The 72,089-nt window shown below is 34.1% G+C and overlaps 2 protein-coding genes and 3 long non-coding RNA genes across 5 annotated transcripts; 3 read left to right on the forward strand and 2 right to left on the reverse strand.

Annotated features, from left to right (window-relative positions):
• Nucleotides 1-2,030: 2,030 nt before the first annotated feature.
• Nucleotides 2,031-6,445, reverse strand: LOC148566576 (uncharacterized). Its single transcript, XR_015881295.1, has 3 exons — nucleotides 6,165-6,445; nucleotides 5,604-5,933; nucleotides 2,031-2,199 (listed from the first exon to the last, which is right to left on the reverse strand). It is a non-coding gene; the product is annotated as an uncharacterized LOC148566576 (long non-coding RNA).
• A 2,630-nt stretch (nucleotides 6,446-9,075) lies between these two features.
• On the forward strand, nucleotides 9,076-9,587 carry LOC107638693 (cysteine proteinase inhibitor 1). The gene has a single exon (XM_016342051.3). It carries the CDS (start codon nucleotides 9,136-9,138, stop codon nucleotides 9,484-9,486), a length of 351 nt encoding a protein of 116 aa, XP_016197537.1. The 5' UTR covers nucleotides 9,076-9,135; the 3' UTR covers nucleotides 9,487-9,587.
• Nucleotides 9,588-18,803: 9,216 nt separating this feature from the next.
• Nucleotides 18,804-19,190, forward strand: LOC107637546 (cysteine proteinase inhibitor 5-like). Its single transcript, XM_016340954.3, has one exon. It carries the CDS (start codon nucleotides 18,804-18,806, stop codon nucleotides 19,188-19,190), a length of 387 nt encoding a protein of 128 aa, XP_016196440.1.
• Nucleotides 19,191-43,719: 24,529 nt separating this feature from the next.
• LOC148566577 (uncharacterized) lies at nucleotides 43,720-45,314 on the reverse strand. The gene is made up of 3 exons (XR_015880700.1): nucleotides 45,067-45,314; nucleotides 44,551-44,785; nucleotides 43,720-44,003 (listed from the first exon to the last, which is right to left on the reverse strand). It is a non-coding gene; the product is annotated as an uncharacterized LOC148566577 (long non-coding RNA).
• Nucleotides 45,315-53,983: 8,669 nt separating this feature from the next.
• Nucleotides 53,984-54,486, forward strand: LOC107638694 (uncharacterized). The gene is made up of 3 exons (XR_015880867.1): nucleotides 53,984-54,081; nucleotides 54,180-54,295; nucleotides 54,369-54,486. It is a non-coding gene; the product is annotated as an uncharacterized LOC107638694 (long non-coding RNA).
• The last annotated feature ends 17,603 nt before the right edge of the window (nucleotides 54,487-72,089 follow it).

Consider the following 72,089-nt stretch of genomic DNA (forward strand, 5'->3'; position numbering starts at 1 on the left):
AGTTATGGGGGATTTCAATGCAATATTGACAAACAACGAAAAGGAGGGCGGCAGAAAAAAATCTCTATAATCTATTAAGAGTTTTCGGAGATTTATTAATAGGAGTGATCTGATGGATATGGGTTTCACAAGTGAAAAGTTTACTTGGTGGAATCACAGCTGTCAAAAAAGGGCAATCAGAAAACGGTTAGACCATACTTTAATTTCTAAAAAACTAAGAGAAGAATATCCAATGGCCATTGTTGCTCATTTAGAGGACTCGGGATCAGATCATAGGCCTCTCGTGCTGATCACTAATTCAGAAATAATGAAAAGTAAGAGGAGGTTCAAATTCCAAGAAAGACGGTGTGAGAAAGAGATGGTTGATAAAATAATTAGAGAGACTTGGCCAATTTATATAGAAGGATCTCCTATGTACCAGCTGTTTCAAAAACTAAAATTATGCAGATAAAAACTGGTGAAGTGGTAATCTTCTGGTATGAATAATAGTAAGAAATTGATTATGAGATTGGAGGACAGGCTCACGGTTTTGAAGGAGCATCCGGAGCTAGTTGAGAAGTCTAAAATTTTACAGATTGGGGATGAGTTATTTGAAGCCTATCTTAAAGAAGAGAGGTTCTGGAAAAAAATCTAGAGTGAAGTAATTGCAGTGTAGGGATCAAAACACTATAATTTTTCATTCCTAGAATCAGGCCAGAAACAGAAAAAATAAGATATGGAGGCTAGAAGACGAGAATGGGTTATGGTGTACCACACCAGAATCCATAGGGGCGAGGGCTCAGAGATACCTTCAGGAGTTGTTTTTAGCAGGGGATATTCAAGACCCCTCCGATGTGCTAGGTGATTTAAGGAGAAAAGTGTCAGCTGAGACTAACCACAATCTGACTAAGCCAGTAACAGATGAAGAGATCAGAAAAGCTATTTTCTCCATTAATCCAGATGCTGCCCTGGGAGATGATGGCTTTACAACTAAATTTTTTCAATTTTATTGGGTTGTTATCAAGTCAGAAATGTGCAAAACGGTGAAAAACTTCTTTAAATGTAACAATATTATCAAAGGTTTCAATCATACTCAAATTTGTCTCATTCTTAAGATCCCAAATGCTATGTTTATGAATCATATTAGACCCATCAGCTTGAGTACGATTTTCTATAAAATTATCTCTAAAATCTTAGTACATAGACTCCAGCCTCTCATGAATAGAATCATTAGTGACAATTAGAGCACTTTTATCTGAGGACGCTTATTAGTGATAACATTATGGTAGCTCATGAATCCATGCACTTTCTTAAATCTAAAAGCTATGGTGATTATGATTTAGCTTTAAAGGTTGAGATAAGTAAAGCCTATGATAAGGTGAAATGGAACCTTGTGTGGTTTGTTATGAAAAAGTTGAGTTTTTCTGATAAATGGATTAATTGGATGAAAGAATGTGTGTCTACCATCTCTTATCCTGTTGTTGTGGATGGTTCTCCTATTGTTTTTTTTTAAACTATCTAGAGGGCTTTGTCAAGGAGATCCCCTCTCCCCTTATCTATTTATACTATATGCAGAAAGTCTTTTTTTTTTTTCTGTTCCACAAAGAAGAACAGAATAACCTATTTCAGGGACTTTAGTTGAACAATAGATTCCCCTCTATTAATCATTTACTATTTGCAGATGACTCGCTTCTTTTTTGTTAAGCAAACCAATTCAACTGTACAAACTTAATGAATACTTTATGAGTTTATGGTGATCTCAGTGGCCAGAGGATAAACCTTAATAAATCTGTAATTTTCTTCAGTAAAAACACTCCTCAGTAGAGTAAACAAGACCTGACCAACATTTAGGTATCTCTAATGTGGGTGCACAAGACAAATATCTAGGATTATCTTCTACCATCATGAGATCAAAGGCAGAGACCTTTGCTTATGTCAAAGACAAAGTTGCAAAAAAGCTTAATCACTGGAAACGTTCTTTTTTTGTCGGCTAGTGGGAGAGAAATACTGATAAAATCTGTAAGGACAATCATTCCAATCTACACACTAAGTTGCTTTAAGCTTCTAGAATCTCTAATTGATGAATTGTAGAAAATAATAATAATTTTTTTATGGGGTCAGAGATAAAATAAACTAAAATTACATTGAATTGGTTGGGATACTTTGAGTAGACCAAAAGATGAAGGAGACATGGATTTCAAAGATCTAAAGGCCTTCAACCTAGCTGTGATAACCTCGATTTTCGAGTACGCAAGATCTTTTCTGAAGGCACGGATTTCTCCTGAAGATCAGTAAAGGGAACACCTCTTATATATCATAAATTATTTCAATCCTCATTGTCATTATGTCATCCTTAAGCTAGAACCTCTTCTGAGGCAAGCTCGATAACGCAATCGTGAAGAACCTAGTTTTTGAACCGTATCGGTTAGGAGTTTTGATTCTGATTTTCGTAAATAGTCTCAGTTTGACGAACTGGACTTGATTCATGAGAGAAGAGAGATAATAGTATAATATTATCATTATATGAGTATTAGAAGCTGCTAGAATGATATTATAAGGTTACCTGGTCTGTTTTAGTTAAAAACAGGAAATCGGTTTAACCGGGTTCACAGTTTACTGGTGCAGCTTAGCACCAGCACTCTCTGATGACTTTAGCAATGCTAAGGCCTCATCATACATGTTCTATTCTCATATTAAATATGTTACTAGTGTCATTTATGCTAGTAGCTCAGAAAATAATTTTTAGAGATATTTTTACAAGTGTTCCGATACACCTAGTTTTAGTAGTTATATACCAGAGATATTTTAATATTATTTTAATCCACCCCCAAGCCAACCAATCACAACTTACCTTACACCCCCAAGACCTCCAAGGCTATCTCATTTCTTCATTTTGGCCGAAAATAATAAGAGAGAAAAGAGAGAAACTTTCATGAACATTTAATCTTCAAAGCTTGATTTCTTCTGAACTAAAACTCAAATCAAAACTCCGATTTCACCAAAATGATCCTCTCTTCTTCCTCTACATAACCATATAACATATCAAGGCTGGAAATAAGGTGAGATGGCTGTCTTCCTCCCTCTTCAATTCGGTTTTCAAAGAAACATGCTTAAACATGTGTTTTCTTGATGTTCTTCCTTAGGAATCATGCTTAACTTGACTTGAGGGCCAAGAAATGTTAATTTCCAGCAACTCTAAGGTGAGAAATCCCTTCCTAACATGCTGAGTGAGATTTGGTTAGTTGGGGGGTTTTTGGATTTAAAGTTGTTCTTGATGTGATTTAGGAGGAAAAAGTGCTTAAGGACCACCTGAAAGTATAAGCGAATTAGGAGCAGCAAAACTAGGTGGGGTTTGACGAAAATAATCTCGATTAATTGTGTTTGAGATGTGTGATTATGATATGATTTGGTTATGCTTGAAATGGATTGTTTATATGAGTAATTCTTGTTGAAATTTTGGTGAAAATTTGATTAAATTTGATGAAATTCAAGTTATGAGTTTGTGTTCTTGGAGCTGCTGGAAAAACGAACCCTAACCCTTAAATTGGGATTCAATTTGTGTTGTAATCAAGGCAAAATATGGGGCTTTAGTGGATACAATTTTATTTTGAATTATGGTAAAGATCCATCGCTGAAAAGATTGAAAAACGGGTGAAAACAAAGAAAGAATCTGAACAATTTATGAAGAACACGAAGAACACTTTGAGTGTGGTGAAGAACAATTAAGAACACCTTTTTGATCCATTAAAGGGCAAGGAAGCAAATATTTTGGTGTTTGGGGGGTTATTTGGTAATTTCTAAAAGTTAGGGTGGTTAAAGTAGAAATATTAAAAGTTACGGGTGGTAAAAAGTAAATTTTAAAGGTTAAAAGTTAAATTGGGGTAATTTTCGAAAATTTAATAATAAAATAATAAATAATAATAAAATATTAAATAATAATATTTAATTAAAAATAATATTTTAATAAAAAGAATAAAATAATACGAAAAAGCAATTTTCTGTAAAAGTTTTAGAAAGACAACTTTAAGCGCAGAATCTCATAATTACCTTCATAAAACACCTAGGGAGTGGTAATAACATGTTAATGAGGCAAAGATAAATAAAAGATAAAAATTTAAAGAAAAGATAAACACCAAAGAAAAGTCTGTAAAATTTGTATAGTATGATTGAACAGAGAAAGAAAGAGGTATTGCATAAGAATGTGAAAGTGATGATGAATAATGAGAATGATTATGTAATAATCTGCTGCAGAGAGGCAGTCAGATAGATGGTAGTACGACCACTGAGAGTGCTTTCTTGGGATACTTAGCTATAATGCTATTCTGTAAGTCAGAGGACTCTTACAGAGGTATCGAGAAAACACAACTAGCATATATTCATGTAAGTCAAAGGACTCTTACAGTGAGTGTGTTGAGCAGATATAAGTTAACTAGCTCTGCCATGCAAGTCAAAGGACTCTTGCAGGGGTATGCCTCACAAGTCAAAGGACTCTTGTAAAGGGCATTACCAACAGGGAAGCCCTACTTGGTCAGAAGACTCCGGGTAATGTCGGGAGCGGGTATGTAACCGACAAATGAGCTCATTACCTGCACTAGAGCTAGACATGCATCATACTTGGTTGTGCATTTTCTCTATTATGATTGTTGCATGAATGTATGCTTTCTTTGTTTGTATTTTATTCTTTGTGTTTGTGTTTGTGTTATTTTTTTGTATTCTTCTGTTTGTGTTCTGCTATCTGTTTTCTCTATCTTCTCTATTTATCTGCTAAACAACACAGAATTAATGAACTTAACTAATAACCCCGACCCTACTAAGAACTCCCCAGTTCTTACCCCTTCTCTCTCCCTTCCCCCTTCAGATGGAAGCATGAGTACCCCTCCGTAGTTCGCTGACGATTGTTCGCGAAAAGGATTCCGCTCTAGGTAGTCTTCTGAGTCTAGAGTGAACTCCATTATATGTTTATATGTATATACTGTGAGACCAGCCATCGTCTGCACCCCGTTTGTATGCGAACTCTGACCTAAATCCTGTGTACGAGACTCCTGTTATGTGGCTACTTGATGAAATACTAGAGAGACGCTCTTTGACGACGTATGATCGTGCAGAGGAGTAGTAGACGACCTACCACCTTTTGATGACATTCGACCTGACTCGTGTTTTGAAGAATTAGAACGTACTTTTCCTCGCTTTAGTAGTCTAGAGGGACTAGGCGAGTATAGAGTCTAGACTAGCCTGGGTGCCAGCTTAGGGACTTCTTGAATAGGTCAGGGCCCGTGATGTTGTATGTATATATATGTATATTGTTATTATCTAGCTATATCTAGAGGTGTTCTAACTAAAAGTCTATACTCTAATAAAGGCTGGATCACTGAATGTTGTTAACTGCTTGTGATGTATTTATGTGTGGTTGCTTATAACTGTTGTATCTGTTATTATTTGCGAGTTGATTGGTGAATGATTCCGAGCGTTAGACAAACGTTATCGAAAAAAAAACCTCAAAAATTAACTACGTTTTTAACAACGAATCAGGCTCATATGATAAATAATAGATAATAATTAGAAAGACAAATTGGTAGCGCTCAATTTTTGGTATGATCTAGACATATTGAAAATTGGGTCGTTACACTAGCAATGTTAGTTAAACAAGGCTGATAACTACTAACAAAATCACATTCACTCTTCTATAAGATATACAAAAATAAATACTTCATGCTTACCTCGTTCTTAAAAGCTCAAGCAGGAAATAGACCATCCTGAACCTGGAGAAACCTCCTGGAAGGAAGGAAGGTGCTTGAAAAAGATGTTGAATAGCAAGTGTCAAAACAGGGATTGTAAAGTTCATAGATGATCCATAGTTGGGTTTGAACCCCCTTTTCAGACTCCCTCCCAATGAAGCTAGAAATCTTGATCTCTTCTGAGTGAAACAACTTCTAGATGCATTTGAAAATTAGAATCTACAATTGATTCAAGAACATTTCAACTCAGAAATTACAATTCAAATCGGTTAAACTTCAATAGATGAAGTAGAAAACTCCCTCACCCGAACTCTAAATAATTTAGAACAATATACTATCAAATTGGGATACTCCAAAGTATATCATTTCTTCCACCCCCAATTGACCTTCTTCTAAAAAGATTTAAAGAAAAAGGAATTTGAAAATCTGTTTGGAGTTTAAAGTGCCAACCTAAAATTCGTACTTTTGTTTGGAAACAACTTCATAACGGACTGGCAATGAAAGAGAAACTCCATGAACACCTTCTTCATGCTGGTGAACAGTGCCTCCGTTGTATTACTACTCCGAAATCAGCACTCAATACAATAGTTTTTTGCTCTCAAATAGTAAGTGCCTGGGACTACTCACCTTTGAGCAGCTTGATCCCCAAAACCCACAGTTTCAACCTTGGCAATGGTAGATAAAACTTGTGGAAACATTAGTGAAACAACCAGACTTCAAGAATAACTTAGCCAGAGTAGCTAATATTCTTTGGAGAGTATGGATCGACCAAAATCTTTAGGTGTTTGAAGGCCAACGTAAGCCGATTAGAAAAATTCTATCCCAAATCTTATACTTTGCTAATGAATTCTTTAAGGACCAGAGACACCACCACCAATTTTCTTAATTCACTTTTCTATTTTATGTTTTTTCTTTCTAAGTTTTTTTTGTCTGATTCTACTTTCAATTGGAAATATCTTACTTTTCTACTATGTTTGTATTCTGGTCTCATAGACAAATGTATTATTTACTTTTTTTTTTTACAATAAAATATCCAATATTTTTGATAAAAAAAAAGTGACTGACTCAAAATTTTAAGCCATATTATCACAAAGTACTAACTAAGTTTGTTGATAAAAATGATCAAATAATCGATCCACAATTAAAGAGATCATTATTAAACTACAACTAATTAATAATACATAAAATTATCATTCTACTAAGATCTTTACAAAAGAGCACAACAAACAAGAATAAAAACAAATGGAACCACAACTTATTCACCATCAATAAAGATCACAGAGAGCTATTATGACTAAGGATGGAGCTTATAAATTACTATTCAAAATATGATTTTAAATTTTGAATTACAGTTGAACTAAATCATAATAAGCAAATGTTTAGTGGTCAAAGGTGTTGACAATTTTTTTTTCTGGTCTTGGCTCTTCAGGTATGAGGGATTTTTGTCCTCTATTTTTTTTTCCAACAAAGTCCACAGTTACCTATTAGCATTTGGTAACAAGGACAACCCAAACCCATGCTATTTTGGGCTTCAAATTGCTTGAGTACCACCAATACATTACTGAGTACACTATCCTTTTTTTTTGTGACTGAGTACACTATCCTTTTGTGTCTTCTTTTTTTCCTTTTAAAAAATATTATCCATATCCATTAAATCATTATTTGATTTGATTTTTTATGATGATGAGAGAAAATTTTCTATGCAAAACTAATTTGACAATAAAAAAATTAAAAAATGATATCAATTAAAGAATGAAAATTTTTATTTTTAAAAAATATTAGTCCAACAATCGAAGCCTCAAACTTTTTCTTAAATTAATATACAAAAACAAAAAAACATGTTAGAAATACTTTTATTAAGAACTTAAACAGATAAAACGAAGTATATACAAGTAATTATATTTCTAATAACATGCTTTTTTGCATAAGAAAACTTTGTTGTTTTAATTTAACTAAATTTTTTATATAAAATTTTAATGTCATATTACAAAATATTTCTCTAAAAATATTTAAATTAATAAAAAAGACAGATAAATAATTATACATATATGACCAAAAATCAAAATACAAGAAAAAGTTTTTTATTTTTCTTAAATTTCAAACAAAGGCAAAGCATGTGATAAAAAATTAAAAATATTAACAAGGCATGCATTAATTGAAATGAAACGACTAGCTTAAATGCATACGGGCGAGGCTAATTGCAATGAATAATTATTGTGGGTGACATTAGTGGATTCCAGAAAGGTTGTGAGCTAGTAAGTCGTAACTTGTGAGTTGAGTTTGGTAGGTGAAGCTGAGTGTCTTCATCTGTGACTGTAGTTACTGTGGGCTACCAGCACATGGTTCCCTAATTTGCGCCGTGTCTTTTTTGTTGAGTGTTCAAAATTTCCAATATTATTTCTTCCATATCCCATCATTTCGAAATAAATTATGATATCCTAATTCCTTACTTAGCGTGTTGAATTGGCCCCATGCAGGTGTCCCCTTCCTCTTGTGACCAATGTCCTTTCATATTTTAATTATAATCGAAAATGACTGACATTACATTTTGTAACTTAATATCATTTTATTTACACCAAAATAATATATAAACATTAAACATTTTGAATATAAATATTCATTGATTATTAATTAATTAATTAATTAAATAATTAAAAAAGTTTTGTTGTCCGTGTCTATCCAAATCACATAGTTTCGTACTTTATCCGATTCATCAAATCTAGTGGCAAACAGTAGCCTTTAACCAGTGCCAAGTGGACACCAGCTAAGAAACATGCGTATGTCGGTAGGTTACTCATATCTTCAATTCTTCAGGTTACTTCACCTTGTTACATTACACAATTATTTGTATTCTTTATTTTTTGATATTTTTATATAATTAACGAGGTTAATTTATAATATTACATACATAGTACAATGAGAAAATATTTCGAAAGGTTAGAAATTTTATAACATGCTTAGGGATTATTTGATAGCTAAGGTCAGGGCATAAATGATCTTTTATTAGTCACTATCATTCCTTTTATAATATAATTATTAATTGATAAGAACTCTTTAAATATCAGAGAATCAGTTATATTACCGTAACAAAACTTAGCTTGGTAAAACGACAAAAAAAAAAAAAAAGGGAAGTCTTAAGCAATAAGTAAGAAGTAAGAAAATATGAAAACTGTGTTTATTACTGATGTACTTCCGAAGAATAATAAATTGAAGCATTTACTTAGTCACCAAAAAAAAGTTGAAGCATTTACTTAATGATGGACTCGTAATATGAATGAAGTTTGTGGGCAAATTATTAAAGCATAGGCACACGCTTTACCGTTACCTTATTATCCTCTCTCTCTCTCTCTATAAATTGCAACCACCCCGAACCGCACTCTTCGTTCACACAATAACACAAACACTTAGTCTTCAAGTAAGAATGGCGATCACGAGGCCTCACCACGTCATCATCCTCTCCGTACTGCTCTTCGCTTCGATCTCAGCCTTCGCCGCTCTAGTCGGAGGCTGGACGCCAATCAAGGACCTCCAGAACAACCACCACGTGGCTGAGATCGCAGATTATGCAGTCTCGGAGTACAACAGGCGTTCCGGTGCGAAACTGAAGCTGGTGAAGGTTGTTAAGGGAGAGAGTCAGGTTGTTGCTGGAACAAATTACCGTCTTGACCTCAAAGCAACTGACGGATCCAAGACTCAGGACTATCAGGCTGTCGTGTGGGAGAAGCCATGGGAACATTTCAAGAATCTCACTTCCTTCACTCCTCTTCATTAATCATATAGTCATCTTTGTTAGTATTTTAATTAATAAAAACTCTTATGAGCTTCGTGTTATTATTATTGAGTATTATGTTATAATAGTGTATTATATTGTTATTTCGAGGTATCAGAATTATATTCATTGCTTTGTTTTAGGGAAAATTATAGAAAATAGAAAATAGAAAGCGAGATTGGCGTTGCCTAGTTTAGGTTGCTGAACGGTTCGATTCCATTTGTTCTTTTCCCAACTGAATTTCGTTGTCCTCTACAGTAAGGGATAATGACGTATTTATTATTTTTAAAATATAAGAATTAAAAAATAATTTAAGAATAAAAATTTAACTAATTAAAAGTTGGTTTGTTTTGCTTATTCTTAACATATTAGATTGGATTGTGATTAGTTATAATCCGTTCAATTGGAACCTATATACTTGGAATCTAAATAAAATGAATAAGAGAAGTTCTTTCCGTCAATTTCTCTAACAAACTTAATGGGTATTAAGATTAACTTGTCAACAACTGTTTATAAACACAATAATTTTATAAATACACAATAATGCACGATCTAAGTGAGACAAAGTACACTATTCACTCTAGATATCATAAACGTTTGGAGTACTGGAGTACTACGAAGAACCGATGTATACTTCGATGGATTTTTCCAAATGTTTGTAATTTTATTGTGAAAAAGTACAAATAAAAATTATCTTAAGTACTAGAAGCATATGAGCCTAAATGCTTTTATTTTTGTCACGAGCTCAAAATCTTCTTAAAATGATTTGTTCTCAATTTTTGGATCCTCTTAAAAGGCCGAAGTTTAGGCTCGGAGTCCCTTTCAAAAAGTTGGGTTAAGACTTAAAAGTCTTACATAGGCATTATTATTATATTATTAGAGATGTGATTGGTTTAATCAAATTGTTGGCAGAATAAAATTTTGACTTTTTTTTTTGTCATTAAAATTTTGACATTTTGAATCTTACACCTTCTCTGTCCAAAAACAAAAAATTTTACACCTTAAAGGCAAAGTTCTTACCGGCTTTACTTTTGGGTTAACACAGTTTTCTGTTGGTGGGTAATACTATTCTTATTTCCTTGGGCCTCACTGTCCCTCTCCCTGAATGCTTTGAGATAACAGTCAATTTTGTATCCGGCCCAACAAAATTTGATATGAGATTTCACCTTTTAATTAATTTAATTTGTGAGTTTTAAACTAACTTATGTATGGCCAAAAAAAAAACTAACTTTTCAAGTCCCAAAAAAAAAAAAAAGAGAGAGTAAGTTAATTATCTCACTGATTCATTTAAATAAATATTAGAATTTTAAATTTTTTCTTGTATAACAATAACTTATTTGATTAATAACAAACTCTTATATAGAACTGTCACATTATTACTATTACTACTTGTACTTAAATATGAGTTACCAAAATAATAAAATCTCAAACTACTTTTATTTTGATGTGTGTAGATTTAGGAGGATGTTTTTTGTTTGTCTCCCATTGACCACATTGTTGGAGGGTAAATGTATAACAGAGACATGAATAATGGCTATAAATAATTAAATATCACAGGGTAGCGAATTCAGAAACTAAGATCAAGATTCACCATTCACCGTTACCTACTCTCTTTCCTCTCCAATAAATAAATTTCCAACCATCATGCATAGCCCTACCAAAAACCACAAAACACAACACAAATTCAAATCTCTTGGCTACCAAAAACGGTTACCAGCCATGAGAAATAATGGCTACTACCTCGTTTTCGTCCTCGTTGCCCTCCTCTCTACTTGTCTCTCCGGCATGGCTGCTTCTCTTGGCGGCCACTGGACGGCCTTGAAGGACGTTGATAACTATCCACATGTAACTGAGCTTGCAGAATTTGCGGTGACAGAGTACAACAAGCAATCTGGGAAGAACCTCAAGCTGGTTAAACTTGTGAAGGGCGATATGCAGGTTGTTGCCGGATTCAACTACCGCTTCGTGTTGGAGGCCAAAGATGAATCTAGATCCAGTAATTATGAGGCTGTTGTGTGGGAGAAGACATGGGATCATTTCAAGAGTCTCACTTCCTTCACTCCTCTTTCTTAGCATCAAATGGTATTTGTATATATTGTATTGCACTTTTATTGTCTTTTAGACTAATTAAGGGGAAAATTACTATATATTAATTTTTAAATTTGGATGAATCTTCTTTCAATTATTATTATCCTCCATCGCTATAAAACTATATATTACAGGGCAAAGGTAGTCATTTTGACAAGAGAAATGCGAAAGACAAGAAGAAAGTATACAGGTATGTAGAACGCACATAATGGAACTTCATAGGTAAAGTAGAGAGGTTTTGAGATAATTTTACAACTAGATACATGACAACACTATCTGGTACTCATCCCGTCCTTACCCGCTCAGAGCGTGCTTTTAACGGGTTGGGTTTAGGTAATACCCACGTCCTATTCACCCCCCAATATATATATATATATATATATATATATATATATATATATATATATAATTAGTAAAATGATTAATAATATTATATCATATTTAAGTTTTGAAAAAATATAGGTAGATAACATAAATAAGCCAACTTTTTAAACAATTTTATTTAATTATTAATTTTAATAATTATTAATTTTTAATTTATTTCATTAATTCAGAATTTGCTGCATTAATTACGTAATTTGAAATTGTAGGATTCAGTGCAATTACCCCTTTTATCACTGTCATTATCATTAAATGTAATTCAACGTGTGTATCGCTCTCACTCAAAGCCCTTATTGCCGCTGCTCCAGTGCACCGCCAGTCAAGCCTCTCTAACAATGACGTCGTTTCCTCCTTGGTCTGCCTCAGTCTTGCCTGTTGGTCCCCCATTCTTGCTTGTTGAAGGTTTATTCCGTCCGTCGCCTCTTCTTCTCGTTCCGTCGCCGTCCTTCTTTCGTCAACGCCGCTGCCCACCGTCCCGACGCATCTGTACTGCCGAGCCCCCATTCGCGACACTGCGAGTCCCCACCGCGCAAGCAACGCCATCTAAGATGTCGTCGCCGGTCACTCTACGGCTCTTCTTCTTCTTCTTCTCCTCCTCCTATTTGGTTTTGAATGATTCTTTTAATTAGTTGTTTATGCTTCTTTTTCCTAAATTTCGGATGATTCTTTTTATTAGTTTTGGATATTTTTTTTAATGTTTTGTATGTTTTTTTCTTAGGATTTGGATGATTCTTTTTCCTATGTATATTTTTTTCTTAGAATTTGGATGATTCATTATCTTATGTTTTAGTGTTTTTTTTTAGTTTGAAAGTTTTTTTTTAAAAAGAAAAATTTAAATAATTAATAATTAATGACCATTACATGCTTGTTGGCTTGTTGTTGGTTATACCCCTATTAGTTCTCTAGCGGATCTCTTAAATTTTTACTTTAATTTATGTTATGTATATAATCATAGTTGTATAAATTTTGAAATTTAATTTTATTTATTAAATTTTAATCATTATATGGACGAGTAGGAGCGAGGCGGGTACCCGCAAAGACAGATTAGGGTTTAACTTTTTATTACCCGCAAATAAGAGTAGGACGAATTCTATAGAATTATTGTAGGGTAGAGCAGGATCGGGTAGAACAAAAACTTATCACATTTTCACCCCTACATGTAATGCACTAAACTTTGAGAATACTTATACCCTCTATCTAATAAGTGAAACTAAACATTTTTTGGTATTTTTGAATAAATCAACCAACATTTACTATGTTATTAGAAACATTTGCTAGGTAACCAACAAGGATTGCAGTCAACTAGCAATTATTTTTTAATTTTTTTTGAGACACTATAAAGGACACGCTGAATAGCGGTGATTTTTTTTAGGGAATTGCAACGACTGCAAAATAACATACCAGCGGTTTGGCAATCGTTGCTGTTTAGGGTATGGAAATTTGATTTTGCGTCGATTTTTAAGAACCGCTGATATAACCCTCACTGATTAGGTTGATGATTTTGCGGTTGTTTATTGCCGCTATTTTAGTAAGCGGATTTAAAAAATAATTTACGACGGTTACACAATTGCCGTAAATTTGTGTGTTTTTTAAAAAATTGCAACGGTTTTGAACCGTTGCAATTTTATATCCGAGCTTAAAAAATGACCAACTTCAATAGTTTATACCATTTTTTTTACTATAATTTATTTTTTTTATATCATATTTATTAAACTTGAGATATTAATATAAAAAATATTAAATAAATAATATTAAACTTGTAGATATATAATTCTACAATATTAACTAAAAAAACACTTATTTAAAAATTATTTACTCAAAAAATATTGAACAATGCAAAATTATTATGCTAAAAAAATTCTATTAGCTACATCAAAGCTTTTAGTTGATGCTTTGATCAAATTTTAAAGTAAATAATCCTGTCTACAGATCTAAACCTTATTTTGGAAGGAAAGTGAAAAAAAAAGTAAAATTTGAATAAACAATGCTGTTAACATTTGCTTCCATTCTGCCATAGTTAATGTACATGTAGTAGTAATCTATTGAATAAACAATGCCAATTAGTAATCTGTTGAATAATTTACCAGATTAGATTAGACTAAGTTCAACAATAATGAATAACATCTTTTAACATACCTTACTTGAAAGACGTCAGTTCTAGGGCCATAGCACAGAAGAGTATCATAACATGAAAGTATGAACCCAATATGATGATTCTAAAAAAGGACAGTGGACATCAATTACAAAGAAATATATAATCCAAAAAAAAAGGAAATTATTGTGCAATATTAAAAACTTTCAAGTATTGATTAACTTTATTTGAAAGAACCTGTATAGACAACCATTCATATCTCACACATAACTCAGATGGATAGATAGAGATATATTGGAAAGCAAGTCACAAACATAAATGAGAAAAAAAAAAAAGAAGAAAGAATGCAAAATAAAAATTATTACTTCTATTTCCTCATCACATGAATTATTAACAAAATATCCATAAAAAATGATAAAATCACAAGAATGTAAACTTTATGTTTTCTCTTTGCTCATGCACCCACATAAATATTTATGTCATGATAAATTAGCAAGCAAGCTCCTTACTAAAAATATCAATAAAGTATAAAGCAAACAAAAGTAGTTACCTTTAGCATGACATAGCCTCAACTACAATTTTCAAAAAAAAAAATAAAATAAAAAACATAATATAAAGGTGCTAAATTTTTAACAAGAGATTAAATCTGATACATTTATACTATTAACAATTCAAATTATAGCTATGCATGGAATTCTATTACAATAACACTATTTTTATTGAGTCATATGTTATTTACCTCTGCTTCCATAGCACGGAGTTCATTGTGCCACTTTAATCCATCTTCAATCCATCATTCTAATAATGGTCTTCCCTGGTGAATAGGTGGATAGACAGCAAAGACTCATGTAAAAGTGAAGGTCTAAGAAGATATTCCATACTAATATTGATTTATCAATGAAAGAGAGAATGTGGAAAAGCCAAACTAGCCTTTGAATGAAATTATAAAGATAAAAGGAAATTAATGTTTGTTTATTTTTTCTTATAAATTGCACAAAGGAGTGTGCAATACCTACTGAATGCTCTTGTAAGACAAAAAAGCCATTTAAGCTTTGTGAAAAATTTTAATTGTTCCCCGTAAGTCAATTATTAAAAAAATTATTATAAATAGCCAAGTTTATTATGCAAGAACAGCTCACTCACTGACAAGAAGTGCTATTATTCTACTGTTGCAGTAAACTATTTTCTTTTACATCATTGAATTATGTTCCTCTGCATCTCAAAATAAAATAAGTCTATGCACACAAAAATGATAAACAATCATACATAATTGATGACTAAATGTTACGGGCTAACATACTTTAAAACTTATATTGAAAAAACTCTCAAATCAAGAGCCCTTTGCCTTCATAATATTTTCATCCAAAACAAATCAGTTAGTAAAGCAAATATATTATGATTAGAAACATAACTTCCAATTGCAATGCACAAATTTCGTTCTCTATACCTATGGATATAATCAAGAAAAACACATTGATGTACAAAATTAGCAAACTAAAGACAAATACCTTTAATCAGATAAGATAGCAGTTATGAATTGAAAATAGCATTAATTAAACATAAACCAACCAAAGAATGATAAAATGATTCCAGTTCCTTATACATAAATTTCAATAACAGACTCACATTAAACTCTAAGTATAAGATAACAACCCATTAAATTAGTAAATCGCAGCTCACAGTAATAGACATTATTACGATAATAGTTACCAAAAAGAAAAAGCAATTAAATAGATAAAAAAAGCAAAAGTAAAACTAGTTTCATAGTTAATAAATTTTTTTAGAACAAATCAAACACAATAGTGGATGAATCAAGCATAATCAATCTTTTGATAAACTCATAATCACAGCATAATTGGTACCATTAAACATACACTAGTTTTATAACAAAACAGAATAATCGAACTAAAACTTTAAAAGAGGAAGAATCATACAACTGTTTTTTAAAATCCATGAAAATAAAAAGTTGAGCTCCTCCTTCTTTCACCGAAAAAAACTAACAAACAATTTGTGTGCATATTCCATAAAACACAAAAATGCACAAGATAATGAGTTAATGTTATATCTAAGATTCTGGGAACAAAAAATGAAGTCAAGGATGACATCGTCAGCGGGTGGGAACTGCGAAGAGGATGATGGCAGCTGCAAACTGATTGGAGGGTGATTGCAATTGTGACTGCGCAAAAGACCATGACTACGCTAAGTGAGAGATCTGCATCACACAGGACGACGATGGATTGGTGTCTGCGAGGGAGGGCAAGAGAGAGAGGAAAACAGGGCAGAGGGTCAGGGGCTGAAGAGCTCACAATGCATAATAGGACAGAGAAAATTAAGGAGGCACCGAATGCAAGAGAATGGAGAGGTAGAGATGAACTGGGACACAATGGTATGGATGTGGATCAGTGGAGGAATGAAGGGTGATAGATGATCAGGAAGGGCACAATGAGACTGCGGCGAATGAGCTTGCAGTGCAAGTAAAAGGGATTCAGAGAAGAGAGCCACGCCAATATATAGATTTTCAATTCAGAGAAAACATATAGAGAAAACACTAGGGGTGGGTTTTAATTGATAAAGGTATTTCATTTAGCAGCAGTTTGACTCCAAACAGCCGCTAATTCTAGTGATGTCACTACGCACGCATCCCAAACAGATGCACAACCGCCGCAACCTTGTCATTTAGCGACGGTTTTGAACCGCTGCTATATAACCGCCGCAAACTCCCGCATCTAATGGCGTAATAAGGAAACATGAATTCAAACTTTCATTCATGAGAAACGTCCAAAACCTAATAAAAAAAAAATCCAAAATCTAAAAAATTCAAACAATTTTAAAATTTCCAAAACTCATCCAAAATCATTATAAAAATTTCTAATAAAAGAAACATCCAAAATACAACAAAAAAAAATCTAAAACCTAACAAAAAAGAGATATCCAAAATCATTTAAAAAATTTTAAAACATAATAAAACGAAACATTAAAAAAATATTGAAAAAAGAACCTCCAAAAACTAAGGAAAAAACATCTAAAACTATTAAAAATATCCAAAATCTAAAAAGAAGAAACATCCAAAATATAAAAAAAAAATATTCGAAACTTATGAAAAAGAAACATCTAAAAGTAGTAAAAAGAATTATCCAAAACAAAAAAAATAATGTGGCCAGAGCACGGCATTTTTTGGATGTGGCAGCGCACAACATTCTTCTTTCTCGTTGACCATTCCGTTGCAATTCGCGGTGGCGTGCAACAACAACAATGACATGCACGACCCTCGGTGGTTGACTTTGGGAGAGAAGGGTGTAGCGTGCGGCTATCGGAGAGGGTGTAGCATGCGGTGGTGAAAAGAGAGACGCAAAGTAAGACAATAAAAGAGAGGTGCGGCATGCGATTGACAAAGAGAGACGTGGCATGCGATTACGAGAGAGAGAGATATAAGAATTTATGTGTTTTTTTCCCTGTGAATAGAGTTGGGCATGCGATTGACAAAGAGAGACGTGGCATGCGATTATGAGAGAGAGATATAAGAATTTATGTGTTTTTTTCCCCTGTGAATAGAGTTGGAGTACTGGGTGAAATTAGATTAATTCTTTTTTATTGTTGTTTTTCTCATTAGACTTTTTGTTCCTTAATTAATTGCAGTTGGTTGCACCATTAATGAATTTTCTCTGTCTTTTCTATTTAAAATTGTATAAAGGTGAAACTCAGGTATAGTCAACTTCACGTGAAGTTGATACCTGAGAGCTGTTAGATAATTTAACTGATTTGACTAAATTTTCATCTAACAACTCTTAGATATCAATTTCACGTAAAGTGAACTTCACCTAAGTTTTCACCTTGTATAAATAGTAACATTTGTCATTAATCAGTTCATCGCTTAATATATAAAATAAAATTTGAACTAACCGGATAAGTAAATGAATTAATCACCAATTAAATTGCATGGTAGAAGATTAACTAGTGTTACTTTCTTTATATATTATTGTCATTTGAGAACCACGTACACATCCTGAATTAATTAGAAAATTTCTCTGAAACTGAGACTAGAAATCAGAGATCGAGATTAGAAACTTTCGTAACAATAAAACTTAATAGATACCCATTACAATGAGTTGGGTTGTCAAATAGATAAAATCAAGTTATATATGTTGCGGTAAAATAATATGATTTGGTTAATATTTGAATAAATTTGACCAATTTAAAAATAACACTCTATTTGTCATTTTTATATTAATTTATATCTACAATTTGCCATAAAACCAAACATAATATTTTAGGATAACAAATACCTTACAATATATGCATGTATTAAATTTTAATCGTATGTATTTTTTGTCTTCCATTGTATGTTTTTATTCAACAGGTCAGTAGCTAATTAATCAATTGCGATTTTCTAACCTCCTTTTAAGAGTCTATTAATTAGCTAGTAAATAAATTAATTGTCACCATTTACTTAAACTAACTAATTAACTGATCACTCGATTTAATTTAGACATATTCATCAACAAATAGATTTGTTGAACTAAATTTTGAGTCCGTCCCAAACATAGTAAATTAGTACACTAAAATTCAATTTTCCAGAAACAGTAGGCACATATTGAAAGCAGGAACTAACATCACGTTTAACCATTACTTACCTTCTTCATTCTACTATAAATCCTCACCATTATTATCACCATCCAACAAAATAAAAAAAAAAAAACAAAAACAAAAAACAAAAAAAAAAAGAAATTCAAAATTCTTAAGAAAAAGAATAATAAACAAAATGGTTAGCATGAAACAAAACTACCTCCTCCTCCTCTCCCTGCTCTCTCTCCTCTTCCTCTCGGCTTGTTTCTCTGCCTTGGCCACTTCTCGGCCGCCGGTAGCCCTGGGTGGGCGCTGGACCCACATCAAGGACGCCCATAAAAACCTCCGTGCCGTGGCGACGGGGGAATTCGCCGTTAAAGAGTACAACAAGCAATCCGGGACGAACCTGACGTTTGTACAGGTTGTGAAGGGTGACACGCAGGTTGTTGACGGCACCAACTTCCGCCTTGTGTTGGCCGTGGAGGACGAGAAAAGCAAGAAGATGGATTATGAGGCTGTTGTGTGGGAAGACATCCATAGGCGTTCCAGGAACCTCACTTCCTTCAGAGCTCTTCTCCAGTAGAATCATATTTATTTCTATATATTCTTAAATGCATGATATGTGAAAATCAATGCAAATATATATTCGATAAATAAGTGGGTTTTACTACCCCATTTCATTCAGTTGGTTAGAATATTCTAGCTAGCTACTTAGTATATATTGTTAGGTGTTTGTCTATAATAATCATAATGTTTTTTTATTATTTTCTGTTTTAATTTCATTGCAACATTCATTGTGTCCAAAAAGCAAAATGTTAAGTGAAGAAGCAATAATAAACATGAGTAAATAACAAAAAGTAAAAATTTTATGAAATAAAAGGCAGAAATTTCTTATAACAATCCTTACTAATAATCAATAAAATGGATTGAGTTTGTGGATGTTTATGAGCAATAATAAACATGCGCGCATTGGTTCATTGATGAAGATCTACATAGATGAATTTACTATCAAGAAAGAAATGGTGCAAGTTCAAAGCTTTGTAGCTCGTACATAGGCGTGGTCTGAAGCAATTGAGCCAAGTACTTGTTAGTGATGGCTCCATCGTTGGCCAACAACTCCAGAGAGTAGATTGCGTATGCGAATCCCATGCAACTGAGGATGTAAGCGAGCTTCAAGTTCTTCCCATTAGATCTCTTGTTATGCTCCGCGATTGCAAATTTGGCCATCTCAATCACCGCCGGGTCGTCCACATCCAAGTTCAATGGAAGAATTAGAGTCATCCGCCGCCCGGTGGCTGCAGAGACAGACACTGCACCAACCAAAAAGAGGGAGAGGATAATACTAGTAATTAGGCGGTTAGTTTTCATGGTGATGGGGGTGTTTTGTGCGGTGGCGCTGCTGGTTGCAACTTATAGTAAGGGAAGGTTGCCTCTTCAATTAACCTACGGGATTTAGACATTACTTAATTATGAAAATAAAACATACATTTATGCCCAAACACTTTACTTAAGAGTCATAATTATGTAAACAAACTACGATAATCTATCACATGATATCCATAGACATGTTATGTGATGATTCAAATGTAGTAGTAGTGACGTTTACAAAGTTAAAATATAAGAAAATATATAAATTAACTTTTAATTAGGTAATGCTAGATTTTTTTTGATTGCGATAAAATTTCTCCTATTTTTTAGAATTACTTAAAGGTGTATCATGTATATATAGGGTAATGCTATATATTCCTCAACAAATATTATTATTTTTGGCCAATAATATTAGTCAGCACCTATATTTATAAAAGTTTTGTATACAAAAATCATATAGTTTATATCTATATTTATCAGAATTTAAACACATAAATTAATACGATTTGTACTCACATTTTTTAGAATTTACATACATAAATTAATAAAAGTTATTTGTTAAAGATAATTTAATATTTGTGTTGATAAAAAATAATAAAATTAAAAATTATTGTATACATAAAATAAAATTTTAACTTTTAATACTTATTTAAGTAAACAAATGAATTAACTACTCGACCAATATAAGTTAATTGCATATCGCGTATATTCCAATAAAGTATATTTATGTTTTCATTTTTTATGGTACTTTATTATAATTCTTATAAAATATAATTATAAAAACATCTTTAATACTAGATCTAATTTCAATTTTATTTTGATCTTACAAGATGACACGTAAATATTCCTTCTTCAATAGCCATAGTCATTATTTTAAAAAGAACAGCGACATAGCTATTAGGACGTCCAAGATAAATGCCATGGATGCATGACACTCATGGTGCAAGTTGAAAGCTTTGTAGCTTGTAGGTGGAATCTGTAAAGATCTCAATTAATCGAGCCGTGTACTTCTTAGTCTCAGCTATATCATTGGCCAACAGTTCAATGGTGTAGGTGTTGCTAATCGCGGATAGAAATGCTTTGCAACTTAAGATTTGTGCGAGCTTCAGGTTCGCGTTGGTTCTCTTGTTATGCTCTGTTACCGCGAAATTTGCCATCTCAATCACCAAACCATCATTCACGTTCAAATTTAAAGGAAGCATTACACTCATAAGCGATGTGGCGGTTGTAACGGTGGCGAAGTGGAAAAGGAACAACGTAATAAGGCAATAAGTTCTCATGTTATACCTTCTTTTAATTAATGATACCATCATCTATTTGTGCTGCTGCATGTATATATAAAAGGAAATTTTGTTGGTTGCTGGCTCTTCAATCCGTTTACGGGATAAAGTTTTTAATTGATCACAAAGGTATATTTGTCCTATCACTCTTTTAAAGGTGTCTATTTGGGTAAGATAATAAATTTATATGTATTAATACGTTAAAAATATAAACAAACAAAATTTCGACGTAAATTATATTTTTTATATTAGCATTTAATTTTTTTTTAAAATATATATCATATCGTTATTTTTACTAAAATATTTTTATAGTGTGATAAAAATAAAAAATATATTTTTATTTAATTTTATAAAAAAGTTTCACTGTTTTTTTTATATTGAATAAAAACTATTTTTTTAAATTAGCCAAAATTTTAAATAATTTAAAAAATAAAACAAAAACACATCTAAAAAATAATAAAAAATAAAAAAAATTGTTCATCATTTCTTCCATAAGGTTCACTATTCTTCATATGTGTTCTCCTTTTCCCGGTAAAGTAGAAGAAGAAATTCTCTAACTGTGCCAACCCCAAACTTCATCCCAAATCCTAGAGTAAATACCCATAGTCGTCCCTGAGATTCACGCAATTACTCATACTAATCCCTAAGATCCCGATTTTCCTATTGCAGTCCTCCAGATAGAGCTCCGAGTACTCAAACTGGTCCCTGACCATATTTCAGGTGATGACTCATCACCGGAGCGCTGACGTGGCCGCGGATTGCCACGCTGGAAGGCTCCGAAACGGCGTCGTTTTGGTTTGGTGCCCTTGATAGCCAAAAACATCGCCGTTTTGACGTTATTTAGCATGAATATCAGTTTTCTCGCCAATACAAACTTCACTCGTCTCTTCTTCTTCCACCCTCTGACTCCATCTTCGTATACTCATCAATGGCGTAACCGTAGGGTTCTAATCCCTGGGTTGAAAAAGTTGAGAGAAGAAGAAGCAAGAGGTTTTCGTTCTTCCCCTCCATCACCAGAAGCAAGAGATTCGGACTTTGTGATCGTATTCAAGGTAATCTCCCTCCTTTTTTTTTTTTACTTTGCATTTTCGATTCAGTGTTGGTTGTTGATATATCAAGTTGTTTGTGTGTCTGAGGTTCGGGAGTTTTGGTGTCATTGTAGTGTCTAGGGTTTGAAGGTTGGCTGGAGTTTGTGGGGTTGCTATATTTAACCGAAATGAAATAGGGATATAGTTCAAAAATGTGTTCTTGAGGTGTTCATGTCACACTCCAATACAAAAGCTCATACTACATCTAAAGTCACACAGCCACCATCAATGTCAAAGACTCCTACCCAGCCCAAGGTGCCAACAAAAAAATCCCAGCTTATGAATAGTTTTCCAAATATCAGTTTAATTTTTTAGGGATTCACTTGATCCTGGAGTGATTTTTTTTTTGGCCGTCCTGCAGTAATTCTTAGACTAATTACTTCTATTTGAGGACCACTTGTTATAATCTTTCCAAGAGAATGTTGATGTTCAAAAAATTTCAGGAACAAATAATGAGCTTTTATCTTAATTTTATCTTTGTGCACTTAAGTTTTTGTAGTAAGATGAATTTAAGAGATGAGTTTTTATTTGATAGTGATTTGGATATGAGTTAAAATATACTAGTACTACAATAAATTTATCAAAGCTTACATTGTCTTGAAGTACACCATTGATTGCTATATAGTTAAGTTTGACAGCAAGATGTAGATCAAGTGGAAGAGAGATTTCTATTCTCATATTGTCAGGGAAATAGATTGCTATTGCATTAGTTGACCAAAGCAAATTGAGGTATAGGTTTCTTCTTATATGTTCTGTTCTTTTTTGGCTTCAATACTTAATTAATGATAGCTTTTCAATAGTAACATACTCCACGTTCTTACCAACTTTTTACATGGTGCCTGTGGTAAACCAAGTTTATTCATTTGATACCATCTTTTTTAGAAGAAATTTGTCACTCCAATTGCATTGTTTATAGTTTAGCTCCTGAATCATTGTCAGATTATCTGCATATCTGTTAGGGACTTTTATAGGGATCGATTGTAAATTTTAAGGACCTTTATGGGGATAAGCATAAACGTTAGGGACTATTATGGGTCACGAATATAAAGTCAGGGTTATATATGTTTACATTTTGTTGAAGCTATATATGTATAATGTTTTCTGAATCTGGCAGGGACTGATATCAGCAGTGAAAGAGGTGATACCTGATGTGCATCATATATTCTGCGTCTAGCATTTATGAAAAAATTTCAACAAGAATTGGAAGGACTTACAATTACGGGAACTTTTGTGAGAATGTGTAAGAGCAACAACATACCAAGAATTTAGAGATGGAATGGACAAGATCAAAAAGTTAAATGAGGATGCTTGGGCATATTTACAGAAGTGGCTGATGGATGTTGGACTAGAAGCTTATTCAGCCATATTTAGGAATTTCTGTTTTGTGTAATTAATCTTTTTCATCGTACAATGACTAGATGGTGAATTATGATCCAAAGGTCTTTTTGATATGCCATGCTTTTGATGAAACTACAGATAGCAGCATAATGGTTTCTAGGCTGCCTTTGTACCTTCATCTTTTGTTGTTTTTTGATAAACAATGGAATTTATCTTAATATACTATGCTTTGTGGTTTACCATTCAGGTGGAAGCAGTTTTTTTTATTTTTTTTGATAAACAATGGAATTTATCTTAACAACAGTTTCATAGTTAACAGCATTTTTCATTCCATCAACAAGCAGTTTTTTTTTTTATAAACAATGAAATTTATCTTAACAATAATTTCATAGTTAACATCATTTTTCATTCAATCAAGAAGCAGTTTTTTACATCTGTTGCTAACAGAAATTCCTAAACCACCAACTCATTCATCATTTACAATACAGGATCACCAACAACACTATCAATACAAACACAGCTAACACTAATAATTGGATAATCACTTTTTGCATTTGGACATCCTCTACCAACCTTCGAAGCCTCCAATCAAAGTTCATCTTCACTTCATCACCACACGATTCTGACTTCTCATCCTGTTCCTCATTCACAGAATCTGCCCACACAAAAAGCCCGCACCATCTCTTCCCACTTGTCTGTAACCAAGAAAGGATCAAAGTTCAGAGAGGAACAACACAAGAACAGTCAAAGGAGGAGAATCATAACAACACAAGTAATTATTCTAACCCACATTATAGTTGGGGAAGCCATAAAACAGTTTGTTTGGATTCGAATCTGTTCCAGACCATTTGAGGACCAGCCTGCAGCCATAGCCACACCATTCTGGCGGGACCGATCTACTGCTCTTTGTTTGCGTTCTACTCCGGTTCCAGCTAGATGGGGAACGAACAGAGCTTCCACCTGCAGTGCTACCACCACCCATCATCGACATGAGTAGCAGCCCCAGCTGGAACTGTGTGAGAACGGGAAGAAGTGTATGAAAGAAGAAGAAGAAGAGATGAACAAGATGAAGGGATGAAGTATTTGATAATTTGGGGATTTAGGGTTACATATAGTACGAGGGACCAATATGGGTACAAATTGTAAATTAGCCAGCTCAGCTAGCCGTTGGGAGCCCTCCAGCGTGGCAATCCGCAGCCACGTCAGCGCTCCGGTGATGAGTCATCACCTGAAATATGGCCAGGGACCAGTTTGAGTGCTCGGAGCTCTATCTGGAGGACTACAATAGGAAAATCGGGATCTTAGGGATTACTATGAGTAATTGCGTGAATCTCAAGGACGACTATGGGTATTTACTCCAAATCCTAACCTAATGTCTCCTCAACACACCCGCAGTCCCTTCTCTATTCTTTGCCTCACACGCCACAAACTCCATCGCCCTCTTTTCTTTCATAGCGTTGCCTTCTCTTATCGGTCACTGATGTGTGAGCATCTTTTTTATCTTTTCCTAGTGAATTTACATTTGAATTGTTAAATTTAATCAAGATTTAAATATCTTTTAGCCACTATGAATACTACTTTGAGTTGTGTGCAATTCTGTTTATTTCGGTGCATTCAGATGGATTTGACGGAATTTTGTAGAAAAAGAGCAGAAAGTGAATGATGCTGTCAACCATGACTTCCTTGCATTCTAACGAACATAACTTGAGCTACAGAGATCCAATCAATGTGATTCTAGCGGCATTGGAAAGCTAACTTTCAAAACTTTCCAACGATGTATAATAGTATACACTTTGCTCTCAGACTGTACGGTCTCGGTGGTGTCTAACTTGGGATTCTCCAAGTTAGGCACCAGTTGAAGCAAAACAAGTCAATCCAAGGCTGCCATAGTGGCGCCTAACTTGGAATTTTCCAAGTTAGGCGCCAGCCCAAATTAATCAAGTGGTCCCAGCGCATGATGAAGCAAGTAATGAAGATATTTATTAATTTTTGATTAAACTTTATTTTATTTTATAATTAGAAAAAGATATTAATTAGTTTTAGAAAATATATTTTACATTAATTAGGATTAGATATAAAAGGAAAAAGAATAATCTCTTCGGGCTCTTCTCCTCTCTCATACCTCATTCTGCATTTTACAGTTTTTGAGAATCCTTATTTTTTCTCTGAACCGTGAGCAACTAAACCCCCACTATTAAGGTCAGGAGCTCTGTTTATTCTATGGATTAATACTATTACTCTTCTATTTTAATTCATGTATTGATTTCAAATTCAAGAATTGTTTTCGTTCTTTATCTTATGAATTTGGGTGGAATGAAAGTATGACCCTTGTTCTAATTGAGTTCTTGTAAACTTTGGAAAAACAATTTACCTGAATAACAACTTGAAAATAATTTCTCCTAAATCACCAATTATCTGGACTTAACGGGATACATGACATATAATCCTCTTATATTTGGGTAATTAGGGTTTCTGTGGCACATAAACTAGAATTGAACTTAGCCCTCTAATCGAAATCAAGTGACCAAGGAATTGGCGGTTGATAAAGGTTAAAGGAGACTAAAAAGGTCTAAGGAATTAGGGTTTAGTCACATATAGTTTGTCATGAATTGAATCTTGCATGATTAAAATAGTTGGTAAGAAAAGTTAATCCGAAAAATAAATATATCTGAAACCTTAACTGTTTTCTCCATATATTTCACAACCCGTTTATTGCTTGCTTTCTGATTTTCTGAATTTACTGTTTGATGCAATTGAGAACCAAACACTCTTTTTAGCTTGTCTGACTAAGCCAATCACTCAATCATTGTTGCTTGATCTATCAATCCTCGTGGGATCGACCCTCATTCACTTGAGGTACTACTTGGTACGACTCGATGCACTTGCCGGTTAGTTTGTGGGTTATAAATCCTCGCACCAAGTTTTTGGCGCCGTTGCTAGGGATTGACTGTGATTGACAACTATTAGTTGTTTGATTGCTTAGATTAGGCGTTTTAGCTTTGATTTTATTTAATTGTTGCTCCTTAATTTTCGAAAATTATAACTAGTATTTTTTCTTAATTTCTGGAATTAAGTTTGGTGTTACCTAGTTAATTTTATTTTAATTTTCTTGTTAATTTTTTTTAAATTTCAAAATTTCTAGCTTAATTTTAATTACAATTTTTGAAAATTTCTTTTGCTTTAATTATTTGGTTGTTTTATTTTATTTCTTTTACACAGGTTACCTCATTGGAAATTCTCTGCACTCTGATGTAAAGAATTCCACTTTCTTATTTTATGTTTGTTTATGAGCAGGAACAGGGACAATGGACCTCTTACAGATTTTAATCCTGAACCTGAAAGGACTCCGTGGTGACGCTTACAACAAGCTAGATTTTACAAGGCTAATGAAAATTTAAGTGAGACTTTTGAAAAGGAAGCTGCAGAGTCCACTATGGATCCTAATCGTGCTGTTAATGCCAATGTGGTAAATCTGAATGAGAATGAACAACCTAGAAGAGTGCTTGGCTCATACACTGCCCCCAATCCAGATTTCTATCGGAACAGTATTGTGGTGCCTCCTATAGCTGCAAACAACTTTGAGCTGAAGTCTCAGTTAGTCACTCTGGTGCAGCAAAATTGTCAGTATCATAGACTCCTGTAGGAAGATCCAAACCAATTTATCTCTAACTTCCTACAGATTTGTGACACTGTGAAAACAAATGGAGTGAATCTTGAGGTTTACAAGCTCATGCTCTTTCCGTTTACTGTGAGGAATAGAGCAAAGTTGTGGCTAGATTCTCAGCCCAAGGAGAGCCTGAACACTTGGGATAAGGTAGTCACTGGATTTTTGTCCAAATTCTTCCTACCACAGAAGCTGACTAAGCTAAGGGTGGATGTTCAAACCTTCATGCAGAGAGATAGTGAGACCCTCTATGAAGCCTAGGAGAGGTTCAAGCTGATGACCAGGCAATGCACCCCTGACATGTTTTCTAAATGGACACAGTTGGAGATCTTTTATGAAGGCCTCTGTGAAATGTCTAAAATGTGTTTAGATAATTCTATAGGTGGTTCATTGCACATGAAGAAAACGCTTGAAGCGATAACACCAAGTGGACAAGTGATAAGTGGACAAGTGGCAAGTATGGAAGCACAAGTTACTAAGGAGCCAGTTGAAAAAGAAGTTTCGGAGGAGAAAAAGGAGGAAGTTGAACACGCTCCACCTAAAGCTCATGAATACAAGCCTAAGATGCCATATCCTCAGAGACTTCAAAAGGAGACCAAGGACAAGCAGTTTTCAAAGTTCTTAGAAGTCTTCAGAAAGTTGCAAATAATATTCTTTTTGCTGAGGTTTTGGAGCAAATGCCTCTCTATATCAAGTTCATGAAGGAGTTGTTGTCAAAGAAGAAGCCTTTAAAGGGGGATGAGCCAGTGGTCTTGGCTAAGGAATATAGTGCCATAATTCAGAATAACTTGCTAAGGAAGATGCCAGATCCAGGGAGCTTCCAAATTCCATGTACCATTGGGAGCACCACCCTTGAGAAAGCCTTATGTGATTTGGGTGCAAGCATAAATCTAATGCCTTTGTCTGTGATGAAGAAGTTGCAAATCCAAGAGGCACAACCCACAAGGATAGCATTACAGATGACAAACAAATCTCTAAAGCCTGCATATGGATTAATGGAGAATATCTTAGTCAAAGTGGATAAGTTCTTCCTTCTAGCAGATTTTGTGATTCTTGACACGGGGGAGGATGAGAATGCCTCTATAATTCTAGGAAGGCCATTCCTAGCCACTGGGAGAGCTCTAATTGATGTAGAAGTAGGTGAATTAGTGCTTAGAGTGTATGATGAGCAATTGGTCTTCCATGTCTTCAAAGATATGTATTCAGCAAGTAAAGAGGAGAGGTGCATGCAGACTGAGCTTATTGATCCAAACCTTCAAGAACCCTCTGATGATGCATCACAGGATCTGCAGCTCAAACCTCCTTTGGTGACAATCAACAAAATTCTCCCTGACATCAAACCTAAGTTTGGTGTCGGGAATGCATCATCCACCAAGGAGGAGGTTCTTAAAAAGAAGAAAGTTCCCAGGGGATGGAGAAATAAGAAGATTCCCACTGAAGACTTCTCCCCAGGAATGAAGGTGGTATTCACTGCATGCCCAATCAATGCACATTTCCTCTATTTTAGTATTTACTTAAGTCTATATAAGTCTATTTTTTTAGGCTTTTGATAGTTATCTATCCACTACTGCTGCCACTTCTTTTATTCTGCTACTCTTGTGGTACTATAATTATCTGCTGTCGAATAGCTATTCGCTGCCGCCGCCACCTCTCTAATTCTGCTTCTACTGTGCTACCACTTTGCTGCTGTTGTGGTATGGATTTACACAATAATTAAGATTGGTTTATTCGAATTTGAATACATATATTAATTTGTTATTTATGCATGAAACTTAAGTGCTTTCCTGAGGTACTCATCACTTTAGGACCTTATTTAAGTATTGTTGAAATTTAATTTTCTTTGTTATTTTATGTCTAATGCCTTCAAAGTATTTTGGAGGCTTGCACAGCATTGTCTCTTAGTTAATTAGGAAGCTAGATTCACAGTTAGTGAGACTAACAGTAAGGACTTCAATCTAGAAACTTAGCTATCTATTTGAAATATATAGGTTTTCGATGGATGTGTCCAAGGACTGAATGGATACTCCACGTCATGAGAAAGAATATCAAGTTGGTGTAGAAAGATTTTTGTATTTTGCTTTCTCATCAACGGGAGTTCCTCAAGGGGAAGAAATTCAATGCCCATATGCAAAGTGTTGTAATAGACTTTGGTTAAAGAGAAATGATGTATATGGTCATCTAATATGCCACGATTTTGTAGAAGGTTATAGGCGGTGGTTTAATCATAGGGAATCACTTGTTGCTATGTATGTTGACAGTGATATAGATGGTGAATATAAATGGAATGATAACATTGATGAGATGTTATGTGATAGATTTAGAGATATTACACAAGTTGATGGACAAAACATGGGGCCTAAAGAATGCGCAAAGGAATTTTATAAATTGGTAGATGAGGCAAGCCAAGAACTATACCCGGGTGTAAAGGATTCACAAGATTATCCTTTACCATCCGTCTTTACTTGTTAAAATGTTTGCACTTTACATGGTTGGAGTAATGAGTCGTTCACTTCTCTCTTAGAATTATTGAAAGAAGGAATGCCATATTTGAATATTCCTATTTATTTTGATAAAACCAAGAATATAGTAAAGAATTTGTGTCTTGACTACCAAAAGATCGATGTATGTTGCAATGACTGCATGTTGTATCGGCACGGGTATGAGAATGACTCATCTTGCCATCTCTGTGGAACATCCCATTATATTGAGCATCATGTAGAAGAGGATGATGCTACCTCATCTAGAAAGCTCCGCAAAGTTGCTGCAAAAACTCTAAGGCATTTTCCTTTAATTCCCAAACTTCAAATGCTTTTTATGTGCACAAGAACTGTCGAAGCTATGTCTTGGAATCATAATGAGCATGTTAAAGACGAGTCGTTAAGGCATCTTGCCGATGGTGAATCTTAGAAAGAATTTGACAATCGACATGAAGATTTTGCAAAGGAGCCTCGTAATGTGAGACTTGGGTTAGCAAGCGACGAATTCAATCCATTTCGAACTTTAAGCAGTACGTACAGTACATGGCCTGTTGTTCTGATGGTGTATAATCTACCCCCTTGGATGAGCATGAAGCCTGATTATTTTATGCTATCTTTACTCATTCCTGGACCACAATCACCAGAAAATGACATTGATGTCTTTCTTCAACCGTTGATTGAAGAATTAAAAGGATTGTGGGAGTCAGGTGTCAAAACATATGATTCCAAAGAAAACAAAACATTCAACATGAGAGCATGTCTTTTGTGGATAATTAATGACTTTCCTGCATATGATATGTTATCTGGGTAGAGTACAAAGGGAAAATTGGCTTGTCCATGTTGTAATGATGAAACTTTTTCTATCTATCTGAAACATAGTCATATGACTGTTTATATGGATCACTGAAGGTTTTTACCCATGAATCATCCATGGAGGCATAACAAAATATCTTTCAATGGAAAAACTGAACTTAGGTCTCCACCGCAGTTATTAGAGGTTCAACTATATTTGATATATTGCAAGATGTAGATAATTCTTTTGAGAAGAAGCAAAAGAGATCAAAGATTGGCATATCAAATTGGAAAAAATGGTCAATCTTTTTTTATTTACCATATTGGAAGTACAACATGTTTAGACACAACCTTGATATCATGCACATAGAGAAGAATATAGTTGATAGCATAATTGGATCTCTTTTAGATATTCCTAGAAAGGCAAAATATCATGCAGCTGCTTGTTTTGACCTTAAAGACATGGGTATCAGGAAAAACCTTCAACCAAAAGATACGAAGGATGGTAAAAAAAAAAACTAAGTAAAGGAATGCTTCTCAATGACTCCAGCAGAGAAAATAAAATTACTAGACAGTAGCGCTTCCAATATTGCTCAATGTGTACATAAAACAGAAAAGAAAATTTCTGGTTACAAGACCCATGATGCTCATTTCATGTTGCATTATTTGTTGTAAGTACCAATCAAGAGCAACTTCCTGACCATGTTGCCATCGCTCTAGTTCTGTTCATTTTTTTTTGCCAGATATATCAGAAGATAATTAGCCTAGATGAGGTAGTTAACTTAGAAGTAGAGATTGATGAGACATTATACTAATTGGATAGGATTTTCCCTCCTAGATTTTTTGACATAATGGTGCACTTGCCTATTCATTTGGCAAATGAAGTGAGGTTAGGTGGTCCAGTTTAATATCGTTGGATGTACCCTGTTGAACGGTATATGTGCACACTAATATCGTATGTTCGTAATAGAAGTCGTCCAGAAGGATCTATTGCCAAAGGATATTTGGCGAATGAGTGTATAAACTTTTGCTCAAGATATTTGCATGAAGATGTTCAGACAAGATTCAATAGAATCCCTCGAAACAATGATGAGTGTGTTTCAGATGAGCTGCGAACTCCTAGTTTGTTTCCAAGCAAAGGATGTCCTCTTGGTGAAAAAATGGGAGATTTATTTATTTTAGATGAAAAATCAGAAATACAAGGTCATGCATACATCCTAAATAATTGTGATAAGATCAAAGTCTACATGAGGTATTTTGTTTGATTCATTATCATTTGTTAGATCTCAATCATAATATTTAACCTTACTAACAAATAAGACTATGAATATTTGATCTCTTCAGAGAGCATGAGGAGGCAGTTAATGATAACAATCCATGAAGAACAAAGTGGGAGAAAGCCAAATACCATAGTCAACAATTCTCAAAATGGTTTAAAATTCACGCCATGAAAAAAGATGTGCCTGGTTGGGCAAAAGAGTTGGCTAGGGGTCCAAATAGAGTTGCAAAAAGATTTTTAAGTTATATTATTAATGGGTATAGGTTCCATACAAGGCACGTGATAAGAGACGTAAAATTTAAAATAGTGGTGTCACATTAGAGGCATTGACTCCTAGTTTTTCTAGTGTGAAAGATAAGAATCCAATTGAAACAAAAGTAGCCTACTGTGGTAGAATTGTTGATATGTTTGAGTTAGATTATTATGACCAATTTAAGGTAATCTTGTTTAGGTGTGAGTGGTATACAGTTGCAAAAGACAACTTTGGTATTTTATATGTGTATTTCAATAAAAAATACTAACAACAAGAACTATTTGTGCTAGCATCTCAGGTAAACAAATGTTTTTATGTGCAAGACCTATATGTGAGTGCAAACACTATGTTATGAAAACAATTCCAAGAGATTTATTTAGAGTAAGTAATGACCTTGAGTCTGATTCTCCTATAATATATGCAAGGGAGCCATGTGAACCTGAAGTAATTCCAAGTCTTCCAAATAATAATGGAGAAATTAATATAGTGAGGAATGATCTACGAGCAACCATTATAGATATGGATCCAAACATGTTTGCCAAACAACATTGTAAGGAAGACTTTGAAAGCGAATATGAGTACATGGAGGACCTTGATTCTGAAACATCTTAAAAAGTTTCATGTAGTGTTTTTTTGGTAGATCCTAAATGACTCATTTTTCTTAGTTGTTTTGCTTATTTAATTACTTGCTTCAGTTGATTATGTTCATTTAATTATTATTTAAATTACATTTTATTCATTGGAATTATTGTGTGTATGCAGAATGGAGAAAGAGAGGATCACTAAAAGAAAACGAATACTTACCTTAGGCCAAAAAATGAAAGGAAAAAGTCTAAAAAAAAATTTCCTTTGAGGTTACACAAGTAAAGTCAAGTGCTGAATTGCTACAACAATACAAGATTAAGAGAGAAAATATCATGGCTGAAAATAAGAATGTTAGCTTGCAAGCTCAAGACCCAAAGGATCCAACAAGAAAATAACACATCACAATAGTGGAAGATGTATTTGAAGAGCAAGCTAGGACTCCGAAGAAGAAAAGGAAGGTCCAACCAACATCACTTTTTCAAGAATGCGAGTATAATGGAAATGAGACAATGTTTGAAGCTGAAAAGAACTCTAAAACTGGGAATCAAAGGACTGCTGAACCTGATACAATGGAACAAAATGACATAAATTCTGATGATGAGGAGAAGATACAAGTGAGATGAGTGCAAGTTCAAATAAAAAAGGAATGAGTCTTGACATGTATTTTAAGGTACATGGGATAAATTTGGAAGATGAAGAAGATGAGAAAGATGAGGAAAATGAGCTTGATGATGATGCAAATGATGCGGGTAGTGGAGGACAAGCTAGTAATGAAGGTACTTTTCTTATTTATCTTATTGTCTAATTATAGCTTATATTACTTCTCAATTGAATTATGTTATTTTAATCGGACTTAGGCACAATAAAGAAGAAAACCCATGGAAAGACTATGTGCAAAAAGTTCCATCCACAGATTTTAATGATCGACAGGAGGTAGAATTTTTTAAAAGACAGCCTATAGGTCCAACCAAGGAGGTCATATCTGACCTCAACCAACTATTGGGCACAATAGTTAGAAACCCTCGTTTTGTGACTTTGCTAGATACTAGTTGGCATAGTATGCCTAAGAAACTCAAAGAGGACATGTGGGGGGTATGTCAATGTATGTAAATATGATATTATGGATAATTTTTTGTTAATTTATTTGTCACATTATTTGTGCTAACCGTTGACATTCTAATGTGTTGTGTTGCATAGCAAAAGTTTGTTCTTTCCATAAGTTCAAAGCCGTGGGTAATGTGGAGATTTTGTTGTGCATGAAAAAAATACAAGGGCAAAATAAAAAAGGAATATTTCTTGAAGTACAACACAAAGAAAGAAATGATAAAGAATCGACCATTAGAGATCTCTGAGGTTCAATTTCGCAAATTAATATGGTATTAGAGCCTTCCGGCTATCAAGGTAATATTGCCTTTTATTTCTTCCTATGTACCATCAAGCATACTATCATTGGTTCTTCATGTTCCTAAACTTAGTTGTTTTGAAAAAAAAGTGACATGATGTTGAAAGCACAAGAAAACATGTCTTGTAAGAATGATAATATCTCTTCTTCATGTTTACACTTAGGCTATCTCTGCTAAGAATACTAAAAATAGGTCAAAGCAAATATGTCCTTACCGAATGGGATCCACAAATTTTGAAATAGTGCATAAGCAGCTGGTAATATAACTTATTTTTTTGTGATTTCTCTGTTATATATTCATGGTGTAGTTGTCTAGTTAGTATGCTTCATGTAAACTTTTCTCTATGTACTCTAGTGCTATTCGAAAGAGAACAATGAAGAACTATCAAGGGCTGAAGTTTTTATAGCAACTCGCACAAGTAAAAAAGGAAAAGAAATTGATGCTAAAACACAAACCATAACTGTGAGTTATCTCTATTTGTATTTGGATATGTACAATATGAATTCTAAAGTGATTTCTATTTATATTGAGTTAATGCGACTTTGTATTTTATTGGTTGTTGCTTTTTGATAGACTGAACTTCAGAAGCGCTTAGGGGCAGGGGAAAATGACGAGGATGCATTTATAGGAGTGCTAGGGAAGGACCAACCAGGTTGAGTTCGTTGTTATGGGGCTTTGATTACAAGAAGCTCTCTTAAAAAGGATGAGGAGATTCGCCACATAAAATTTGAATACAACGTTAAGGACTCATCATTAGAGAAGAAGATGGATGGTGTATGTGGTTTATTAAAGGTATTAGTGCACCAAATAAACCTTGGAATGAGTGATGAAGAGGTAGCAGCATTAGCGCAAGCTTCCCAAGATTCTCCTTTGGATACCTTAAGTAGTAGACCAAGAAATACTCCTTGCTCCTCCAAATCAACTCACATTCCACACAAAGATGATGTAAGTAACTATCTTTTTCATTTTATTGTCATAGAGATACTGATAAAAAGAAAAAAATAATGGTCACTATCATGTTGCTCCGAATTATAGAATTTCATTTTCCATGTTAAATTTTCTGTTTGTAGTTCATGCTACTGTTGCCGGCTGAATATGCATTGTTAAAATACCATTTGTTTTTGTAAAATAAAAAGTGGCTTCAACTTGTGTTCGTAATCTAAGAAAGTGTAGGCCTATTGTTGCTTAAATTGCTACCATTTTGAACGATTTAGAAATATGTGTGTTTTCCATAGAAAATTATTTATATCACTCATTTTTCTTTGTATTTTATAGTAATAACATGGCGTTAATTTTGTATAAAATGATGGTAATAAAAGAAAAGAGTCATCCAATTATATGTTATATAAAATTGTTGGGTTGTGAAATCAAATTGGTATAGCAATTTTGCCTTTTCAATATTAAACATATTTAGATGCAAACCAATTACCAATAAAATGATATATATTGCATGAATTTATGTATTGAAAGGAACGTTTTCTTTTTTCCTTATATCTTACTAAACCAGGATGCATGAGATCCCTTAATAATATAAACAAATTAGTGAGTATTAGAAATTCATGAACTTATGGAGGACCTGGATCTACCGTATGAGTCACTTCTTCAGCACTAACAAGATTCACTCAAGTTGGTCAAATTAATTGTGATTAATTTTTGTCTAAGTGCTTGATATGATACAATACACATACCTTCAAAGTTGCTACCTCACATGCATTGCCTTACATCTTGAGCTGCCAAAATTGAAATGTAAAGTTACATCCTGAAAGAGTTGTAGGTGTTCATTTGTGTTTTATAATTTGCAAGGCAGTGGTCTAAATAATTTCGCTCACAATGGATGATACATGAAGTTTTATATTTTTTAATGAAGTAGAAGAAGTAGATAATGTAATAGTTGTTGGAATTCTAATTCATGTATTAGGAATTCATGGGTAGTTGTTATGACTTTGATTTTTGGTATTTTGTTAGAGCATGTTATGTGATCACACACTTTTTTTGGTGACAACTTTATGAAGGATGGATTAGTTTAGGTTGGATTAGTTGATTTAAAATTATTGGTCATTGAAGATTAAAAAGAATAAGTAGGATACTGACTAAACTTATAGCCACGCTTTGAAAGAGTGGCTATATTGTATAGTAGTTATCAACAACCATGCTTTTAAAGCGTGGCCATATGGCCATATCTTTCTCTGTTACCACGCTTTTCAAGCGTGGCCATATCTTCCTCTATTGCCACGTTTCTAAAGTGTGGCCTTATTTCCATTTATTGGCACGTTTCTAAAGTGTGGTCATATCTTTCTCTATTGCCCCGTTTCTAAAACGTGGCCATATCTTTCTCTATTGTCCCGCTTCTAAAATGTGGCCATATCTCCCTCTATTGCCACGCTTTAAAAGTGTAACACCCTAACTTTTAGCACCTCATGATCGTACTAAAAGTTTAGGCGTTACTTACCTCTAAACCTTTTTATTTTATACTATCTTTATTTAATATCGTGCCTTTGGGAATACGAACCGAAACTTTAATTAAAAAAACGAAAAGTCTTCACTTAAAATCTCTTAATCACAAAAAAATATATATATTCACATAGCAATATATACATAAACTTATTCAAAGATCCTCAACTACAAGTCCTACCCCTCTAAAAAGCCAAACATTAAATGACGAGGGAAAAATAAAATCTAAGATTAAACTAAACATAAAAAAAGTATGAATACATATATGCGTAAAGCTTCATAGTTCAGTCGCGGCTCCGCGCCAAGGATTCCTGAACCTGTTACTGAAAAGGAAATCTGTAAGGGGGTGAGAACTTCATCCTCACAGGTTCTCAGTAGGGACAGTGAATGCCGTGAGATTAAGGAAATAAGTTGCAAATAATTACTTTATAACTTTAAAATAATTACCATTAGAATTCCTGAAAACTTACTTTAAAGACTTTAGTTAGTTCCATTCAAATTATATTATTCTAAACAAATCCCAGTTACGTCACTCAGTTTTTGAGTTACAGTAATCAGTTCTCGGCTATCTTAATCCTTGACACATACAGGAACCAATAAGCATGAGCACACACGCCACACAAACACACAAATAGTTCACACATAAATCAAATACAAGAAATTCACAAAAAATATAGCACAACATACAGGAAGACTTAAGTAATTCACGCAATGCATATGATGAATGCCTTTTCTATGCAGGCCATGAGCTCATGCGTCGGTTGTCTACCCGCAACCCGACGTTACTCGGAGTGAACCACGCATATGGTTTCTTTACCGTGTCAGTCAGGCACAATTATCATCATGGACGAACCCATGTCATTTAGGATATCTTGGCATCACGGTAAGAAATAGACTATCAGTTAGGCGAACATTCACGCATTAGCAACATTAGGCTATCAGTTAGGCGGGCCACTTCCGCATTAGCAATTTGGCACAAGGCCCCTTCAACATACAATATGCTATCAGTTAGGCAGATATTCCCGCATTAGCAACCTTAGGCTATCAGTCAGGTGGGCACTTCCGCATTAGCACTTTGGCATAAAGGCCCATTCAAACATACAATATTCAATTTTCCTTTCATTCCTAGTTTCTCATTCTTTTTCTTTTTGTCATGCCTCCGCATCACCAAATAATCAATCACACATCCGCATCACCACATATTTATTCACACCTCTGTATCACCATATATTATTCACACCTCCGCATCTCCAAAAAGGTACACGTTTAGTTGCTCATCCCTCGTATCGTCAAAATGATTAATTCCTAAGTATCCAAACTTCTTTAATATTTAATCAAGATAAATGTCATTTTCTTAATAAACCGAACTCAATTCAAAACTTAAAACAAAATCTTTTCTCGACAGATTGAAATTAAAATATTATACTTTTTTTTAATAAATCAAACTGAAAACAAGAATCTTTTCTTTATACGTCGAAATCAATTAATACGATTTTTAAATCAAATTTTCTTTTAAATAACGCTTTAAACAAAGCCTTGGTGTTTTATAAAAATTTCTGCAACGTTTCTTCTAAAATTTGGGCTTTACCACCCTCTAAGAGTCCCAACCAAATCATTTCTCAAATATTTCGAATATCAAATTCTTTTCATTAGTCAAACCGTTTTTTCTTTGAAGGTAAGACACTTTCTATTCCAATAAAACTAGCCACATTTCAAATCTTTTGCTTTTGAAATTAAAGGAAATTCATTTCTTCATTCAAATTTTACAAAACTGTTCGACAATATTCGTTTAGCATTTAATACTAACCAAAATCACCTTTTCACATATTTTTACCAGCCTTTCATCAGCACTTACTCACCATCATACTAACACCAAAATCAATTACCATTCACTTCCACAACCATAAATTCCAGCATCACAGTCTCGATTCAAACTCAATTCATAAACTCAATTCATATTTCAATTTAACAAGCAACACTAAATTTATCAACATTCACAATCACAATATAACCAATTCTCATCAATTAGACATACAAAATACGTATAAATTATTTGCAATTACTCAATAAACGTTTTGGCATTCTTGAATTAAAAACTTTTAATTTAAAACGAAACCCCCTACCTCTGCTTGAAATAAAAGCAACGGAAATTTCGGAAAATCTTTCTGACTAAGTCACTGAAGAAGAAAACGTCAGAAATTGCCTGTACCTCCTAGAACTCCAATTATCCGAACTCAAAGAGAAGAGGAGCTAGTTACCGTCAACTTCTACGGGGTAAAAGTAACGCCAACATGTAGAGGAGGAGGATACGAACACTTTTATCGGATTATATTTTTTATTAGAGTTACAAATCTCAAAAAATTGGAGCCAAAAATTCATGGTTTCCATGGAAGCTCACATTCTCTCTCTCGGCCTTTCTTTCTTCTTTTACCCAAGTTCAATTCGATAGTGAAAGCAAAGAAATGAAGGTGATAAGGCTGATAGGAATGAATTGATAATTTATGGTGACTAATGCTTCATTAGGTGTCATTGATTAATAAATAAAAGTGGCACGTGTAATAATTATATTACACCCGAACGATCTCACTAGTTCAGAGGCCCGACACCGGTGGCACGGTGGTTGTTCGGACCAAGACTCTTCAGGCAAACCATTTTCTAGTGAAATTCAACCTAAAAAGCAGGATAATGCACTACAATGTCGAGGTGAGTCCCTAATCGCCGCTGCAACTGGGCCATCCACCGAGGAGGATATCAAAGACTAAATTGTCATTGATACGTGACAAGTTCCTTAACCATCCGTAGGTGCCGCCAGGGATGACCACCTATGACGGTTAGAAGAGCATTTTTAGCATGGTTAATTTTCCGGAAGCTCTTCTGGTGGAAGTATCCAAGGGAGAGAACAAGAAACCCACAGGATTCACCGTGATGTTGACTCTAGTAAAAATCCTTGAAATGAGTAGGTTGGATGATTACATCCGAGGCAGGGCATTGTCAATCCCCAGGAGAATCCAACAAAATGTACGGTTCCTGTTGGGCGCTTCTTTTACCCAATGGACCCAAAGTTTAGTGAGACGAATCTTCAGCCTGGTGTGATTGCTATTAGAGGGTTTTAGCATAGTCTCAAACTAACCCATCAAGGACTGTCAGCTTGGATTCTTCGGTTTTGTCTTTCAAGAAACAAATGTCAGTGCTGGATTTCCTTGAAAAACAGATTACCGGTTTCAATTTGCTTAAATTCGGGACCTATAGAAAAAATGTTGAAAATTTGCTAATTGGTTTGAAGGTTCAGGTCACCCACCGAAAGACCAAACAGAAGTACACAGTTGCTCGTCTAACTGGCAAAGACACGTGACAAATCACTTTCCCTGCAGTGGATGCACAGGGGAACCCCACCGGGCAGCTTAGCCTTGTTGGCTACTTCCACGATAAGTATCAGATTGATATCAAGAACAAGGATATCCCTGCACTGGTTTTTGGAGGTAATAGGACCAAGATATGTGCCAATGGAACTTTGTGACTTTGTTGAGGGTCAGATTCATCCCCAAAAGCATTTGAGCAGGGATGCTGTGAAGAATTTGAAAAATTTATGCCTGCCTTCATCGACAGTGAGGCAAGCTGCAATACCGGAGATGGTGAATTCAAGCTGTGGACCTTGTGGGTAGGTGGTCTATGATTTCATGATTATGCTATTTTTGAAACTTGAATTGTTTGGTTTACTTAATTTATCCTCTACTTGATTTTAAGTATTGAATGACAATGCTGCATTGTTTTTTATTTGCATGCTGAAAAATGAAAATGCCATCAACTATTTTTTGGGTTGAATTATCAAATCTCGCCTTGTCTGTTAATTATATATCAAAACTTGCATTGTGCTTCTATATACTATGTACTCTTTAATATATTCTACGGGGTTTTGGTTGACCTTCTTTTTACTAATTTCATGGAATAAAAATATAGAATGTAAGTTACATGACAAAACTACTAATGCATTTCAAATGATAACAACTTCTACGTGATAAATTAGCATGAAGTTAACAACTAACAATTCATGAAAATACTATGAATCATGACACACTACTATATTACTTTTCATTTTCACATCTCAATTTATCTCAATAAATTTTGATTTATACATATCTTTTCTATACTTGCAGCCAGTAAATTCTTTATATCCTTCAAACTCTCTATATAATATGTAATTTTTATGTACTCTTTAATCTATTCTACGTAGCTTTGGTTGACCTTCTTTTTACTAATTTCATGGAATAGAAATATAGAATGTTAGTTACATGACAAAACTACTAATGCGCATTTCAAATGATAACCACTTCTACGTGATAAATTAGCATGAAGTTAACAACTAACAATTCATGAAAGAGCACCGCTAGGGAGACAATGAAATATGTATACAATGTATACAATGGGCCGTTTATTAGGCCCGATTAATATTAACAGAGAGAATTAACCCATTAATAACCTTAATCCTATTATGGCTGTTTAGATTAACACACCACCCAAATTTTCATATTTTCACTTTTTCCCCAAATTACCCAACCCTTATTTTTTGCCGTCCCCCCTCCCCCTCCCCCAACACCCAAACCCTCCCAATCTTTGCACACACCCGTTACGGCGCAGAAGCCTGAGAACCTCTCAAGTTACAACCGAGGAAGGTCACCCCTGAACGCAATACTCCTCATCGTTGGCATCAAGGACGGCGGCCTCTCTCTGCTGAACATCCGGCCGTCTCTGCAATCGAGCCACCGGGCGCGACGCCGCCGATTAGGAACGCAACCAAGGAGCCCTCACCGACGAACCGAGCAGCAGCAGAGTTCTCCTCGTGCGGGCGCTTTCCTCTCCATAGCAGCGGTGCAGCCGACCCGGGAAAACAGCCGTATGATGGTCAACAGTTCACTGGAAACACAATAAACATCATCTCTGGAAGAATCCTAACCATCCAATGTAAGTGGGTTTAGTTGTTCATGTTTTAATTGGTAATCGCTCTTACATGTTTGAATGTAGATAGATTTTGTTGATTAAATCCTTGATTACCCATGGTGAACAAGCTGTGGTAGCTTATTTTATCTGCAGCTTTACATAAAGTAAATTTCTTTCAGACTCTGAAAGGGAAGTCGGATTAACTCATTCCACCAACTTCCATACTTGCCTTATGGTTGTTTAATTGTTAGGTTGCAAAACTATGATTTTTCACTGCCTTGTCTCTATTTACTTGCTCTATCTATTGTCTAGCTAGTTTCATCTCTCAATTTTTTATTGAAAATAACAAATGATTTATTATATTAACTACTACCAAATAGGTTATTAAATTACTTATTAAATTGGGATACTTTGTTTTGATAGACCGTGCATGATATGTGGTTGTGTTTGGTGTGTTTGTAATTGATGGCTGTGCTCCTCCTCATGGGTTGTTAATAATTTCATTTGTAGAACTTGGATGGTCACTTTGATAGGGGATTAGATGGTTGGATTTCGTATTTGCTGCTATGTCTTCATGAGTTAGTTTTTTTTATCTCATTTATAGATGGTTACAAAAGGGAAATTGTGAGGTTTGATCTTCATGAGTGATCGTCTTTGAATTTTTTATGTCACTATATATATATATATATATATATATATATATATATATTATGAGATCATTTTTTATTGTTAAATGCTCCTGGAATTGATTTTGAGAGCATCTTGGATTGTTGCTGGAATTGAGGGTAGAATGAGAGTCGAGTGTTAGAAATGAGGGGATTTTATTTTATTTCTTTTCCCTTAATTAATTAGTACTTGCATATATCGTTGTTGCATTGGTATTAGATGTATGCTTTTTTTTTTGTATTTGCTACTAACTCGATGTACACATGATGAGATTAATTACATGTCGGATGGTTAGTTTTTCAGGCAATTGGATGGTCATTTTTCATAATGGGAATTGCTATTTTGATTTGATTGTAGTGACAGCACCTTTTTAAAAGGTAATGCTAAAAGAGTCTCTGTTTTCTACGTAAACTAGTGTATATATGGTGCTGAAAAGCAGGTTATTTTAATTCATGTTGCGGTGGTTATTTTTTACTGTAGCCATTGTTGTTTGGTGATAACATGTTGTTGTGCTGTGTGATTCTTATTTACCTTGCTCATTGTTGTGTTTATAATTGGTTGATTTGGTCTCTAAATCCAATTAAATTCTTGCTGAAGATTTTCTTTCTCTACATGGGGCTGCTATTTTTTATTAGCAGCTGGAATGAATACATTTTTATGTCTCATGTTGTTTTAATTTTTCTTACTTGATTATAAACTGAAAAGAATATTCACTTGGATTGCAGAGAACCTATTGAGTGAGTATTTATTCACGGCGATCCAATCATACAGTCTCCTACAGTCCAAGCTATAAATCAGATGGGTAAAAAGGAAGTGAGATCACCATTCACGGCTCCGAGCACGAGGACGTTGAAATAACGTACAGAAGGATTGCCAAAAGGGAGAAAGTTCAAAGGAAGAAAAACTTAGCATACTTAAGATTTGAATATTTACCTTATTTACTAGTTAGAGTCTTTGGAATTTATTTATGACACATTGGGATGACATTTTTGTGGCGGATCCCTTTTTTTTAGAACTTATGTGAATCTGTTGGTGTAAAAGAATTCAAGCATGACACTGACGAGTGAGTCGAAAATGACCATCTATTTTTCTTATGAAAGTAACCATCTAGATACATGGTGAACTGAACATCCAGTATACTATTTCTTAGTACAGGGATATCTTTTTTGTATTTCAAGCTGACATTACTTGAATCTGATAAGTGTTGACTTCATTATCACTGTTCTTGAACCAATATACTATAATTTGTTTTGAGTACCTGCTACAGTTTACAAGGGTTGAATACCCGAAAACAACCATCCACGTATACAGTTACAGTAAACGTCCGATTTCATACATAAATGAACATCCAACACATCTAAGTAAAGATAAACATGTAACTACTATCTAAAGCGACTAGCTGCACACCGAATGAAATTAATCAAGCTCCTTATACAACAAAGCATCGGAACTTATCTAGATTAAATTGGTTCATTGAAATTAATCAAGTCTAGTTTCTTACAACAATTACGAACACACCGGATACCTATATCTTTAGAGAATAAAGCCACCCGTTGCTAACAACAAAAGCATCACACTTGGCATTTGCGTCTTTGAAAAATATCATCTTCATCTACAATTGCTGACAAATGAATAACTATTGAAATCCTATATCCATGAAGAAAAATATTAAAGGTACTCGAAACCATTTCCAACAGATTCTAACTGCTGCCGAATGAGCTTAACAAAGACATGCAGCTACCAGCTTGTTGGCGCTCATGCCGGCAAATCGGAGCACCAAATTCCATATTTTGAGAGGCATCCAGAGGAACCACATGCTAAACAACACAAAAAGATGACAACAATTAACTACTTGCATAGTAATGTACTAAATAATCGTGCAAGGTCGGATTAATTTAATCATGTACCGGAGCGACATTTAATTTATTCTCTATCTAGTTTATTCATCATATAAATATAGTTAATCTAAATATGCAGGATAAATATTTAGTCAACCATGAATTCATATCTTCTGAATATTTAACAATTATTTTACAAAGAGTCATAACCACATCTCCATTAGCTATATTTTATATTATATACTTCACTAATACGGTTCCAGTGGAGCTTTGGAATCATTATCACACGCAAATTCTGCACATATCAAATGTACATGACATTGAATTATCACATGCAAATTCTTCGTCCATATAATCATAAAAAGAATTTAATAAAACCATAGAAGTGGTTGCATGTGGAGTACTTCTGTTGCATCTACTGAAGCATTTAACATAAAAAAGAGCCCCCTACTTTCACTAAGTGGAATGAATAAAAATCATAAACAAATAACCATCCGCTATGCATGCCTCCACATAAATTACTTACCTTGTTGGATTCCTCACCATCTTCTACGCAATGGTTGGGATCATTGTTATGTGAATTTGATGAATTTCCGTTACTGACGGCCAATAGAACACCACATAGCGGTTGAATGAAATTCAACTCCATTTATGCTCTTCCGAGGCGTGATGGACGTCTCAAGCCTGACTCCACTTGTAATCCCTCTAACTTGCGAATGCCTACGTCGCAAGGAAGACGCAAGCCGGCTGCGACGAAATGCCTAAAGATAACAAAATTTAAGACAAATATTGGCCAAACATAGGAATTACATAAAAAATTTCACTCAAGCATTTCATCGAGCATATGGTGTGCACAATATGTAAATAGGGATTTTTCACTTAATTTAAGCAGCAATCAATCCAGAAAAATCAGCCATCAAACATTTTGGAATCCAAAAAGTATCAATCCATTAATCTAAGCCTAATCTAAACACTAAAAACAGAATTAAAAATTAGTTAACATAAATAAACGAAAGAACACGGGAAGGAGGGAGCATGGAACCTGCGTTGGTGAAAGGGGAAGAATGAAAAGAGAGGAGTAGCAGAGGCGGTGTTGCAGCGGCACAGAGCTCAGCCGCTGCTGGGTTGCACTGGGATTTCTTGCAGGTGGACTTGATGCGGTGCCGTCAAATCACGCCGGACGACCAGAATGCGCTGCTGGGAGTTCACTGGTGCGGACTTCCGGTGACAAGATACGAGCCAGGGAGAAGATGCGTTATCACCGTCGACAGGAGAGGCTACGTTTTTGGTCTGTCCTTGCCCTTCAGAAAGAGATGTTCGTGGTTTTGGATTTCATATAACTGAATCCTAATTTTTCAAAAAATTCAAAATTATCACATCTTTATAATTAATACTTGTATCCATAATTTAATTTTAAATTCAATTAAACCCCATTGTATGCATTGTACAATAAAGCTATTGTCTCCTCATACTTTTCCTTCATGAAAATACTATGGATCATGACAAACTACTACATTACTTTTTATTTTCACATCTCAATTCATCTCAGTAAATTTTGATTTATACATATCTTTTCTATACTTGCAGCCAATAAATTCTTTATATCCTCTAAACTCTCTATATACTATGTACTCTTTATGTATTCTTTAATTATTCTACGTGGCTTTGATTGACCTTTTTTTACTAATTTTATGGAATAGAAATATAGAATATATGTTACATGACAAAACTACTAATGCATTTCAAATGATAACAACTTCTACGTGATAAATTAGCATGAAGTTAACAACCCGACAATTCATGAAAAAACTATGGATCATGACAAACTACTTCATTTTCACATCAAGTCATCTCAATAAATTATGATTTATACATATCTTTTCTATACTTGCAGCCAATAAATTCTTTATATCCTCCAAACACTCTATATACTATGTACTCTTTATGTACTCTTTAATCTATTTTACGTGGCTTTGATTGATCTTCTTTTTACTAATTTCATGGAATAGAAATATAGAACCTAAGTTACATGACAAAACTACTAATGCATTTCAAATGATAACAACTTCTACGTGATAAATTAGCATGAAGTTAACAACTGACAATTCATGAAAAAACTATGGATCATGACAAACTACTACATTACTTTTCATTTTCACATCTCAATTTATCTCAATAAATTTTGATTATACATATCTTTTCTATACTTGCAGCCAATAAATTCTTTATATCCTCTAAATTTTTTGTATACTATGTAATTTTTATGTACTCTTTAATCTATTTTACGTGGTTTTGGTTGACCTTCTTTTTACTAATTTCATGGAATAGAAATATAGAATGTAAGTTACATGACAAAACTACTAATACATTTCAAATGATAACAACTTCTACGTGATAAATTAGCATAAATTAAAGTTAACAACTAACAATTCATGAAAATACTATGTATTATGATAAACTACTACATTATTTTTCATTTTCACAACTCAATTTATCTCAGTAAATTTTGATTTATACATATATTTTCTATACTTGCAGCCAGTAAATTCTTTATATCCTCCAAACTCTCTATATAATATCTCTATATAATATGTAATGTTTATGTACTCTTTAATTTATTCTACGTGGCTTTGGTTGACATTTTTTTACTAATTTCATGGAATAGAAATATAGAATGTAAGTTACATGATAAAACTATTAATGCATTTCAAATGATAACAACTTCTACATGATAAATTAGCATGAAGTTAACAACTAACAATTCATGAAAATACTATGGATCATGACAAATTACTACATTGCTTTTCATTTTCACATCTCAATTCATCTCAATAAATTTTGATTTATACATATCTTTTCTATACTTGTAGCAAATAAATTCTTTATATCCTCCAAACTCTCTATATATACTATGTAATCTTTATGTACTCTTTAATCTATTCTACGTGGCTTTGGTTGACCTTCTTTTTTTCTAATTTCATCAAATAGAAATATAAAATGTAAGTTACATGACAAAACTACTAATGCATTTCAAATGATAACAACTTCTACGTGATAAATTAGCATGAAGTTAACAACTTACAATTCATGAAAATACTATGGATCATGACAAACTACTTCATTTTCACATCTCAATTCATCTCAATAAATTTTGAATTATACATATCTTTTCTATGCTTGCAGCCAATAAATTCTTTATATACTCCAAACTCTCTATAGACTATGTACTCTTTATGTACTCTCTTTAGTCTATTCTACGTGGTTTTGATTGACCTTCTTTTTACTAATTTCATGGAATAGAAATATAGAGTGTAAGTTACATGACAAAACTACTAATGAATTTCAAATGATAACAACTTCTACGTGATAAATTAGCATGAAGTTAACAACTAATAATTCATAAAAATACTATGGATCATGACAAATTACTACATTACTTTTTATTTTCACATCTCAATTCATCTCAATAAATTTTGATTTATACATATCTTCTCTATACTTGCAGCCAATAAATTCTTTATATCCTCCAAACTCTCTCTCTTTTGAAAATTCTATAATGAAATTAAAAAAAAGCTAAAGTTAACTTTAAGATTAAAAAAATTCTTTAAAATAGGAGGGTAAAAAATATTCAAACCATAAAATTTCTAATTTATTAAAACACAATAGAAATTATAATATAATAAATATCCTAAGATTTTAAAAAAAGATTTTTTTTAAATTATTTTTTTCAAAAAATTTATTAAAAAAATAAAAATAATTTTATGTTTGAATATTTTATATAAAAATATTTTTTATTTATCAATTATATTTAGGTATAATAATATAAAAATATTTTTTTTATTTATTATGTAAATATAATTTTTTTAATAAAAATATTTTAAAAAAAATACAAATTGTAACGTCTAAAAAAATATATTTTTTTAAGTACTTTTGTTTTTAATTTTTACTATTAAAAATTTGCTAAACATATTAAAAAACTAAAAAAAATATTAAAAATATTTTTTTCAGTAAAATTAATGATACACAAACAATTTTGTAGTAATATTATTATTTGGTTGGAATCATGTAGATGATTTCTTATTTTTATTTTTTGTAACATAAAGTATGTAGTTTTTTTGTTTTTTTGTTTTTCAAATCAAGTAGTAGTTAGTAAATTGTCACTATTATCTTCAGCATGGTCTCAACCATTGGCTCATCGACAGGTCTATCCACCTTGTATCTAAAAATGAGCACATTCTTGAAGGGTAATAGTACCAATTTCTTTAGCCATAAAAATAAACACATTTTGCACGGTAAAAGTACCAACAACTTCAAAGATAAAAATACGAGAAAGTCTAGGGACCTGCAGATTTTGTGGGTTTTAACCATCAATGATGTTTTTAATGGTGTGAGATTGTATCTAATGGTGTAGAATCATTTAATTTTCTTTTGATAGTTAAATGCTGACCAGAATTTAACAAAAATGCTAATCTCCTAATAATCCTCTAAAAATATCAATAATCTCTTGGATAAAAATCTCAATTATCTCAGGGGTAAAAATTTCTATCATCTCAGGAATAAAAATAATCCCCATGCATCTCCTAAAAAGATAACATACAATGTTTCTAAAACTTAGGTGCTTTCAAGATCTAGAATTTAGATCTTTTTGTATTTTATTTGTAATTATTGTTTTTTAAAATTAATAAAATGGTGACTCATTATTTAAATTTTATGAGTTTTTTTGGTTATATTTTAGAATTATAATTTTGTCGTGTGGTCTTTAATTATCTAAAATTTACCTCGCTTAGTTTAATTAAGATTTGGTAAGAACTTATGTTTAGAGACAATATACGCTTGGAAATTAGTGATAATAAGTCATAAGACATAAAGCCATCGAAATAAACAATTATTCAACTCCGCTGGGGACAGAGAAGTTACCTGGAGGCCTCCTCTAAAAGACGGAAGAAAGTTAACATAGATGCAACATATTGCAGCAAAATTCTGCTTATGTTACACTTGCAGTACATAGTCGGTCTCAAATTCGGATAAATGATGAGGATTGTGTTAGGTCTTCGACAACCAACATAAAAATATAGTCGAATAGCCATGACATGAATCAAAAATATTATTGCGCTAAAACTAGGTCGTTGCCCAGAAGCAACGCGCTGTATGGCTCGAGTACGGTGTCAAATAAGCAAGAGTCACTGCATTAGTGTCCGGATGTAGTGTTAAATGAGCAAGGATTCCCGCGTTTTCGTCAACGGACGAGGGTAAATAAGCTAATTCACAAAGTAAAAGGTAAAGGTTGGAGTGACAGAAGGTTGAGATTTGGGACATGAAACATAGGCACTCTAACAGGAAAGTCCATAGAGGTGGTGGACACAATGACAAGGAAAAAGATTAACATTATGTGTCTACAAGAAACAAAATGGGTTGATGCGAAGGCTAAGGAGTTGGATACTTCTGGTTTTAAACTTTGGTATACAAGAAAGGTGAAGAATAGGAATGGGATTAGTATTATTGTGGATAAGCAGTGAAGGACGTAGTGGATGTCAAGAGGGTGGGAGATCGGATCATCTCTATCAAACTTATGGTAGAGGGAGGTGCTTTTCATGTGATTAGCGTCTATGCACCGCATGTGAGTTCGGACGAACAACACAAGATAAGATTTTGGGAGGATCTAGAGAGTTTGATCCAAGACATACCTTCGGGAGATAAGATTTTCTTAGGAGGAGATTTAAATGGCCATGTTGGAAGAGAAGTGACTGGGTATGAAAGTATTTACGGAGGCCATAGTTTCGGGGTGATCAATACCGAGGGTAAAACTATTTTGGACTTCTCCTCAACCTTTGACCTTCTCATCGCAAATACATGTTTTAAAAAGAGAGACGGACATCTTATAACCTATAAGAGTGGCATGACAAGCTCTCAAATCAACTTTTTCTTGTTGAGGAGAGTCGACCAAAAATTTTGCATTAATTGTAAAATTATCCCGGGAGAGAGATTGACAACACAACAGAGGGTGCTCGCCATGGATTTTCGCGTTGAGCAAAAGTTGAGGAAAAGACATCATACGAAGAACCCAAGGACGAGGTGGTGGCGGATGAAAGGTAAGGAACAAAGAAGCTTCCTAAGACGGGTAGGAGAAGAGGCAAAGTGGGATGGGAATGGAAGCACGGAAGAGATGTGGAGGGAGATGACAGAAGTTATTAGAAGAATAGCAAAAGAAAGCTTTGGTGAATATAAAGGAATAGGACCCAGAGATAAGAAGTCCTGGTGGTGGAATGCGAGTGTACAAGAAAAGATAAAGATAAAAAGGGAGTGCTTTAAAGAGTGGTCTTTATGCCGCAATGCAGATAATTGGGAAAAATATAAGGCGGCTAAGAAAGAGGCAAAAGTGGCTGTAAGTGAAGCAAGAACAAGAGCATATGAGGGTCTCTACCAGTCTTTGGACACGAAAGAAGGAGAAAAATGTATATATAGAATCGCAAAGAGCCGTGAAAGAAGAACGAGAGATTTGGATCAGGTTAAGTGCATAAAGGATAAGGATGGAGAGATGTTGGCTCAAGAGGAGAAGATTAATGAAAGGTGGAAGAGCAACTTCTACGAGTTATTTAATGAAGGACAGAAGACTCTTCTTAGCCTTGGTCGGTTATGCACAAGGGAAGAAGATCAAAACTTTGACTACTATCGAAGGATTCGAGACTTCGAGGTAAAAGAGGCTCAAAAGCAGATGAAAAATGGCAGGGCAGTAGGATCTGATAATATCCCGATTGAGGTTTGGATGGGCCTTGGAGGAAAATGCATCAACTGATTAACCAAGCTTTTTAATGAGATTTTAAGGTCAAAGAAGATGCCTAATGAGTGGAGAAAGAGCACATTGGTGCCTATCTACAAGAATAAGGGAGATATACAAAGTTGCGGAAACTATAGAGGGATCAAGCTCATGAGCCATACCATGAAGTTATGGAAAAGGGTGATAGAATGGAGGTTGAGAAAAGAGACACAAGTAACAGAGAACCAATTTGGATTTATGCCAGGTAGATCCACCACCGAAGCGATATACCTATTAAGAAGGATGATGGAGAGGTATCGTAGTAATAAAGGGATCTACATATGTTGTTTATTGATTTGGAAAAAGCGTACGATAATGTGTCAAGGGAGGTCTTATGGAAGGTTTTAGAAAAGAGGAGAGTAAGGATCGCATATATTCATGCAATTAAAGAAATGTATGATGGGGCCATAACTAGTGTGAAGACTCAAGGTGGTGTGGCAGAGAAATTTCTTATTGGTATAAGATTACACCAGGGCTCATCCTTAAGTCCATACCTTTTCACATTAGTCTTGGAAGTACTCACAGATCACATCCAAGAGCATGTGCCATGATGCATGCTTTTTGCCGATGATATCGTCCTTATGGAAGAGTCAAGGGAAGACTTAAATAAAAAGTTGGACTTATGGAGATAAGCTCTAGGAGTGTATGGTCTGCGCATAAGGCGTAGCAAGATAGAATATATGGAATGTAAGTTCAGTCTAAGAAGGGAAAACCTTAATATAGAGGTGAAGATTGGAGAAAATATCCTACAGAAAGTTAAAAGTTTTAAGTATCTTAGGTGCATCATACAGGATAATGGAGAGATTGAACAGGATGTAAATCATAGGATCCAAGCAGGTTGGTCAAAATAGCGGAGTGCATCTGGTTTTATATGCGACAAAAAAGTGCCTTTAAAACTTAAAAGGTAAATTCTATCGCATTGTTATAAGATCGGCTATGCTTTATGGTACGGAGTGCTGGGCGCCAAAGGAGAGCACGAACATAAGCTGAGTGTGGCAGAGATGAAGATGTTGAGATGGATGAGTGGTCATACGCGATTGGATAAAATAAAGAACGAAGATATAAGGGAGAGAGTTGGAGTAGCACCCATTGTGGAAAAGAAGGTTGAATCGCGTCTCAGGTAGTTTGGACATGTGAGAAGAAGACTGACAGAACACCCAATCAGGAGGGTGGATGAGATGGAAGATGAACAAGGGGTGAAAGGCAGAGAAAGACCTAAAAAGACTATCTATAAGGTGGTCAAATGAGATCTACATGTAAACGGTTTCTCTATAGACATGATACATGGCAGAGCATAATGTCATCGTTTGATTCATGTAGCCGACCCCACCTAGTGAGACAATGCTTTGTTGTTGTTGTTCACTACTAGAAAACTATTTATTACGGACGGATATTTCCGACGAATTTTATCCCACGAAAATACAGACAGAATTTTAGAAAAATTTTTTGTTGAAAAACAAAAAAAAATGAATTAGCATAAATTACAGACGAAAAAGAGAATCCGTCGATAATTCTAATGAAAAAATTAATTTTTTCCGTGGAAAATAGTTATAAACAGAAAATCAATCTGTAATTAAATGGACAAAAATGTTACATTTTATTAAATTATTACAAACAGAAAATCCGTCTATAATTTAAATTTTTCCGTCGAAAATATTAGAATAAGAAGATGGGTCACTTTACTCCCAATCCTTCGGTTCACTTTTTTTTCACGTTCTCCCCTTCTCCTTCAATTATGATGTGATGTCCTCCGCTGTCACCGCCGCCACCGCTCGCGTCGCACGAGCTCCTTCCACCGCTGCTTTCAATGCGTTTGCTCCTTTCGTCGTCACACGAGCTCTCTCGGCCGTGCTCTTATCTTACGAGCTCCCTCTGCCGCCGTTCTCGCGCTGCTTCTTCTCTCCTCGCCGGAGGTTTGTCATCATCTCTTCGCGTCGCTGTTAGTTCAGGTATGCCTCCGCCTCCTTCTCGTCCCTAGCCCTAACCCTTCCATTGTGATTCTGTTTCGATTTCATTATCCCTATCCCTAACCCTGTCCCTTCCCTGTTTTGATTGAAGTTGAAAATCAAAGAATACGATCGAGGAGAGCTCTTATGTTTGCAAATCAGCTGTTACTGCTGCAGAGAACGGAGTTTCTAAATTCTAAGGTATGAATTTTGTATATTCCTGTAATTTGTGAAATCTGAAACATAATTTCTATTATTGTAGTATAGATTGAAGTTTGTTTATGAACTATATATTTGAATTGTTGAGATATTTTATCTGGAATTTGCATGCATATTCTTGTTCCTTCCTGTTCTTTTTATGACTTGATTTTGGCTCCTCCTTCTTGTCCTTGTCTGAATCTGCTGAATTACAGACAGATAACTCATTCTTTTCAGTATTTTTGAAACAGGGGAGATGACACTAACACAACTCCAAAGACAACAACACGTTTAATTGATTCTGATCTTGCGGTTGCTCTTGTCTTTCAACAACAGCACTATCATCATGCCTTTGATTTAACCTCAAGTTACTCTCTTTCTCACTCTCTTATCTCTCCCTCACTCACTCTCTTATTTATCAAATATACCTTATCTCTCACTCACTCACTCTTCTATTTATCAAATAATAGGGTTGGGAATGGAGAATTTGTAGTTGTAGACTCCAATTATCAAACTAAGCTTAAACATGAGGATCAGAAGGTTTGTTTCATTGTTTTTGTGCTAATGCTTGTGCTTACTATTTTTATCTCAAAGCTTTTTTCAGTTAAAATTTATCATAAAGAGAAAAAGAAATTGAAAAGTGGAAATGGAGTAATCAAATTGGGGGAAGAAAAGAAAAACACTACAGCTTAAAGGATCTAATACTTTTAAGTTTGGAGGGAATGAGGGATGTTATGTTAGGCCAATTTCCCTTTGCCAAAATTTAAAAGTAGAATAAATGGAGTTTATTTAGGTTTTATGTTTGTAGAATTTTATTTTTTAAATTTATTATTCTAATATTTATTCCATTAACTTCAAATGTTGAGCCATAATTTAATTATCAGAAACTAAATAAATAAATAATGGAGTCTTGTTTTTTGGACATAAATATTGATAATTTCAGACATAATGTGTCTCTTTGGTATCAATTTTTATTTTTGGTCAGATCTCTTTGGTTTCAAATTTTCAATGAAAACTATCCTTGCTTGTTTAGAAACACTTGCTTGTTTGTGCCTCTCAGAAGGGTTTGTGCCTCTCAGAAGAGCAAACTGTCACCAGTGTATGATTGTTTAGAAACACTTGCTTGTTTATAGTTTTATCTTATTAGAATGTGTTTATCAATCTCTACTAATCATGATTTTGTTACTATACTTTCAGGTACATAGATGGCCAAGAATGGGAGGGCATAGATTCATAGGAATGAGAACTTAACATAAAAAACTGACTAGAAAATGTGAAGTTACAGCTATTCTTGTTCTTTATGGTCTTCCAAGGTAATTAACAAAATCATACATACACATATTGGACAACTTTGTAATAGTTGTTGACACTATTCACCTGACACAGGTTACTCATAGGTGCTATCTTAGCCCATATTTGGGACATATGGGGAGGTCAAAGAGGTGACAATTTATTTAGCCACATCTAGAGGGAGAAAAAGATAAAAGAAAAATGTGGATGTGGCTTGATCTTATGTCAGCATGGATGAATTAATCTGTGATTCAATTATTACGTTTGATGAAGAATAATATTAATAATTTGAAGTTTGAGATTCTTTTGCTCAGCTTTCCATGTGGATGGAATAATCAAATTATAACTAAATGAGGGAAGGTTATAAGTCACTTTTAGAATTTAGATCCTTCCTCATATCCATTCAGTACTAGAAATGATTATTATTGTTTGGAAGAAAAGAACGTGTTAAGTACTAGAAATGACTATGCTGTTTCTTTTCTTCTGATTTTTTAAAACATTTTGATATTACCAGACTGAAGAAGAGAGGTTGCAACAGGAACATGAAAAAAGGGTGAGTGCACATAATCTGTTTGTGGATATGCATTTTCAATTTTACGACACTTTACATGCATGTTTCAATATTTAGAAAAATAATAAAATTCTATTCTGGTTAGCACATAGTGCATTATCCTTGATTTTTTTTATGAACAACCTTTTTTGAGGGTTTTTTTTGAGGAATATAGCAGTAAAGTTAGGGGTGCACAGACCCGGCCCGGCCCGAAGGCCCGGCCCGGTCCCAAACACTTTAGAGGCTAATTTGGTGTGATTTCATCGGGTTTAGGGCCGGGTAAGGGTCTCAAAAATAGATATATTTTATGAAGCAAACTGTGGGTAATGCTTGTGGTACAGTAGGATTGCTTCATGCTCTTGGCAACCCCACGTCTGAGATTAAGCTTGGTAAGTCTTCAGTAGTAGATGGAATAGACTTTTAAGACATCGACCATTATTTCTCACTTGGTAATATCACTGATGAAGACAATTTATCCTATTTTAACAATATGACTTAAGAAGTTTTGAATTTGGTTCCTGTGATTACTGTCATCAAAATTTTCAATCTGGCTCCCCAATTGCAAAGGTTTCTAATGGAAAAAGGAAGAATTTCAACATTTGATGGAAAATGCAATCGATCCTAATAATCTATATTAACAATTGAATTTCTCCTCGATGTAAGGCCAACACAACAGAACCACTGACTAGTCATATAAACCTAACAAGAAGCTTTTAAAATATAAAGACAATTTGAATTTTCCAATTTATAAGAATCTTCAAATAATTTTTTTAAGCTTTTATCCTTTTTTGATTATTGATGATGTTTTGATTGTGGTGATTGTGTTGCTGAATTCAAAGAAAGGTGAGAGCAGAAGATAAAAGATTGCAAGAAGCAATTCATTTGAGTACAATGCTATAAACTACAGAGCACACAATGCATCATTGTAAGTCTGCTAAGAAGAAGCTACTATGATTCTATGATATGATGTTTGACAAACTTGCAATTATATAGTTTAAGTATGTCTTCTGCATTGCAAATTGCTTTAGTTTATTTTCCTTTTCATCTTCTACCCCACTCTCTCTTGAAGTATTAAAAATTTTCCTTTTGACAAACTTGCAATTATATGGTTTTAATTTGCTTTATTTAGTGTTTGCTAACTCTGTCGACTGCCATCACTGCGTTGAAAAATAGCAGTAGAAATAGGAAACTCTGTCGACTGCCATCCCTGCCATCACTGCTTAGTCAAATGCAATTCATCAAAATTGTACTGTTATTGTGGAGTTTCTCTTTTTGTTATAACTTCTTAGCTGATTCTATTACACTAAACTTCTATTAGTTATACTGCACCAGATGAAGAGCAAAGTCCAAAGAACTTAAAATTGTTGTCCTGTTTTGCTCATGCAAATTGCCAATTAGGGGACTGGTGTCTCTTGCCCTCATCAGCATATTCATCATCAATTTCCATGGAGAAAGGCATGTCAAAATTAGAACTTAATGATTCTATTTACAATGAACTAGATTCTAATCCAACAGGAAGTGGATGTCATTCAGAAGAAGCTGCTGTTGAGAAATTTAATGGGAATAAGAATGCTATGAACCTTGAGATTCGTTCAAGAGGGAATGTGGTGGGGAAACTAGTAAGAACAAAGCACCATAAGGAAATTACTTTCCCTTTGGTGATCAACTCTTCTGAATCAAAACCTATCAGGTTCAAGAAGAATTCATGCACATATGGTTGATGGATGCTGATTCACTTCCATTTTTTGAGAAAGAATTCAGTTAATATTTCTGTAATACATGTAAAATTGTGTAAAATTTAATATGGTTGAACAATATACTGAGGATTATAGTTGATAATACACTTTGTTTACATTTTGAATTATATTGACTTGCTTGTTTATAATAATTTTCTTTTAGTTTTATAATATGATGAATTTGTTTATTTTTTGTAATATTATAAATATTCGAATACAAATTAGATAAAAATTTGTATTAAATTTATATTTATTTTGTATGAAAATAAGTTTATTTTGTAATTAGAAAAATAAAAAAAATTCTATTTTATGTAACACCCTACCATACAGAGTTTTATGCTCAAGTCATAATTCAGAGATGGCAAGGTATTACGACCTCTAAAAGTTAAAATTTAGTACATATAGTAGTGTGCATAATGATTATAACTAGGAGCCTTTGAAGAAAAGGAGTAAAACAAAATCGTAACTCTAAAGCGCAACACTCCGATATAAAATGTAACGAATAAAGGAAAGAACTATCGCAAGATTATATATATACAAGGAGTGTCAAAAACAGGAATATCAAAACTCAAAATCCGGTTGCGAAGATAACCGGTCCGAGCATAGCAATATATACAGGTAAATAAAGTAAGAAACCCCAAGGAAATCCAAAGGGACATAAATACAGAAAACCTATTCTCCAAAATCTTCTCTAAGAAGAGTCATCACAGTTTGTATTATTTAATAGAGATAAAAGTATCTAAGCAGAACATATAAAACCAAGACAGAGTCCTGAGAACAAAGGATCTTCGCTAATCCAGAAGTCTCCAGCATGCTTCAGCGAGAAGCCTCACGTCCTGCATCTGAAAACCACAAAATCTGCATGGCTGAGAATCGGGAGTTCTCAGTATAGTAACAGTGCCCACATATCTAACATGTAATGTCCTGGGAAAGCCAAAGGCAATCCTAGAACTTCCAACAGATAATTCAAAGATTATAAACAAGTTAAACCATAAATGGCAATTGACTAAAGATTCTTCAGTCTAACTAACACTTCCCTTTCCAATTTCTTCAGACCTCCCAACCACCAGCATGAGTATAATATAAAAAACACAGTTATATCAAACAAGAGATATACAAGTAGGAACAGATAAGGCATTTAGACAATTAACAAGTAATATGCAGTCGAATAGGCAATCTCAAACAATTCACATAGTATGCATATGATGTATGTCTGTCCTAATAGCTGATGATATCATCTGTCGGTTATATAGCCAACCCGACAAGTCCTGGTAGCTAACCATTGGACTATCCCTCTGTCGTGCATCCCCAACTCGAGTTATTCTCGATCATCATCATGATCATACTCATAATCCATATCCAACACCATCACTGGTGTATATTCATGGGGGCGAGCTCATCCGGAACTTTCACAGTGTTCGGCCACACTTACGACATAGGGTCAGCAGAGTATCGAGTCTCCACCTGGAGCATATGGTGGCTAGCCACTGCTTTCACCCAGGGAAACTCGTATCTCAGATAGTGGAAGTGCAACATTCACATTTCATTCAATACGCATATATGCAATAATACTTAGCCATAATCAATAATGGCTCCGCCGTAACCATGGCAATAACTCAGCCATCCGGCTCACAGTTCAATCCAGAATCAGCCATTTATCAACAAATACAGCCCTTCGGCTCATGGCACATAAAGCACTTCCACCGCCATCCTCCGTATCTCATATAATCATCTTTGATCATAATTTTTTCCCTTGCTTCATTTACAAGTTACCACATTCCCTAGCTCCTTTCTCATTGCTAGGCATATCATAATGATTTAAGACATAAAGGGTGAGATCGAAGGCTTAGAAGTATGAAATTTGGCTTTTTAAACTCAAAAATCAACTTTGGGATGAAAACAAGGCCACGCGTACGCGTCCTTCATGCGCACGTGTGGATGGAAAACAGCCAAATGACGCGTACACGTCAGCCACGCGTACGCGTGGGTGCGTTTGTGCCCCACGCATAAAACTGGCCCAATTCTGGCACAACTCTCGGGAAAATGGCTGGACATTTGGTGCAGCGCATCGATGCACACGCGTGGATGGCACGTTTTTGAAAAACGACGCGTACGCATCAGGCACGCCTACGCGTGGGGAGTATTCTGCTAAAAATTTTTTCTAAGTTAAAAGCTGCAGAATTCACAGATTAAACCCCCAATCTTCCAACGGGCATAACTTCTTCATTTTAAATCATTTTTCGCCCGTTCTTTGAATGGCATGAACATCCCGGATCCAATTTCATTTCTAAACAAGTTTGGCACAAAACGGGAATCCGGAGTCCAAGTTATGTCCCGTCAAAGTATGTCCAAAAATCATATTTTCATATAAAACCACAAAGTGCCATTTTCAAAACAAACCAATTCATCCCTTTTCAAAATCAACCAAAACATACCAATTTCAACTTTTTTTTAAATCAATCAAAATATACAAAAAAAAATCAACATCAAGCCTCCTCAACTCACACATTAACACTTTACCACAATTCACAAAACCACCATCCAACCATTTTACCCATTCTAATCAAATGGCTAAATCACAAACACATTAACATGTCATACATCCTTCCTCATCCCAATTTCCAACAATATCATTTTCAATCAATCATCATTATACATAATCAATATCATACTCACCATCAACATGGTTTCACCCAAATTCAACCTCAACCATTCATCAAGCATATATCACAACATGCATTTTTCTCATATATCACACAATCAAGGCATCAATATTCATAATTACATATATGACCACATCATGTATCTCAACCATTCAACAACATCAACAATTCAATTCCTATCTTAGGGCCTCTAGCCTAAGTTTTCACACCACATTACATTTTAGATACAGGAAACCGAGACCATACCTTAGCCGATTTCCCAAGCTCAACCGGAGCACTTCCAAATCACTTGTCCACAAGCTCTCAAGGTCTCAACACCTCTAAGAATAGATTTTTGCACACCAAAACCCTTTCTCAAGCTTTTCAAAATCTCAATCAAGTTCCAATATTCACATGAGGAGGGTTCATAGCAGCAGGGGGACTCTGTTCCACACTCTGAGATGAGGCATTGTGTATAATGTATCCAGTTAGTTTAAACAGTCCCAATAAAAGCACATTATATCATAAGACATTTAAAACCTTGAAGTCTGAAAATATAGACAAATAGATCCCTAACTAAAACTAAAATAGACACTTAAATCCCTGAGTTTATTATCGGGGGGACAATTACATCCCTGGGAAAGTAAGGATTACCTCTTCCTCGGGGGCTGACTGTGACAAAGGTAGAACCACAAGTGATTGAGAGTCCTTGGCATTTGTTCTTGATTTTTTCATCTTTGGCTTCCAGTTAGGGTTGGATGGGGCCCCTTTGCACGTCTTGTAGTTGTGTCCCCTCTCACCACACTTGCTACATGTGACATAGAAACTCCTCTTCAATTTGTCACCATCAATAACAGTCTCAGCTGGGTCTTTCTGTCTGTTATGTACCTTGGGACGTCCAATCGGCCTTTTTAACACAGGTGGAACAGGCTTAGTAAACTCAGATCTTGTCCAGTATTCCTCACTCGTTACTAGCTGGATGAAGTGCTCATATGTCTTTCTAATAGATTCCATACATAGCCATGGATGAACATAATCGTCGGGATTATCATGCCGTTTTCTGATTGCTGCTATAGCATGAATGCACGGCATCCCTTCACAACAAAACAGCAGTTTCACAACAACAAAATGGCATAAACATGAATAAAAGTTGAATGAACTAATATAAATTCACAGCATGACTAACAGGTTCACGGCATAGTTAATATCAACAGATTCACAGCATGTTAATACAAACTCACAGCATAGTTAATATCAACACATTCACAGCATGTTAATTAGATTCACACCAAGCATGTCCAAATTCACAACATGGTTAACATCATCTATAAGTAAAATTGAAATTCACATCAACTATGAATTCACAGCAGGCTTAAATTAAAAAAATACACAGCATGGTAATATTGAAATTCAGGAACTTGACAAACCTGTGAGTTGCCATTTGTTACACGAGCAGCTGTGTTTGATCAGATCCACATCAACTTTGGATCCCTTGTGAGTGATTTCAAACCGTTTGTGCTCGTTATCACCAATCCACTCTGCTGTCCATTTGTTGCTTGGTTTGATAAGCCTCTGTAGCCTTTTCTCTTGTACTGGCGCCAGTTTTCCCTCATGAGTCCCCAGAAGTTTCTTGTGTTGAACCATTCGCCGCATCACATAGCACCGTAACTCCTCGCACATTGTAAGTATGGGCTTGCTTCTGTACTTCACCACCTTTGCGTTAAACGACTCACACATGTTGTTTGTTAGGTTGTCGACCTTGGGACCATGGCTAAAGTATGCTCTAATCCAGGTAGCAGGTTCAAATTTCATAAGATAGGCCCAAGCATCCTTGTTCACTACTTTCAGTCTTTCCATGGTTGTCTTGAACTCTGAGATGGTTGTGCATCTAGCACAGTTCCACACAATTTCTCTTATATACAGATCCTTGAATCGGTTTATGAAATTCTTCCACATATGCATGACGCAGTTTCTAACATGTGCACCAGGCATTACCTCTTTCAGTGCAGGTAGCAGTCCCTAACAACAATGAAGGCATGAAGCCATGTTTACAACAATATATAATCCAGTAAATGACTAAGACAACAAACACGAAATGACAAAAAGAGAACTAAACTTCTGTTGATCCGACATAAAATTCCAACCGTGGTTGCCTACATCACCAATATCCTCTTGTAAGCATGTTAGGAACCACTTCCAAGATTCTTTATTCTCGAATCTTGCAACTGCGTATGCAACCACGTAAAACTGGTTGTTGGCATCCTGTGCAATGGCAGAAAGTAGTTGTCCCCCATGGTATGTTTTAAGAAATGATCCATCTAGGTGGATCAATGGTCTACAGCCACTCTTGAATCCTTGTTTGCAGGCCTCAAAACAAACATATAACTTGTCAAACATAGGGGCTGCTTGAGGCTGAGGGATCAGGTCTAGCAATGCAGAAGACCCAGGGTTACTTCTATGTATCTCTAATAAGTAATCCCTCAATTTGCCATACTGTTGCCTTTCGTTACCCATCATCCTCTCCCTTGCCTCCTTCACAGCTCTATACACCATCTTTGGGTGTGCAGTAAGGTCAAAGTCCTCTCTTAGAAAATCAATAGCTTCATGGGTTGTCATATGCGGGTGCGTTGCCATCCTCTTCTCCACCTTTTTACTGATCCAGTGTTGATCAGCGGCGTTGCTTCCAAGGTCCCTTGCACAAGTGTGCTTGTTTCTAAACATCTTGACTTGGAAGCCTTGTAGTTGCCGATTGTAAGACAAGTGGGCAATCCAACCACACTCTTCGTCCTTGCATCCAACCCTAACTCTTTCCCTATCATTCTTTATCCACACCAACTCTCGGCCTTCAGCAATAAAGGTGTCCTTTACCACCTCTTTGAACCTCTCAATTGTTGCAAACCTTGTTCCAAGCTTAAATCTTCCCTCTCCGAAACTATATTGGTCATTGAACTCAGGTCAATGATGTTTGTTTCCCTCATCATCAGAAGAGACAGGTGTATGCAGCTCCTCAGATTCATACTCCCATACAATATCATCACTATCCATGTCTACATCAGTCACGTAGTCTACTAGTGCTGGCCTTGGTCCTCTGGCCCTATTGGGCTCCGTTGCAGGCCTAGATATATTGGGCTCCCCTGCAGGCCTACATCCACTGGGCTGTCCACCAGGCCCACCTGCCTCGGGCTCATGGGCAGGCCTTTTCTTTCTTGCAGCAGACCTTGTTCTTTGAGACACACGTCGCGCTTGCTTCCTGGGTTGCTTACTTGGCTGAGGGATTCTCTTAGAGGAATGAGGCACTTGTTTCCTCTTCCCTCTGCCAGACACAGACCCACTGACAACATCTTCCCCACTATCACTGTTACTTTCATCACCGGGAGGTGGAGGTGCATACGGCTCATCCTTTGCGCTCTCGTAACTATCGTGCTCCGTCGATGACTCACCCAATTCATCCACCTCAACACCAACATCATCTTCCTCTGCCTCAACGTTTTCCTCTCCAGCACAATCTACAGGTTCTGGGTCATCAATAGGATGATCAAAGAATATATAGAACTAATCAGTATCTTTGTTTGTCATCTTTGCTTGCCGCATCTGGTTGATGCCTGCATCTCCCCTCAGAACATGCAGCCCTGACTCCATATCCTTGCTCTTTGGATCATACCAATATGCCTCCTTGTATGATTGATATCCCAATCCTTTGAACAGTGTTATCAAATCACCGAAATTTACAAAATCCAGGTCCATGGGAGGGGGGGGGGGGAACCTCTCAACCTTGCCATCGAGATAAACTAACTCACCAGTCGGAGCCCGTTGAAAGTAGCCCCCGTGATGGAAAACAGGAATCACGAAAATATCTACCATCTGCATCATTGTTTGACTCAACGATTACCACTAAGCATTAGCAAATAAACAACTACCTAAGCCATAAACCACACACAACTCATCTTCCATGCCCTTCCCAACACTACATTACACCTAAACCCCAACCCACGACATGCACAGCAGATAACGTTCAAAAGTAACAGTCACATTCAGTTTCGCATTAAGGGTACTTACCACTACCGATGACACCCGCAACTCCACCAACGAAGCTTCACTAGCGCAACGTTACACGAAGACGACGACGGGAAGAAGATCAATCATTTTTTTTTAGGGAAAAGATCATACATATCTGTGCTAGGGCTTCTTTGGAATTGTGTGTGATTGATATGGGCTTCTTTGGAATTGTGACTACAGCCAACGTTCTCAAAACGTTGCCGTTTTCAATCATAAGGACCTATTTGTCCAAGACTTTTTCCCAACGGGCACACCAAGCTTCCTCAACGGTCCCGTCTTGCCACCTAGGCCCAACACACGCCAACTAAGCGACAGATCACCCCTCTCCGTTACGTCTGGCACAATATTTTGCACGGAAGAATCGATCCGTCACACGTTTTGAATAGTAAGGGGCGTTTTAGTATTTTTAGATCTTAAGGGATGAATTTGTCCACGATTTAAAAGCTCAGGGACTAATTTATCCTTTTTTCTAAATTTTTTTTATAAAATTAAATAAAAATATATTTTTTATTTTTGTTACATTATAAGGATATTTTAATGAAAGTAATAATATAAGAAGAAGTATAGAGAGCCAATGGAATATTTGTATAACGTGTATAATGAAGGTTTAGGGATGGCCGATTCAGTATTAGAGATATAACTATTAGTGTTACCTTTTTTCCATCAGTTTAAGCTTTTAGGAATGTTCGATCCAGTAGGATATCAGATGGTTATTATCCTTGATATTCAGATGGTTATTCTGGATAGTATGAATGTATTGTGTTTGAGAAATTAATAGTATTTTACCCTTGATATTTATTTTTTAACTCATATTAAGCCAAATAAATAGCTCATTGTATATATAGGATTCGAATATAATATATATTTAGAAAAAAAAATTAAATATTGATATGAAAAATATAATCCATGTGCTATAATTTTATTTGTTTATATTTTTAACGTATCGATACGTATTAATTTATTATCCTACCGAAATAAACACCTTTTTAAAAATCATAATTGTGTAAATAAGAGTCATAATTTTCTAAAGAAACTTATTTGAATAACAAAAATAACAAAAAAATTAGTCAAAATAATTATAATTTATTTTATTTAATATTTATTAATTATTATTAGAATTAATAAATACTAAATGAGATAAATTTTAGCATTTTTTGTTTTTTATTAAGCTTAGCAAAGCGTAAGAGAATTGAACAAGAGAATTGGTGATTACGTACATCTCTATTTTTTTTTAAGTTTTTTTATTTGGTTTTGCTTAGAAATTGAACAAGCAAAAGTTCAAGTTAGAGGTTGTGATGACTTTTCAAGATTGTTAAGATTTAATAAAATGTCTAATTTAGTTTATTATTATTAACTAGTTTTGTTAGATAAATAAAAGATGATATTTGTATAATTTTTAGATGAATTAATCTTTACATACAAGTCTTTTTGCTATATAAGTCTTATAAGTCCCAAAATTTTACTTACTCCTAAAATACATTTTTTATGGCATGTATGTTTCACGCTCCTCCTTAACAGATTTTTCAATCAACGCTCGCACGTTTTTCTTCTTCTTCTTCATGTTACTGTACGTTCTTCGTTATTTTTCTTTTTCGTTATCATCGTCATCAACACCACCACCTCTTTCTCCTCCTTCTCTTCTTAATTTCTTCTTTTTTCATTGGATTTTCTTCTCTTCCTTTCTTTTTCTCTTTCTCCTCCATCATCAATTATCTCGTTGTTGAATATAATGAATAATTCAAGTTCAGATTGTCAATTGTATTTTTGAATCCAATCAAGTGGCTGAGGTGTAGTTCAATTCAGAAAAAAATACAGCATTAGAGAAAATATTTTCTGTATTTACAGCAAATTTAGGTGTAACACGAAGATATTTGGGTGTAAAACGAAGATATTTGGATATATTTTTATTCTGATAAGTTCTGCATAATTCAAAACTCTTTCTCTTCCTCCTCCTCATCTTCTGCTGTTCTTTTTTTTTCATCATCATCACCATCTTCTTCTTCATTTTTTCTTATTCATCTTTTTCTTTTTGTTTTACCTTCTCAAGTTTCTTCTTGTTTTACTCTCTTAACAAGAATAAAAACAAAAAAATCAAACAAAGAAGAAAAAGAAACACATAATGCTACAACATTACTTGAAAGAGGATGAATTTACATTCATTTAACTAAAAGAAAGAAAGATATAAGGAAAAGAAGAAGAAGAAGAAAAGAAAAAATGCAGTAATAAAGGAAACATTTTTCTGTACAAAAATGCTATTTATACACTAAAATCAACCACTAAAATCAGCCACCAATGTATTTGTGTATAAATACATGTGTGCTTTAATTTATTTTCAATGTATATTTGTATTCCAGTATATATTTTAAACTGGTGGATGACTTTGGTGGCTGATTTTAGTGTACATATAGCATAACTCATTTCTGTATTTGCAGCAAATTTGGGTGAAAAACGAAGATATTTGGGTGTACACAAAGATATTTGGGTGTAAAATGAAGATATTTGGGTGCATTTTTATTCTGATAAGTTCTGCATAATTCAGAACTTTTCCTCTTCCTCCTCCTCATCTTCTGCTGTTTCTTCTTTTTTTTTTCATCATCATCACCATTTTCTTCTTCTTTTTTTCTTATTCATATTTTTCTTTTTGTTTTACCTTCTCAGATTTTTTCTTGTTTTACTTTTTTAACAATAATAAAAACAAAAAAATCAAATAAAGAAGAAGAAGAAACACATAATGCTGCAAAATTACTTGAAAAAGAATGAACTTACATTTATTTAACTACAAGAAAGAAAGAAATAATGAAAAGAAGAAGAAGAAAAAAAATACAGCATTAGAGAAAATATTTTTCTATACAAAAATGCTATTTGTATACTAAAATCAGCCACCAATGTATTTGTGTATAAATACATATGTGCTTTAATTTATTTTCAATGTATATTTATATTCCAGTATGTATTTTATACTGGTGGTTGACTTTGGTGGTTGATTTTAGTGTACACGTAGCATAACTCATGTCTGTATTTGCAGCAAATTTGGGTGTAAAACGAAGATATTTGGGCGTAACACGAAGATATTTGGGTGTAAAATGAAGATATTTGGGTGTATTTTTATTCTGATCAGTTCTGCATAATTTAGAACTCTTCCTCTTCTTTCTTCTCATCTTCTGCTGCTTCTTCTTTTTCATCTTCTTATTTCATATTCTCATAATTTTTTTGGGAGGAAAAAATCAAACAAAGAAGAAAAAAATACATAATATTGCAAAATCAAAAGAAGAAGGAGGAGAAACACGATGATGAAGATAAAACACGTGAAGAAAAAGGAGGAGAAACTCAAAGAAGAAGGAGAAGAAGGAAGAAGAGGAGGAGGAGGAGAAACGCGAAGAAAAAATGACAGTTGTGATTTCTATCAAAGAAGAAGAGGAAGAGTTGTTCATAATGGTGAAGAAGCGCTTTGGAAACGCGATGCGTGTTAACACACGCTTTTGTGGGTGAACGTTCTGTTGGGTTTGGCCCAACTAGTAAAATTTGTAAGTCAAAGAAATTTGTATATGTAGCATAATTGTTTTTAGATTTTATTTTTGGTTAATTCAAATTAAAGAAGTTCAAGCACATGCATGAATTAAAATGATAACTCATAAAAGCAATTTATTTTGAACTAAAAAGAGAAGAAAATATGTCAAAAAAAAAAAAAATCAACAAACCACGTGATTTTATCAAATTATAGCTGTCATGCCATAAAAAGCAAGCTAATTAAGTTGTCAAATGTAAATTTCAATCCGATCTTATAAAATCAAAGATTCCGATTGCCATAATCTCATTTTCTTAAAACACATACATGTTAGATGTTGAAAATAATACATTATTTATTCTATAAAAGAAAAGCTCGTGTAGAACTTGAAATACAGAGTTGAGTACTGAGAAATAATACACATATAAAACAAAAATATATCTTAAAAAAAATAGTTAGAGAAGTGGGAAGATTAGAATTTATTATAATTAATAATAATTCTTTTAATTTATTCTTCAATAACGTACATTTTTTTCTCATTCTTTACTTAATTATATTTTTTATTTTATTTATGTGATTATGAGCTAATCTTATTAGTTAGGAGAATGATGTAGCCTTTTATGTGAACTAGATATTATATGTCAATATTATTAAATAATATTTGTTTTGAATCATAAATATTATTTATCATCAATGTTAATGCTTTTAAATATACTTGATTATTATTTAAATAATATATTGATTTACAATATTCTAAAGAAAAAAAAGGTTGTAAATTAATGAAACTTCTAATAAAAAACACTATAAATTGAATAAAAATTAAAGATATAGACAAATATAATTTACATGATTATTATAAAAGTTATTTCAGAAAAACATAATTTTTTACTCATATATAAAATTATAATTAAGAGATTAGTACATTTACATAAATTTATAGTTAAGAATGATAGCTTCTTAATCTTGAGAAAGAATAGAAGCTACATTAAAAAACTTAACCAATATAAATTTACAAACAAAGCAGATGAGTAACATGACAATAAATATCCAATTCCATAACAACGTAAAATAAATTATTCTAATATTCATTTTACTTATTTAAATTCTCAATTCTAGATTCATGTGTTTAATTAATTTAAATTTTTATGGTAGTATTTTATTACTCAATTAGTAGTTTAATTAAGTTAATTTCAGTAATTGATAATTTTTTATAAAAATAATAATCTACTTTAGGGATGTCAACGGGTAGGGTGGGGGAGGGGATTCTTATAGGGGTGCACATGGGGTCGGGTGAAGCCGAACCGGGTTCGCCGTGACCCGAACCCAACCCTAAATAATGACCGGGTCTATTTATGAGACCCTTACTCGACCCTAAATCCGATGAAATCGTGTTATTTTCGGGCCACATTTAAGCCGGGTCTAGACCGGGTGAAGCCCGGGTCTTGATCAACTTTATCACAACATCACCAAAAATTAGATTCTACATCTTTTAAACCTCTAAATTTTGAAAAATAATTATTCCATAACATTGCAACATTCACATAATAATAATTTAGAATCTAATAATAATAATTTAAAGTTTCATAATAATAATTATATCAATTACACATTAAACATTCAAAGTTCAAAAGACAATTAAAACAAATTAACAACCAACACAAGATTAACATAATAATAATAATTTATAGTGTCATACCAACCAAGGTTGTCAAACTCGCGAGTCTAGGTAAACTCGTGGAGCTGACCTAGACTCGACTCGCGAGTTAACTCGTAGACTCGTACGAGTTCACCTGTTATGAAGTTTAATATATATATATATATATATATATATATATATATATATATATATATATATATATAATATATATATATATATATATAATAATGTATATTTACTCAATTTTAACCTTTCAAAATTAATAATATCAATCTTAAAACACATAATAAATTAAAATTATAGCACACATTATAACAAATACTTTAAAATACACATTCAAATTCTCTATAATTATTCTTATACAAATACAATATAGAACACACAAAATTAAAAATTCTAAATCTGTAATACTAAATCTTTAGTTGAACATTGAATAATATCAAATAATCAAATTAACTCTAATCAAAATAATTAATTACTAATCAGACATAAATGGATGAATCATCTGGCCATCTAACATAAAGGATAAGCAATAGGCTAAAATTAGAAGTAATAAAATTTAAAAAGTAAAAAAATAAAAAACTAAATCAAGAAGCAAAGGCTGAAAGAAAAGGCAAAAGACATACAAAAAATAGAGGATACAGAAGAAAAGAAGGGGCAAAGTCCCAGCAATAGCATATTGAAGAGAAGGGTGCAGCAGGCAGCGATGGTGAGGGTGCAGCAGCAGCACGAAACGACGGCGATAAATAGTCATGGATTTCACGACGATGCAAACCAAAGAAGAAATAGGACTGTAGGAAAAGTAGTCGAACTCGTGAACGGTGATAGCACGATGGAGTTGCGGATAGTGGAGATGTGAAGAAATACAAAGCAGAAGGCAACATAGGTAAAATTCACAAAGACAATGGCACAAATCAGAGCAGAGGTAGCAGACGCAGGCGAACAACGGCAGTGGCAGAACATGGAGAAAGTGAGACTTGAGAGAAACGACGCAGATGGGGGAGTCGTGAGTGAGTTTTCTTTCATTCTTTGGGAGTGTTATCGTAACCCTAATAAAAAAAGTGTTTTTTCGGTTTCAAAATGACACTTTTTTGAGCAAAAATGAAGAAAAACACAAACTCGCTAACTCGGTCCTAGACTCACGAGTTTGTCCGAGTTTGACCGAGTCTAGCCGAGTCTAGCCGAGTTTACTCATGATAGAGTCTATGCCCGAGTCAACTCGATTCCATATTTAAACTCGTAAACTTGTACGAATTTACGAGTTAACTTGAGAGTTTGACAACAATGATACCAACCAATAACAACAAAATATTAAGTAGTAAACAACTATACGGGTCCAACGGGTCGGGGCCGGGTGACCCAAGGCTTGGCCCGAACCCGATTTAATAAATAACCGGGGCCATCTTTGAAACTTCGGGTCTGACCGGGCCATAACGAAACCGGGCCAAATTAGCCCCGAAGTCATCGGGCCCGGTCCGGGTCTTCGGGTTGGACCGGGTCTTGTGCACCCCTTCTTATTCTCCATTCTCGCCCCAGATTTACTCTCCATTCTCGTCCCCATTTTTTGTCATGGGAGAATATTGCTTTTCATCTCCATTTTTTATGGGGCCGCATTTTTCGTGGGACCCAATTTTTTATCTCTCTAATAATTTTGACTAATTATTAATTTTCATAGGAATATAGCTCAAAGTATCTATCCTATATAAAAACAATAAGATTTTAAACAAAAAGTCTAAATGACAAGATGTTGACTTTTAAAATAATGCAATGGAAAACGCCATGACGAGCCAGAGCACAGATCAGTAGTGGATGAGGTGGGAAACGCGGTATCAAAGAGGAGAATAGACACAACAACATATATAATTGTGAAAAGGAACGCCATGAATATAGAAAACAACACTGTGTGAGTAATGGAACTATAAGGAGTGACAATGCGGTGAGACGGGAGAGTGGCGAGGGAGTGGCTACAAAGAGGTTGGATAGAGTATGGATGACGTTTGAGATCTATGAACTAAAGAAAGGTTATACAAATGAGAATTAGGAATTTTGAGTCTCTCTCTCTATATATATATATATATAGTATGTGAAATGACTAAAAAATATATATGAGAAATAAACTATTAAGAACAATTAAGTAAATTTAGAATTTCGGAGATTAGCGGAGACAAGGCAGAAATCCCCGCTCAGGTCTCCACACTTGCCTCGAGAGAATTTCGTCCCCCATCTTCATCTCCCGCAAAAAAAATTTCCTACCGTCAGATCTCTATTCGAAGCAATTTCTATAAAAATTTTCACATCTTGAAAAGTTTTACTATCCTTAATTTATTTATTATTTTATTACTAGAAATGATAGTGCACTTACTAATGCATCTAATTAATTCACATAAAAAAAAATTATAACGACAAAAAGTTATTTCATCATTTAATTTATTTTAAAGATTTAATTTTAGTGTATTTTTAATTGAAATAATTTTTTTACATAGTAGATGCCGTAAAAGAAAATATCATTTCTCCTTTTTTTTTTCAATTTTTTACTTTTATGATAAAAATTTTGGAATGGTTCCTCAAATTAGCAATCATTTTTCCTTTTCTCTTAGACGAATTGAATGTTAAATGTAATTCTTTTTTCCCGTTCCTTCAAGTTAGAATATCTATCTACTTAATATACTAAAACTGAGTTTTTCCCCAGCTACTAAAGGTGACGTGTCGATCTCTCATGCCTCCGTTTTCCCTCCAAAACGAATAAATTTTTTTTTCTATTCTAAATTATTTTATTGTAATTATATTATAATTAATACTAAATGAATAATATATAATTATACTAATTTAGCAACATATCTTCATTATAATTATATCAAATCAATATTTAATGCACTATTAAACTACTTATCAATTATCAATTAAAAATACTTTTAATAATTTTAATGATAATAATAATATCAATAATAGTAATAATAATAATAATAAATCTTTGTTACCCGATTCACGTATATCAAATAATTTTTTTAAATTATTTTATAAAAAATATCTTTAATATAATTATATTGTAATTAATATTTAATGAATAATATATAATTATACTAATTTAGAAACATATCTTCATTATAATGATATCAAATCAAAATTTAATGCATTATTAAAAAATTACCTTAATAATAGGTAATTTACATATTTATTTTTGTTTTGCTAAAGTCTATATATAGTGTTTTCCTGTGGTACATGAATCTAAATTTGATAGTCAATTCATAATTTTATATTTAGTATTTTTTTTTACTACTGCATAGAATAAGAATGTATTCTTCGTTTTTTATTGAAGTTGATCCTTTTAAGGTACAATTTATAATTTTTTATAATATCATATACTCATTCTATTATATTATTCTTTTGATAATTTTTTATTTGTTGTTACTCTAAGTTATTCTTATCGTCTAATGTTCCAGTTCGATTGTCTTTTGCCACAATTATTTACAATGCATCACATCCATGAAATACCTCATCGAGTTATCTTCACTGATTCGGGTTCTAACTACATGGATGTAAGCGTTCAAAGAAGAGGCAATAGTCTCTACTTTACCGAAGGATGGTTGGATCTACTCACCTATTATGACCAACCCAATGGAACATGGTTAAAGTTAGATTTTTTAGGAGGAGCTCAATTTTTGATTGAGGAA

Source organism: Arachis ipaensis, chromosome B4, assembly GCF_059453495.1.
Source record: "Arachis ipaensis isolate K30076 ecotype BB chromosome B4, ASM5945349v1, whole genome shotgun sequence".
In the NCBI taxonomy this organism is placed as follows: Eukaryota; Viridiplantae; Streptophyta; class Magnoliopsida; order Fabales; family Fabaceae; genus Arachis; species Arachis ipaensis.

Coding starts and splice junctions, on each gene's coding strand:
- LOC107638693 (XM_016342051.3), top strand. CDS start 9,136: ATGGCGATCACGAGGCCTCACCACGTCATCATCCTCTCCGTACTGCTC.
- LOC107637546 (XM_016340954.3), top strand. CDS start 18,804: ATGGTTAGCATGAAACAAAACTACCTCCTCCTCCTCTCCCTGCTCTCT.